Raw genomic sequence first — 71,038 nt, 5'->3', positions numbered from 1 at the left:
GGTGCTTTATGCTAAACAGATGGACTATATAGTATCTTCAACATTGTTTCCTTTTTACTTAAGTCAATAATTAACACTGTGGTTTGCACACCCATGGTTATTCATCACAGCAATGTTTGGAATTATAAAATATTTCAAAAAACTTTAATGCCCCACATAAGAGAGTGGTTGGATAAAGTAGGATGCATTTACACAGTACAGTAATATGCAGCTACAAAAATGACTAAGATCTCTATGAACTAGTATCAATTCCAGGATATACATTTAAGTGATAAGGCAAAGTCCAAAAGAATATACTTAATATAATGACATTTGCTGAGAAAGAAGGGAGTATAAGAAAACAGACAATTTTCTATTCATTTGTGCAAAAGAAATATAGAAAACTAAACCAAAAACTAAAAATCATTGACTACCTATGGGAGGTGGATGAGAAAGAAACAGGTGGAAAGAAGGGGGAATGGGAAAAAACAGTAAGGATAAGAAGGGAATGACACTTTTTTGACTATACCTTTTCATATAAGTGACCCTTACAACTATAGTAATGTTTCATATACCAGCAAAATAAACTGTTAAACAAACGATTAAAACTGATAGAAATGGGGGATACAAAATGGAATACAAGGAATGAAACAAATAAACCAAGCTGTATTAACTTAATAACATAGTAACACTTAAGGGAGGGAAGAAGATAAAAGTTAACCTAAGTAACATTGGAATACAATACTAATTGCATACTCCCTGGGCAGGCACGGTGGCTTACACCTGTAATCCCAACACTTTGGAAGGCCGAGGCAGGCAGATCACCTGAGGTCAGGAGTTCAAGACCAGCCTGGCCAACATGGTGAAACTCAGTCTCTACTAAAAATAAAAAAATCAGCCAGCTGTTTTGGCACACACCTGTAATCCCAGCTACTTGGGAGGCTGAGGCAAGAGAATCACTTGAACCCGTGAGGCAGAGGTTGCAGTGAGCCGAGATCACGTCACTGCACTCCAGCCTGAGTGATAGAGCAAGACTCCATCTCAAAAAAAAAAAAAAAAAAAAAAAAAAAAATTTACTTGGATACTTTAAGGCTAAAGACAAAAAAATCAATCATATATACATATACATACACACTGTAATCTAATATATATGGATTAGTATAGTATATACTATAATTTAGCAAAAGTGTTATTAATATGGGTTATCAATTCTGAAACTACTTTATGTGCACATTACTATTAAGCAAATAAGTAAAATTATCTATTTGTATATAATGACAGTCAGTGTTCTCACTGGTGGAAAAAGAATATTTAGCTAAAATGAACCTTGCAAAAAAAAAAAAAAAAAAAATTAGCCAGATGTGGTAGTTTGCACTTGTAGTACTAGCTACGTGGAAGGCTGAGGTAGAGGGATCCCTTGAACCCAGGATTTCGAGGCTTCAGTAAGCTGTGATTGCACCGCTCACTCCAGCCTGGGCAACAGAGCAAGACCTTGTCTTAAAAAAAAAAAAAATTAAAGTATTGGATTTTAACTTATGTTTATAAATAAAAAGAAGGGATAATTCTTCCTTACAATATAATTCCAATTAGTAAATGTAGTAGGAAGGAGGGAAACAGAAAATGATCATTAAGCAAACAATATTTGTTTCTTTGTTTTTTGAGACGCAGTCTGGTTCTGTCGCCCAGGCTGGAGTGCAGTGATGTGATCTTGGCTCACTACAAGCTCCGCCTCCCGGTTTCACGCCATTGTCCTGCCTCAGCCTCCCGAGTAGCTGGGACTACAGGCGCCCACCACCATGCCCGGCTAATTTTTTGGATTTTTAGTAGAGACGGGGTTTCACCGTGTTAGCCAGGATGGTCTCGATATCCTGACCTCGTGATCCGCCCGCCTCGGCCTCCCAAAGTGCTGGGATTACAGGCTTGAGCCACCGCACCCGGCCGGCAAAGAATATAGTGATCTTGTTTCACATAAAATCCATCAATGGATGCTAAAATTAGTGGGCAAATTTTAAGAGGCATGATTTGCTTCTCCAAGTTACCTTATCAACTACAAAGGAAAAGATAGTAAGTTTACATTGAAGAATCCTAGCAATCACCACCTTAACTAAGTAAAGTAAACATCACAAAGCAACAAGGCATATGTGTTTCATAAACTCATTGCATTGAGAAGGACATTTTATCATTTTGGTAGTATTTCCTGTCAAAAACCCAGAAACTCACTCCAGTGGAAAAAAAAAGGACAATCATCACGGGATATTCTTCAAAATAACTCATCAGCACTCTTCAAAAGTGTGAACATCATAAATATAAGAACAGACAGCAGAACTAATACAGACTTAAAGAGTCTAAGAAACAAGTAGTGACTAAATTCAGTGGGGGATCCAGAATAGGATTCTGACACAGAAAAAGAACATTAGGGGGAAGATGTGTGATATTTGAATGGGTCAGAAGTTTAGTTAATATTTTACCAATGTCTACTTCCTATTTCTGATCATTGTATATGGTTATGTAAAACATTAACATTACAGGAAAACAGTTGCTGAAAATAAGAAACATTGTATACTCTATTTGCAATTTTTTTTCACAATTTTTTGGAAAAATAATTCTCTTAGGATTTTGCCATGTTAGAATACTTTCCGACGGGCGTGGTGGCTCACGCCTGTAATCCCAGCACTTTGGGAGGCCGAGGCGGGCGGATCACGAGGACAGGAGATCAAGACCATCCTGGCTAACAAAGTGAAACCCCATCTCTACTAAAAATACAAAAAATTAGCCAGGCGTGGTGGCGGGCACCTGTAGTCCCAGCTACTAGGGAGGCTGAGGCAGGAGAATGGCGTGAACCCAGGAGTCGGAGCTTGCAGTGAGCGGAGATCATGCCACTGCACTGCAGCCTGGGTGACAGAGCAAGACTCCGTCTCAAAAAAAAAAAAAAAAAAAAAAAAAAGAATACTTTTCATAGGTGGTAAAAAGAAACAATGCAAAACACCAAACTGTGATATAGAGAGTCTCCATAGTGGTGGAAATACAAATTATTTTTATTATTGTATCTAAACCTTTATGTGTTTTCAAAATTTCTACTGTCAGCATGGATTTCTGTTTTAACAAACAACATCTTTCTAGAGCTGCGCACGGTGGCTCACGCCTGTAATCCCAGCACTTTGGGAGGCTGAGGTGGGCGGATCACTTGAGGTCAGGAGTTCAAGATCAGCCTGGCCAACATGGTGAAACTCTGTCTCTACTAATAATACAAAAAAATTAGCTGGGCATGGTGGTTGGGATTACAGCTACTCAGGAGACTGAGGTGGGAGAATCTCTTGAACCTGGGAGGTGGAGGCTGCAGTGAGCCAAGATCCTGCCACTGCACTCCAGCCTAGGTGACAATGTGAGACTCTGTCTCAAAGAAAGAAACAAAAAACAAAAACAAACAATGTGTTTTTCTTAAAAATATGATAAAGTTTATTTTTTTTAAAATGTCTGCTTAGTGTCCTGGACATCCAGATACTATTCCCTTTGTACTCTCCTTCTCTCCATTATCTGAACTTTTATTAAAATCATTTTCTAGTTTTTTTTCTTTATAGGTATATGTACATATGTATCCATGAACAGTATGATTCAGTTTGCCCTGTTTCTGAAATTCATATATGTGAAATCATAGTGTATTATTGTGTGCCTTGCTCTTTTTTTCCTTCACTAGGATCCATTCCTCTTTATTATATTGATGCAGGAAGCTCAATTTTGTTGATTTGCATTGCTGTTCTATATTATAAATTTGGCCCCATGTATTTACTTATCTAGTCTACTCCTCATGGACATTCTCATGGTTGTATAACCTGGCCTATTTAATTTTGTTGACTCTTCAGGCTTGTGTCTCTAAACTATCTCATAAGAAATTTGATGATTCTGAGGCCACTGTGGTCTGTGAAAGCCAAGATGCACGTGGAGACCATGTTTGGGCATTCCTCTCCTCCCTTCCTCACCTTTCCCCTCTTCTCCCTTCCCCTCTCTAATTTCAGTAAAGCTGATCACAACCAACTAAATTGTCTTCATGAATAGCAATCAGAATACTGAAGAAATACTATGTTATAGGCAGCAGGGTGAAAAACATTGGTTTTGGAGATATTGGCAACCTTTCCATTCACTTTAACATTGAACCTATAATCATTTTTTCAAAGAATCTCTTCAGCATCTATTTATTCAAAGTTCTGGCCTCTGTCTTTGGAAGAGGTGGTTTAATGAACACATTGCATTTGGCCTTCTTGTGTATCTTCAGTTTTTCAGTTTCTCTCTTTATCTATGATACTTCCTGTTATTGTTTCCTCAATATCTCTTTACTTTTTCCTTTCCATCCCCCTTATATTAAATGAATTTGCTGGTTTGTAAATGTAAGGATTATCTGTTTACACATGATCACTAATTTATATGGAGTGGCAGCTTGGCATAGTGTTTAAACAGATTGACTCTGGTATAGACTCTATTGCTACATAACAAATTGTCCCAAAATTTAGTGGCTTAAAATAATAGGAAAAATTCATTATGTCACATGGTTTCCATGATTCAGGAATTTGAGGGTGAGTGAACTGTAGTTTCAACACGGGATCTGGCATGAGATTGGAGGCAAGCTATTTGCTGGGACTTTAGTCATCTGCAGACTTAAGCTGAAGAATGGGACTGGAAAATTCCCAGATGGCTTACCTGGCTAGAAAGCTGATGTTGGGTATTAGCAGAAGACTTCCGTTCCTTGGCACATGACATCTTTTGTAGGGCTACACAAGGGTTCAATATATGGCAGCTGGCTTCCTCCAGAGTGATTCAAGAGACAGCAAAACAGAAGTCATGATATCATTTATGACTTAACCTCTTGGGAGTCACAATATTTATTAGTTTCATAGGTCAGAGCTATCCAATTTGGGAGTGAGATACACAAGATATACAAGTCTGTGAATACTAGAAGGTGAGAATTTACTGAGCCATCTTGGAGTCTGGGTATCAGAGTTATGGAGACAGACCACTCCATTTCAATCTCAATCCTGTATTGTTTACTAGGTGACTTTAAGAAACTTCCTAAACTCTATTTCTCAATTTTCTCATGCCTAAATTTTAGATAAGAATATGTAGTAAATTGTACTATTGCTCCCATGATTTTACTGCCCTTTTTGGGAGTATTATATATCCTTGCCCATTGATATGGGTTTACTATATTCCTCTCCATGTAAGGAGCACTCTTTCCTACTACCTACACGTAAGTCTTTGTAAGTGAGTTGCTTTGGTCAATAAAATATGAGTAGAAGTACCATGTGTCTACTTTCCTGCAGAATCTTTAAGAGCATTGAGATCCCTTTATGTCAGTTTCTCTCAGCCTGGGTCTGTCTATGAAGAAAATATGGAGCAGAGCCATTGCTGATCCATACAGAAATAGAATTTGGGCCTGAAATAACCCTTCTTGTTATTATCCACCAAGATGTGGGGAGTTTTTATATAGCTTGGCAAAAACTTAACGGTTACAACTATTACCTACTTTAGTAGGATTGTTGGTAGGAGTAGACAATATTTTTGAAGTGCTTATAACAATGTCTTGCACATAGTAAGAATATCTATTACTATGATTATTCAAACCTAAATTCACATGAGATAGGTTTATAAGCCATACCATTACTTTATCAATTTATAATGAAAGATACACTTCATATTAAAAATTTGTATCAGAAGGCCGGGCGCGGTGGCTCACGCCTGTAATCCCAGCACTTTGGGAGGCCGAGGCGGGCGGATCACGAGCTCAGGAGATCGAGACCATCCTGGCTAACACGGTGAAACCCCGTCTCTACTAAAAATACAAAAAATTAGCTGGGCGCGGTGGTGGGCGCCTGTAGTCCCAGCTACTCAGGAGGCTGAGGCAAGAGAATGGCGTGAACCTGGGAGGCGGAGCTTGCAGTGAGCCGAGATCGCGCCACTGCACTGCAGCCCGGGCGACAGAGCGAGACTCCGTCGCAAAAATAAAAAAAAAAATAAAAATAAAAAAAAATAAAATTTTTAAAAAATTTGTATCAGAGCCGGGCGCGGTGGCTGACGCCTATAATCCTAGCACTTTGGGAGGCTGAGGCGGGCGGATCACGAGGTCAGGAGATCGAGACCATCCTGGCTAACCAGGTGAAACACCGTCTCTACGAAAAATACAAAAAATTAGCCGGGCGTGGTGGCGGGCGCCTGTAGTCCCAGCTACTCAGGAGGCTGAGGCAGGAGAATGGCGTGAACCCAGGAGGCAGAGCTTCCGGTGAGCTGAGATCGCACCACTGCACTCCAGCCTGGGCGACAGAGCAAGACTCCGTCTCAAAAAAAAAAATATGTATTAGAGATGTGTTTATTGCATTACATTCTGGTCTGGAGGCAAAGATACAAATTAGAAGATAATTTCTGTGCATAGAGTTGTAATAAAAGTCATTTTCATCAAGCAGTGGTCTCCTGACCAATCGGCTCCTCTATCCCAGGGACACTTGTGTACTGCGTTCTGCTCTGTGGAAAAGATACAGTGAACAATTCACCATTCTATTTTCTAGGTGATCACCAGCCTTTTTCTTTTTCTTCTTTTTTTTTTTTTTTAATCATAGTTGCTGTTACATGAAGTCTCTGAATTTCTAGTGTGGAGACTAAAGTAACTCAATCTTAGATGCTAATCTGCTGTATTGACTTCTAAATAATCCCAGTTCTGGGAATGCCTTTAAGATTTCTACTTCCCTGTACTTACCATAAATCCTGCCCTTAAGTTAAAACAATCTTGATATTATTGTAAACACATACTTACTATAAATCCTGCCCTTAGGCAAATTCCCTATGATCTATAAGCCCTGGGGTTTGGGGTGGGGTAATGGCAGGTAGGCAAATTCACCAAGTTGTCTACATGCCATGGAAGACATGGCTTCTGTTTATAAGTCCCTATTAAAATTCTCTTTCTTGATTTGTCATCATCCTTCTTATGCCTCTCAGTTTCCTTGGCCTTTGGAGGCACGTTTGCTTAGAACTACTAATGGAGGAACATGTTTTCAGTATAATATACCTGTTTAATTTTTGTCAGTTATGGCCAGGCACGGTGGCTCATGCCTGTAATCCCAGAACTTTGGGAGACCGAGGTGGGTAGATCATCTAAGGTAAGGAGTTTGAGACCAGCCTGGCCAACATGATGAAACCCCGTCTCTACTAAAAATACAGAAACAATTAGCTGGGTGTGGTGGTGCACGCCTATAATTCCAGCTACTAGGGAGGCTGAGGCAGAAGAATTGCTTGAACCTAGGAGGAAGAGGTTACAGTGAGCAAAGATTGTGCCACTGTACTCCAGCCTGCGTGACAGACCAAGACTCCATGTTAAAAAAAAAAAAAAATTATGTCAGTTACAATATAAGTGTAGTGGATGACAATTTAGACTATTGCAATATATTCATGAAATTTACTATAGAGTAGATACTATGTGCTAGATACTGTTCTAAGCACTTGACAAATACTCAGTCCTATAATAACCCTTATACTCTTAAAACCATTTTTCAGAAAACAAAATCATGCCCAAAGATGTCAATTGCCCATGGTCTTACAGCTAAGATAGCTGCCTCTCTTCATGAGACTTTTCTAGTAACGAATTCTACCATTCTTTGTAAATTATTGTTATCCCAAGTCCAACAAGATGTTATTTTCCTGTTTGTTAACTTTATTCTATTTTTCCCCCCGAGACAGAGTCTCACTCCCATTGCCCAGGCTGGATCGTAGTGGCATGATCTCGGCTCATTTCAGCCTCCGCCCCTCGGGCTCAAGTAATCCTCTCACTTTAGCCTCCAGAGAAACTGGGATCACAAGTGAACGCCACCATGCCCTGTTAAGTTTTGTATTTTTTGTAGAGGCAGAGTTTTGCCATGTTGCCCAGGCTAGAACTTTATTCCTAAGCACCCTTCCTTGATTTGGGGGTGAGGTAGAAAGCAGGGAGTGGAATATAAAACAGGAAGCGATTTGTGAGATAATGTACTTATTTTATGAAGTCATGGCATGATTCATGTTAGCTTTCCTCATAGTGTCCACCAGTGGCACTCACCTTCTGGAATATGGACAATTTAGGGTTTTGGGTTTTCTGTTCCTTTCCTTCTTATTTTTTACTATTCTCCTCACCGTCCCATGCTAGTCTCATATAAAATGCTTCCACCACTTCTCAATCAGCATGCAGTTCCTAAACCTTCCTTATGGAAAAATTCTAGAGTCCCTAATATTCAGAGATTTAAGGGACCACAGATATCACAAATCCTCCCACTTTACAAAACAAGAAACTTAAGCCCAGAGTGGTGAAGGTACATCCTGAAGAAGTGACCATCTTCTAAATTTCCAGCAGCATGAGGACCAAGTCTGACATTTAGGACTAGCAAACACTCCAAACTGTGCTCTCTGTACATGAGTTGCTCAGGAAAGGCCAATGTTCATTCAATCCTACTGTTTGTCAGTGTACAAGTACAGTCCACTCTAGGGATTTCATATAGAAGGAATTAAATAGAGGTAATTAGATAAACAGGTGATGAAAGAGTTGAGAAACCCAAGAGAGGGGGTGAGGGCAACCCACAGATAAGCTGCAGCAGAAAGTTGCCACCTCTGTCCTCTAGGAACAAAGGGAAGAGGTGATGCTGGAGTCAAACAGGGAGAGCGCAGGCTGGTAAGGCAAGAATTGAGACCACCAGGAGAAAGGCTCTGTGGTAGGACTAAAGTCAAAGTACCAAGGAGGCTGGAGAAGCCCCAGGAAACAAAATAGAAGAGAAATACTCTGGCCCCATCATGATCGTCCATCAGTGACACCCATTGGACAAATCTACTGGAAACTAGAGAACAAGGAAACCTGGGAGATGTAGTTTCCAGTGAGATACAGCAGCATCAGAGAGTTAATGGGCAAGTGATAGAAACAAACAGAAACTCAAACACCACAAATATTTCTGCAGTTTTAGATTGTGACCCTGTACCTGCATGTGACCCTGTACTTGCACTTAGCAAAGTGCCCTAGAAAACACAGAGGTGCATTTCCATTTATAAGGATGTCAGATCAAGAAGACAGTTTTGCCTTGTTTTACACAGGTTGCAATTTACCCAGTGTGGCAGGTATTCTCCAGGATGATCCCTGCCTCTGAGGATTCACCCTCTGGTATTATCTCCTTTCCTGTGGGCTGCACCTAGGGACTTGCTTCTCACAAATAGAATATGTCAAAAATGATGCTGTGTCACTTTTGACATTAGGTTACACATGGTTATGGCTTCTTTCTTGGGCCCTCTCACTTGCTCATTGTTTTGGAAGAAAGTCAGCTGCCATGTGGTACACTCTCCTGTGGAGAGGCCCACATAGGGATTTGAGGCCTTTGGCCTAACAGCCCTGGAAAGAATTGTATTCACTGAATCATGTGAATGAGCTTAGAAATGGATCAATTACATGTAGTTTGGATAGCATAGCAAACTACAGTACATTTGGGCAACAAGGAATATCGATCTCAACCTGAGGCTCAGCTTCTGAGCTAAAGGTTAGATCCAAGCTAAAAGTTAGATTCCTGATCACAGAGCCAGACGACCAGTCCACATATGCTGCACCATGACACAAATGTGGGCCCACCAGAAACCAGGAGCTCAACTCTCAGGTCCTACATGACTGACTGCCACTGGGGCATCTGTGGCATGTGGCAGTAGGGCCTCCACATATTTCAACACTACCCAGTGCAAAACAGAAAAGAAACTTTTCTGAAGTGCTGCTTTAAAAATAGCTAATGTTAAATGGAGAGGAAAGAGAGATAGTGGACAAATAATGGACAACAGAAAGGGGGGCATAAATGGAAAATTACAGAGAGAGCTATTGGTTTGTGACTTTCATTAAGAGCATTTGAGAAGATGAGATACAAGGTGACTGGAATAATGATTAAGAAGTTAAATCCTAGCCCTTTAATGAAAGCCTATATCCACTCATTTCCACTGTCTACCACCTTCGGAGGTAATTTAATTCCTCTCGTGGCTTCTGCCTGTCTTGTCAGCAGGCACAGTGTTGCTTGTGCCAGCTGGAACTAGTGGGCAGAGGGTTGCAGATACACAGTGCCTGTTCTCCTGCAGCCTACAGAGCCCTGAGCCCAGGAAGAGGGTAGCCTGATGCACAGAGAGGCTGTGCTCCAGAAAGGGACCCACACACAGCCCGGGCTGTTCCTTTTCATAGAGAAAGCATGAGAGCAGACTTGATAAAGAGAATAAACATTTTCTGTGTGGGTGTCAGCTGAGAAAGCCAGCCTTCCAGCACCTGGGAACATTGGCTGATCCTCCCACAGGGAAAGAAGCAGCCATTGTTCCCAGTTCATTGCCAGGCAACCCAGAGAAAGTCCCTGGGGTCATTGGTTGAAGAGCTCTGCTTGTGTCTTCACAGTGCCTTTGCTCACTGCATTCCTAGCTATGCTGTTGCTGACAGTTCACATTCCCAGCATCACTATCCACCAGACCATGTTCACTTTCTCAGAAGGCCTCCCTGCCCCTCTGGGAGTGGGAAAATGGTCAATGGAGGGCCTCACTGAAGTGATATTTAAGCGAATGAGTATCTCCAAAAAGTGTTCTAGGCTTCCTCATAAAATTTGGAGAGCAGACATGAAAACAGGGAAGGTGAGAAACAACATAGAAATGTATGCAGTGGGTACACCTCATAGGAAAGAGTATGGAACTTAAATCAGACCAGAAGCGTAGGGGTCGTTTGAGACAGGGCCCTTCTGGGTAGGAAAACAGCACAATAGAGTGACCCAATGTGCACGTGCTGGATGGAGTTTGGGAGTGGGGAGAGAGAGATGAGGCTATCTTTACCAGGAAGGAGCAGAGAATATTTAAGCAGAGAATATTTAAGTGGTGTGATGATGTATGTTTACTGGCTCTCCAGAAACAAAACAAAAAAACCCTGATGTAACATATGCTAGTTCCCATGATGTAAATGCTGCTATTATGGCCGGTTTCAAACCACCAATGTTACGCTGACCAGAGTAGAAAGGAAGGAAGGCTTTAAAATGACGAATAGATCTTTAATTGGAGATCAGAGAAAATGAATACCAAGGGCAGAAATATATCTCAATGTGTGGATGTGGAAAAGCCATTGACTTGTTTTTGTGACCATTACCTAAGGCCAACCAATTCAGAACCCCAGCCTCTTCATCCTTAATCTGAAGAGACTGTGCTAAAGAAAATGGGAGTTTCTTTCTGTCCTCTTTCATTCTTTCCTTCCACAGGGCCTGTCTACCTAGGGCCTTCCTCATTTCTCTTTGCTCTGCCAAGTTTGCTCAGGTACCCAGTCTAGATGAATTCTCCATGTCCTCACTGAAGGTAGGAAGTCAAGTTGAACCAAAAGCAAAATAGGCAGAGTTGGGGGGCATCCCTGTTTGGAAAGCCTCTGCTTCTTGAAAGGTGGCTCAGCTGAGTTACAAACACGCATGCACTCCACTGGGGCTGCTGCTTCTGAACCTGGAGCTGACTTGGTGGGAGGTGTGTGGGTACACTCCACCACCATTCAACATTCCATGTCTACCAGGCTGACTCTTCTAAAAGCTTCATGTAGCCATGGGGGCAAACTGCAACCAGACTCAGTTAGTACTTAGGTGTAAGAACCCCAATTACTTCAATTTCTGCAGGTGGAAGCCAGCAAATCTCTGACAGAAATCCCAACATCCTGTCCTGCTTTCACTTTTCCACATTTGAAAATGGACAGAAGACAGTCTTTATATAATCTTGCACATATTTGTCAGGTTTTACAAGGAATATAGTGTTTTCTCATCTGCCATCTCATTTGATAGTTTTTCATAACTCTGGGAGGTACTATTACCTTATTTTACAGAAGAGAAATTCTGAGATGGCAGGTAACTAATCCCATCAGACATTTGGTGAGTGGCAGAGCTGAAAAAAAATCACAAGTATTTTGGCTTCAGATTCCTGTGTCTTTCCAGAACACCTGAGTGTCTATGCAGGTGTGTGTGTGTGTGTGTGTGTATAGACACACAAAACCCACTTTTTATAGATTTATTGTATAGGCATTTTTGTTTTTTTTGAGACAGGGTCTCGCTCTGTTGCCCAGAGCTTGAGCGCATTGCTGCGATCATGGCTCACTGCAGCCTTGACCTCCAGGAATCAAACAATCCTCCCACCCTAGCCCTGGAGTAGCTGGGACCGGAAGTGCAGGCCCACCAAGCAGTTAAATTTTACATATTTTGTAGAGATGGGGTTTCTCCATGTTGTCCAGGCTGATCTCGAAATCCTGGGTTCAAGCCATCTGCCCAGCTTGGCTTCCCCAAATGCTAGGATTACTGGCCTAAGCCACAGTACCTGGGCAAGGTACTTCTTAAGAATAAATTGGGTGTTCCCTTCTTCCAACTCAGCCTATGATATTAAGGTGGCTCTCTTGCCAGCTCCTGAAAATTCGGGGCCAGAATTGAAATTTCCATACAGAGTAGGCCTCATGAATTCATCAGCCATTTCTCGGGTGACTACTATTTGCCAGGCAGCTTCAGGCACCATGCTGGGACCTGGGAATACAGCAGTGGACCATACAGGCCCTTAGCCACCAATACACACAGATTTGTAAAAGTAACAGTCAGTCTTAAAACCAGACCTTGACTGCAGATGAAAAAGGAGGCAAAAGAGGGCAGGCAGGTCAGGAGGATGTGTTTCCTAATCATTATGCAAGGAAGAAAGGAAATGGCAATTTAACCAGGGAGGTGTCCTAGGCAGAAAATTAATGACACATGCTTTCCTCTCCCTTTGCATTACCTTTTATTACCTCATGCCAGGCTGGAATTTGGGAAATCTGTTTCTATTACAATGTATACATTATACATTAAATAAGATTATGCACATTACAAATAAAATTATTTCAAAATTAAGAAATTACACATAGTTCAATTAAAATTAAATTTGAAAATAATTTTATTTGTGCTGTTCTTTAGAGCACCAAACAATTCATACACATGATCTTCATTCTCATAGCCACTTAAGGTAAGTATTACCTCCATTTTAGAGGTGAAGAAATTAAGGTTCAAAATAACTAATTTGGTGATGGCCACATAGTTTTTAAGAACCTTGAGTCTAGCCCAAGAGTGACTGGAGTTTTCAGTTCACTTACCACCATTCCAGCAGAATAGCAGAGCAATTTCAATTTTGCAGTAAATCAGGGTTAATCATCCCAGAACTGTTTGATAGCAAAAGACTAAAACAACTCAAGTGCCTACCAACAGTGGACAGGTTACATAAAATATAATGCATTTGCATAATGCAGTACATGCAACTGTGTATAGGAAGCTCTGTATGTTCTCATAGGGAAAGTTCTCCAAGATAGATTGTTATGAAAAGGGCAAGTGCAGAAAAGTCTACACAGTCTGCTACCTGACAAGAATGAAAAAAGTGAAGAAAACACGTATCATTCATTATTGACTGATATCAGCAGGAATGAATACTGGGCAGATACACAAGAAAAAGAAAAGTGACCACCTGGGTAAGTTGAGGGATGGATTCTTTATATATATCTCTTTACTTCAAATAGTTTGAACCCTGTGAATGTAATACTTATTTAAAAAATTAAACACATTTTGTATTCAGAAGAACTTCCCCTCAATAATATTCTTTCTCTTCATTTTATCCTCCTTATCTCCCCACACATGATGTAGAATGTTTTTAATAAAACAATTTGCGGATGCAGAATCAATCAGTAATGTAGGAATCAGTAATGCCATCCATCCACTTATTCCTTAGAATTGGTAAGTTTGGCAGGCACTTAGGATCCTGGCATCTCTCTGAAATGAGAAGCTTTTGCAACCTAAGAGAGAGAGAAGAAAAAGTAAATATATCTGGAAACCACCTTCTTGGCCTTCCTTACACATACAGAAAAACTTACAGATTCTTTTCTTCATGATGAGTTAGTTCTTTACAGGTACCACAGCTCTTCTCAATTCCTCAAATAACTCCCTGTGGTGTAAAAGGACCTATCCAGACTAGACACTCCAGTTTTGCTCTTCAGATAGGGTTGCTAGATTTGGCACATTAAAAATACCAAATGTCCAGTTAAATCTGAATTTCAAATATATATATATAAATGTATAGAATGTCTCATGTAATATTTGGGTGTGCAGTGAGGGGCATACTTAAGCAATTATTTGTTGCCTGTTTGAAATTCAAATATAATTGGGTGTCCTGTATTTTGTATGGTAAATTTATCCTCTGATTCCACTTGGAGGAAGCTAGTTAAGTGCACTTGAACTTATCAGCCCAAGGGCACAAAAAGTACCTATCCCAGTGCAATGCAATAGAATTTTCTGTGATGATAGACATGTTCTATGTCTGTGTATCCAATACAGTAGACACCAGCAACCTGAAATGTGGTGAGACTGAGGAAACTGAATTTTTGACTTAATTATTTAAATTTAAAATATCACATGTGGCTAATGGCTACTGTATCGGAGAGCAAAGCCCTAAAAAGAGTCATGTATCTCCCTTCAATTTAGCAACTGGGATTTAAGATCCAGTGATGGCTAAAATGATACATAACTCAGGAATACACTCCTAAGTCTCTGTGGCTTAGATAGTGACTACTCCGTTTCTGCACAAACATGTTTTGCTGTCAACATAATCATTCTGGGTTTTTTTCCCTGTATTTACTGAAGATATATTATATGGAAAGGATGTGAAGGGTCAGGGTACAGGTAGATGTGAAGGTAAAGGGTACAAGGTAAGGTAAAATTCTCCAACAAACTTATCCTAGCAGGTAAGAGTGTTAACTGAATAATCTCAGCATTAGAATATTAAAGCTGGGGTCGGGCACAGTGGCTGAGGCCTGTTAATCCCAGCAATTTGGGAGGCCAAGGCAGGTGGATCACTTGAGGCCTGGTGTTGGAGACCAGCCTGGCCAACATCTGAAACTCCATCTTTACTAAAAATACAAAAACTAGCCAGGTGTGGCAGCATGCACCTGTAATCCTAGATACTTGGGAGGCTGAGGCAGGAGAATCGCTTGAACCCAGGAGGCAGAGGTTGCAGTGAGCTGAGATCGCACCACTGCATTCCAGCCTGGGCAACAGAGCTAGACTCTGTGAAGAAAGAAAGGAAGGGAGGGAGGGAGGGAGGAAGGAAGGAAGGAAAGAAGGAAGGAAAGAAGGAAGGAAGGAAAGAAGGAAGGAAAATAAAAGCTGGGAGGTTCCATTACCCCAAAGTAAACATTAAGTGGATGAAACAGCACAAATTTGATCACACACACCAGCTGTGTGACCATTTTCTTTCCATGATTTTAAGCAAACATCTATTAACCCTAGACCCAGAGCATATTAAAGAGAATTATTTTATGCATGATGCCAGCTAGCAGAGAACAGGCCCTTAAAAGAATTAACAATCTAGACAACTTAGAATTATCAGTACACATGATGTCTGGAGAGGTCAGTGCAGAAACTGGGAAAACGGTAAGAGTGTGGAAAACAAATGGGGTGTAATTCAAAACTTCATAGTGTTCCTGGTAGCTGGGTAAGGTGAGTAGGTAATGTATTGACAATGATTTATAGATAGACATTTTTATAGAAATTCAGATAATTAAACTCTGTGCAGTGAAACAGCTTTCTGGGCTAAAAAAATATCTATTCTCTGGTTTATTTACCAGATACTTGCGTTCCCACTAAGTGTCAGGCCCTCTGCTAGATGCTGGGATATAACAGTGAATGAATACATCAGGTCCCTACTTGGTGGAGCTAGGTTTAATGGAAAGAGGCAAACAACAAGGAATCTCATAAATAAAACTTCAAACTGCATTTGAAAGAATCTAAACAGGATGAGTGACAGAACATAATTTGAGGTGGGAAATGGAGAAAGCTTACTTTTTTCTCTCTTTATACTTTAAAAAAAATATACTTGCTCATTTTAACAGTTCACACAGAGATGTTTATAAAGGTTTACCTCTCCTCACCCCATTCTATTAGGTTGGTACAAAAGTAATTGCAGCTTTTGCCAGTGAAAGTAATGGTAAGAACCACAATTACTTTTGCACCAACTTAGTTTCAGCTCTCTGAGATAATTACTGTGGTATGTTTTCTTCCATATGGTTCTCTATTTACTCTCATCAGTTGTGTGTGTGATTTTGTTTCACCGGATTATTGTTTCAGGTAGCTGCATAACATTCCATAGTATAAATGGATGTCTCACTATGTCAACAGTATTATTATTTTAGTTATTTAAATGTTTTACATGTATAATTAGGTTTTTTTCTTATTACAGTTTTGAGTAGTTTTTTTGTTTTGTTTTGAGATGGAGTCTCACTCTGTTGCCCAGGCTGGAGTGGTGCGATCTCGGCTCACTGTAACCTCTGCCTCTTGGGTTCAAGCTATTCTCCTGCCTCAGGCTACCGAGTAGCTGGGATTACAGGCATGTGCCACCATGCATGGCTAATCGTTGTATTTTTAGTAGAGATAGGTTTTAACCATGTTGGCCAGGCGGGTCTCAAACCCCTGACCTCAAGTGATCCACCCGCCTCAGCCTCCCAAAATGCTAGGATTACAGGCATGAGCCACCGTACCTGACCTCTTGTGACAGTTTTGAAAGAGTCCTTACATATGTAACCTTACCTAGTGGGGCCTTTATTCTAGATTGTTGACACTCTCCCTTTCCAAATGTCTATTAATACAATTTAATAGACATTGTCAGGAAAAGTTATGAAAAACTATATGACAATGGCAATTCTTCCTCATCCTTTGCAGTCCTGAGTATACTGGCTTTAGCGGTTGTCTATTCATAGGTAAGAAATGGTATCCCAGGCTGGGCACAGTGGCTCATGCCTGTAATCCCAGCACTTTGGGAGCCAGAAGTGGGTGGATCATCTGAGGTCAGGAGTTCGACACCAGCCTGGCCAATATGGTGAAACCCCATCTCTACTAATAATACAAAAATTAGGCCAGGTGCAGTGGTTCACGCCTGTAATCACAGCACTTTGGGAGGCTGAGGCCGGCAGATCACGAGGTCAAGAGACCGAGACCATCCTGGCCAACCAACGTGGTAAAACCCCATCTCTAATAAAAATACAAAAGTTAGCTGAGCGTGGTAGCAGGCGCCTGTAGTCCCAGCTACTCGGGAGGCTGAGGCAGGAGAATCGCTTGAACCCAGTGGGTGGAAGTTGCAGTGAGTTGAGATCATGCCACTATACTCCAGCCTGGGTACCTGAGCAAGACTCTGTCTCAAAAAAAAAAAAAAAAAAAAAAAGAAATGGTATGCCTTTGTTGTATTAATATGCATAATTTTGAATTACTAGGAAGGTTTGTTTCTTGTTTTTCATATGTATTGGCCATATGAATTTAATACATGATATAAAATACCGTTTAATCATCTTTTATATTATGTTGTTTGCCTTTTTACTAACGTTTTGCAGTTTGTCCCTGTAAATTGAGGTTACTAACCCCGTATATGTTTTGGAAATCCTTTATCCCAACTTATTGCTCTTTCTACAACTCTCTTTACATATATTGTCTTAAACCACTTTTGGACCTATCTAGTCTGTGTCCTTTCCTAGATGGCTTTTGTGTTTCCTCCTCACTTAGCAATGACACCCTCCCATCACCATTTCCAAACACACACACACACACACACACACACAAATGAGGTATATAAAGCGTCTCCTAAAATGTCATCTGATATTTGTTATTTCATATTCTCAGATTTTTAATCCATTTAGGTAGGTCTATTTTAGATAGCCTTGTCTGAAACAGAGCTGGGACCTGATGAGTGAAAATGAGCTCACCAGAAGAAAAATCAAACAGGCATTTCAGAGATTGAGGCCAAGAAGTTAAATGTCTTAAATGGGCAGAGCTTAGCTGCTTGATGTGAAAAGAGACCAGCGTGGCTGGAACAGCAAAGGAGAACAGCAGAAGAGGTGAACAGAGGCCAGAGATGGTCACTGAGTGGGCCCTTAAGTCATGGTAAGGAGTATGGAGAATGAATTATTGCATGTATTGAATATGTAGGTGACGTGACTCACAGATACTTTAGATTTGTAGAGATGAAGGAAATGTAGCAAGTGACACTCTTAGAATGTTGCTTTGACTAAATGGTAGTCAGTTATTGAACTGGGGAGAACTGGAAGGGATAACAGGCTTAAGGAGCACGTTTATTCCTGTGTCTTGGAAGTGTTTAGGGTGAAAGACCTATTAGAGTTCTAAATGGAGATGTCAAGTGAAAATGTGGCTACACACATTTGCATTTCAGAAAAAAGGTCAGGCTGGAGATGTAAAATTGGAAGTTTACCGCATATAGATAGTCTTTGGAACCGTAGTATTGATGAAGCCATTAATGAGACAGAACAAAGACTAGGGACCAGAGCCAAGCTCCAAGTTTCTAAAATTTAGAGGATAGTACAGTCTGGTCATTTTGAGGTGAATACTTAATAACAGAACAATTTGCTGAAGTGTAAATTTAGAGCCCTACACTTTTAGCTCTGACTATTAACGAATACAAGAAAGAATGGATGTGGTTATCTGCCTGGCGTCTGTGAAATAATTTAAGCCAGGAAGAGATCCTCACCAGAAACTGACTATGCTGGCAACTTGGATCTTAGACTTCCAGCCTGCAGAATTGTTAGAAAATAAATGTCTATCGTTTAAGCCACCAGTCTGTAGTATTTTGTTATGGCAGTCCAAGCTGACTAAGTTTTGGTACCCAGGCGTGGGATGCTGCAAGAAATACCTAAACATGGGGAAGTGGCTTTGGAAATTGGTGATGGGTAAAGGCTGGAAGAGTTTGAGGTTCATACTAGAAAAAGCCAATTGTGAAGGGACTATTGAAAGAAATATGGACATTAAAGGCAATTCTGGCAAAGGCTCAGAAAGGAAGAGAGCTGGACAGAAAGCTTCCATTTTCATAGAAACTTAGATTTATAACGATCATGGATAGAATATTAAATATGCTGGTTAAAATATGGACTTTAGGCCAGGCGTGGTGGCTCACGCCTGTAATCTCAGCACTTTGGGAGGCCGAGGGCACAGATCACGAGGTCGGGAGTTTGAGACCAGCCTGGCCAATATGGCGAAACCCCGTCTCTACTAAAAATACAAAAATTAGCTGGGCATGGTGATGTGCTCCTGTGGTCCCAGCTACTCGGGAGGCTGAGGCTGAAGAATCGCTTAAACCCGGGGGGTGGAGGTTGCAGTGACCCAAGATCACACCACTGCACTCCAGCCTGGGATACAGAGCAGGACTCCACTCCCCCCGCCACACACACACACACAAAATATATATATATGGACATTAAAGTCAACTCTCGTGAGGTCTCAGATGAAAATGAGGGACAGGTTATTGGAAACTGTAGAAATCACCGTTCTTGTTACAATGTGTCAAGAACTTGGCTGAATTACGCTGTAGTGTTTACTGGAAAGAACTTATAAGCAGTAAAACTGGATATTTACCAGAAGAGATGTCTAAGCAAAGTATTGAAGGTGTGATTTAGGTCCTCCTTACTGCTTATAGTAAACTGTGAGAGGAAAGAGCCGAAATAAAGAAGGAATTTTTAAGCAAAACACAATCAGAACTTGGAGATTTGGGATAGATTTCTCAATCTATATTGTAAAAATTGAGAAAGCTTTTCTTGAAGAGGTATGGTTGAACAATGTTTTTTCTTTTTTTTCTTGGTTTTATTTTTATGTTTTTTGAGACAGGGTCTGGCTGTCATCCAGGCTGGAGTGCAGTGGCACAATCTCAGTTCAGTGCAACCTTTGCCTTCAGGCTCAAGCAATCCTCCCACCTCAGCCTCCTAAGTAGCTGGGACTACATGTATGCACCACCACACCCTGGCTAATTTTTTGTTGTTGTTTATAGAGATGGGGTTTTGACATGTTGCCTAGGCTGGTCTCTAACTCCTGAGCTCAAGTGATCTGCCCTCCTCAGTCTCCCAAAGTGTTGGGACTACAGGCGTGAAACACTGAGCCTAGCCTGAACAACCATTTGATAAAGAGATAATGGGTGTGACCCAAGGATTTAATCAGCCATCTCAGCAGAAGCCAGGAAGAGAGATGGGATTATTCCAGCAGAGACACTGCCAATTTAAACTAACGTAGGCAGAGAAAACAGAAAGGAACAAAGGAAGGTTGTCGACTTTTTGAATTCTATAGAACAGGATCATAGAGCTACCTGGCTGTCAATGTGTACTATTCTTTAAGAAAAGGAAAGACTGACCCACCAAAGGCAACTTACAAAATCACTAGGGCTGACTCTTTTTTGTTTTTTCTTGAGGCAGTCTCACTGTCACCCAGGCTGTAGGGCAATGGTGTGATCTCAGCTCACTGCAATCTCCACCTCCCAGGTTCAAGGGATTCTCTTGCCTTAGACTCCCGAGTAGCTGGGATTACAGGCTCTAAATCTGTACCCTCCCGAGTAGCGCTCCTGCCACCAAGCCCAGCTAATTTTTGTATTTTTAGTAGAGATGGGGTTTCACTATGTTGGCCAGGCTAGTCTGGAACTCCTGACCTCCAGTGATCCATTCTCATTGGCCTCCCAAAGTGCTGGGATTACAGGCAGGAGCGGCCAGAGCTGCCACTTTGATCTCAGACTCAGAGAGTACAGATGGGATAGGGTGGGGGTGGGAACATGTAGTCAAGGCTGACTCTACCTGTTTCAAAGATGCCCTGCAGAACTGTGTGGGAGTCTCTCACAGATGGCTGCCTGGGTGGGACCCCACCAAACTGAAAGACCGAGACTTCAGGCAGGGCAGATGGAGTAGGCCAACTACAGAGCCAGAGGTGACACTGAGACACCACTGGGCCTGGAAGTCAGGGCATCAAGCCAAAGAGGGTTTTTCTTAAGACCTAACAGAATTTGCCTTGCCAGGTTTTGGACTTGATTAGGACACATTACACCTTCCTTCTTTCCTATTTCTCCATTTTCTAATGGGAATGTCTATTATGCCTGTTTCACCATTGTACCTTAGAAGCATGTAACATTTCTGGTTTCACACGTTCAAAGCTGGAAAGGAATTTTGTCTCTGGATGAATCACACATTGAGCCTCACCCGTAACCTGATTTAGATGATTTTTTAGATGACACTTTGAACTTCAGAATTGATGCTAGAATGAGTTAAGACTTTCAGGAGGCTGTTGGGATGGAATAATTTTTTTTTTTTTTTTGAGACGGAGTCTAGCTCTGTCGCCCAGACTGGAGTGCGGTGGCGCCATCTTGGCTCACTGCAAGCTCTGCCTCCCGGGTTTATGCCATTCTCATGTCTCAGCCTCCAGAGTAGCTGGGACTACAGGCGCCCGCCACCACGCCTGGCTAATTTTTTTTTTATTTTAGTAGAGATGGGGTTTCACCATGTTAGCCAGAATGGTCTCGATCTCTTGACCTTCTGATCCGCCTGCCTTGGCTTCCCAAAGTGCTGGGATTACAGGTGTGAGCCACCATGCCCGGCTGGGATGGAATAAATTTATCTTGTATGGGAGAAGGACATACATTTTGGCAGGTCAAGGACAGAATGTTATGGACTAAACTGTGTCCCCCAAAATTCATTTATTAAAACCCTAAACCCCAGTGTGACTGCATTTGGACATAGGGCCTTTAGGGGGTACATAAAACTAAAGATCACAGGATAGGGCCCTAATCCCATTGGGGCTGGTGTCCTTACAGAAGATGAGACACTTAGAGCTCTCTCTCCACGCAGGCACCAAGGAAACACCATACAAACACACAGTGAGATGGCAGCCATCTGTTAGCCAGGAACAGATTCTCACCATAAACTATGTTGGCACCTTGATCTTAAACTTCCAGGCTCCAAAACTGTGAGAAAATGAATTTCTGTTCCAAGCCTCTTAGATATGGAAAAAAAGATTCTGTTGTTTAAGCCATCCAGTCTCTGGTATTTTGTTATGGCAGCCTGAGTAGGCTAACACAATGAAGGATGTGGTAAAACTTTACGTCCCAACCACATACCAAAGAGGCTGGAATTTAGCACGCTTTCTTCTTTCAACTGTAGGCAATGTGCACAAGTTCTAAATCCTAAGACATGTTGGCTCCTTTACTCTGCCCAAAGTACAACTCAAACAAACAACTGTAATATAATAACATCCAATGAAGTTCTGACATTTCTTCAACATGAGTACAGTAATTCAATGCCAGAGAATTCATTTTATTTTGAAATCTACATGCCATATTCCAATTTCTGTTGAAGATGCAATGGTTATATTTATTCTTTTTAATATAGATTTATCAGACTGGGCGCGGTGGCTCATACCTGTAATCTTAGCATTTGAGAGGCTGAGGTGGGCATATCACCTGAGGTCAGGAGTTTGAGACCAGGCTGGCCAACATGGTGAAACCCTGTCTCTACTATAAATATAAAAATTAGCTGGGTGTGGTGGTGCATGCCTGTAGTCCCAGTTACTAGGGAGGCTGAGGTAGGAGAATTGCTTGAACCTGGGAGCAGGAGGTTGCAATGAGTGGAAATCGCACCAGTACACTCCAGCCTGGATGACAGAGCAAAATAATAAATAAATACATAAAATAGATTTATCAGTTTATCAATAATATAGTTTTCTTTTCTAGGTGTAAATATAGGTAATGACTGTCCTTTAGTACATTTTCTCATGATGCTCCTCTTACTTGGTTTGGTACAATATTAAGTATTGAAATAAAATAGAGAATCCTGTCGCTACACATGAACACTTATTCCATTTGCTCATCTCCAATATGCACGGGAAATTCTCAAATTGCTAATAATCTTGTAACACACATGCATTATATTCAACAGGAATATATAAATTTATAATTATAATTTAGGATCAACAGATGACAAACCTTTAGACGGTTTGTATTTAACCTTAAAATATAATTTTTTAAAAACTGGTTATAAAATTTCTAATACTTTCTTTTTTGTGACCTCAAGGGGAAAATATAATTCTTATAAAAGTTCAAATGATTTACAGAATACAAAAAGTGAATAGAGATGATGAATGAATTAAAGGAAAGGATATTGCTACATAGATTTGGAAATTTAAAAAGGGAAATTACGATTGTTGATTTTGTGTTAAACTGATCTGCTTTGTTCAGGATACCTTATGTACCAAAAAATGATTTTATCTCAGCCTCATATCTCAGTAAATTCCTGAGACAAACTTTTGTCCCTGGTGCCCAGGTGCCTTTGGTAATTGGGAGACCTCTAGGTTTAGCATCCTCATCCACTCGCCCCAATTTAAATATTCCTCCCCAGGGCCATTCAGGCAAGGGAGATGAAAACTTCCTCAAGAGTTGGAATCCAATTGAAGCTACCGAAATTCATTGCTCAATAGATAATTTTCCCCAGAAGTAACTAGGGCTTTTGAATATAATAGTGGGCATTTCAAAGTAGAAGGTAAAGTATTTTGGAGATGAGGAGACAGGACAGAGCTACGAGGAATGTCCTTTGCTTAGGGACTAGGCTTTTAGCAGTACCTCTTAGGTAAGAACTGGTTAACTGGCACCTTCTGTGTTTCTCTGAAGCTCCCTTTGCTTAGGGACTAGGCTCTTAGCAGTACCTCTTAGGTAAGAACTGGTTAACTGACACTTCTATGTGTCTGAAGCTCCCAGAACAAACTGCCAATGAAATTTGGATTTTTGGAATATAGTTTCTTTTTTGTTGTTACTTTTTGTTTTGTTGTTTTTTTTTGAGAGTCTCACTCTGTCACCCAGGCTGGAGTGCAGTGGTGTCATCTCCACTCACCGCAACCTCCCCCTCCTATATTCAAGTGATTTTCTCTTGCCTCAGCCTCCCGAGTAGCTGGGACTACAGGCGTGCACTAGCATGCCCAGCTAATTTTTGTATTTTTTAGTAGAGATGGGGTTGGTTTTTTTTTGAGACGGAGTTTCACTTTGTCGCCCAGGCTGGAGTGCAGTGGCACGATCTTGGCTCACTACAACCTCCACCTCCTGGGGTTCAAGTGATTCTTCTGCCTCAGTCTCCTGAGTAGCTGGGACTACAGGCGCTGCTGGGACTACAGGCGCCTACAGGTGAACACCGCCACGCCTGACTAATTTGTGTAGTTTTATTAGAGACGGGGTTTCGCCATGTTGGCCAGGCTGGTCTCAAACTCCTGACCTCAGGTGATCTACCCACCTCAGCCTCCCCAAGTGCTGGGATTACAGATGTGAGACACCAGATCAGCCTCAGAAGACATTTTCTATTGGAAAGAGAAAACACTATTAGCAACCTATTAGTCTAATATTTAATACTTAATGTCTTCCTTAGTAATAAACCAACTCTCTACAACAAAGTGCTTCCTGGCTGCCTAGTCATTGATTCATTCAGTTCAACATTTTCTCAATGCCCAACAGCCAAGTGTCTCTTGTATGCCAAGTTCTATGCTATTATCAGTATTTGAATAAGAGGGGGGTCTACATCTTAAGTACTGCTTAAGATGAAAGCCTCTAGGTTAACAAACTTAACACAATGTATCATTCACTACTAAATAGACGGAATACAAAATCTTGTTATTGGAGCCCAGAGAGAAGAATTGAAATTCAAGTTTTCTCTCTCTCCTTTTCTCACTCACCACAATAAGTCAGTTGCACCAAGTCTTGTAGCTCTTTACTGAGCCATGTTTTCACGTGTCTCTTTGTTTTATTTGCCACACCCTAAATAAAAATTGTACTGGCTTTTTTTCCCTGGGTTTACAGTATTAATACATTGTCAAGATTTACCTCTTCGTGTAGATTCCCTGGGGAAAATTACCTTTCCTCCTTCCCTTAAATTCTTCAGGTTAGAAAGCCATTAGTAACATTCTGGAATGTGGACAAAGTTTACCCATTATGTATGGATGTTTTACTCTTTCTATTTTTCTGACAATAATCTCTTAAGGAGGTGTGGTTATAGAATAGTCAGCTGTTATAAGTACTGTTTTCCTGGCCTTAGAACTTAAGTTCTTTAAGCTGTTTCTTAGTTTGCTCATCTCAAAATTCGGAATAAGGATAAAACCTATCTCTTAGATTGTTGGATTAAATGAATTAACATACTGGAAGCTCATGAAATGTGCCTGGCACACAGTAGTGCCTAATAAACCATCTCTCTTATTCAGCCTGTTTTCTGATTTCAGAATCTACACTTGCTGAGCCAGGTTCTTTTCATTTCAAGGTGAGCAAAAGCATACAAGGAAGAGATGGAGGTAGGAAGAGATTAAGCCCTAGGCCAAGGTCACACACCGATTGGGAGCTGGAATCAAAGGCAATTTGGCCTGTGAATAAAAAGGATTCCAAGGCCCATAAGGCAATTCTAACCTTAGGATCGAAATTCTCGGACATACAGGAAATGCTGGGGGGGAAAATCCGGTCTTCTCAGCCCAAGAGCCATGTGAAACCAGACCTTCAGATCTGATGATTCTCAGCCCAGCTGCCCATTAGAATCGTTGTAATTTAAAAATACCCTCGGAAAATTCTAATATGTGGCTATCAAAGGTGACCATTTGCTTTTATGCCACTTTGTTTTCACCCAAATGGGACATCCAACTCTTTTCCTTTGAGGGTAGTTGTAGGGAAAGGAGGGGGTGGAGGGAGGGAAGAGCGGAAAAGGCTGGATCCGCCCCGAGCCGGTGTCAGTATCTGGGAAGTGGGAGGCGCGTCAGCAGTAAACAGCTTCTGCTAGGATTATTATCTCCTGCCACACACTCGGATTTGAAGGCTCCAAACGAAACAATGCAAAACGCTTCAGTGGAGTTCCAGAAGCGTTAGACTAAACGACTGGGTCTGTTTGGCCAGTCTGAGCAGCTGGGCGCAGATGCGTAGGCAAGACTTAGCCCGCCTAGACTTTTCTGCCCACTTAATTCCGATCAAAGCAGAAACCGGCCGGGCGCGGTGGCTCATGCCTGTAATCCCAGCACTTTGGTAGGCAGAGGCTGGCGGATCACCTGAGGTCAGGAGTTCGAGACCAGCCCGGCTAACCTGGTGAAACTCCGTTTCTACTGGTGGCGGGCGCTTGTAATCCCATCTACTAGGGAGGCTGAGGCCGGAGAGTCGTCTGAACCCGGGAGGCGGAGTTTGTATGCAGTGAGCCGAGATCGCGCCACTGCATTCCAGCTTGGGCAACAGGAGCAAAACTCCGTTTCAAAAAAGCAAGCAAACAAACAAAAAAATGCAGAAACCGAGATCCGGAAGAAAACCTCGGCGAGATTCACAGAATCCAGGAAAATAGGTCTCTAGAAATTTGTCCATGGTCCCAGATCTCCATTTCTTGTGGGTGGGGCAGCTGTTACCAGATCCCTAGAAGCAAAGGTTTTTTTGGGGGACCGTGTCTCACTGTTGCCCAGGCTGGAGGGCAGTGGCACGATCTCGGCTTACTACAACCTCCGCCTCCCAGGCTCAAGCGACTCTCCTGCGTCAGCTTCAAGAGTAGCTGGGATTACAAGGTATGTGCCACCACGCCCGACTTATTTTTTTATTTATTATTTTTATTTAGTAGAGAGGTGTTTCACTATGTTGGCCAGGTTAGTGTCGAAGTCGTGACCTCAGGTGATCAGCCCCCTCGGCCTCCCAAAGTGGTACGATTAGAGGGGTGAGCAGAAAGCAAAGGTTTTTGAGTGGCCACAGGCCCCACTCTATTTCCTTTTCTGCCTGTAATGGCAACCTAGACGCTTGAGCTTCTTAAAATACAAGAGTAAGTTGCATGTCAGGCACCGTTCTACATTAGGGACATTAGTCTGTTTTTTACACACCTTTCAACTCCTTGGTTAACTTTTAGGTAATATACTCTGCACTTTAGCAGGAATGGAACCTGTAACTCTCACAGAATTAGGAAAGTGAGGCTGCCTACAGCCTAAATTGAGAAAAAAATAGACGGGGGACTAGTCGGAGGACCAAACAAGGTTACCAACACGTTAGAGTTTTGCCTTCAATTTACATTTTTAAAGTAATCACAAGGAAGTTTTTAGATCACGAGGCATCCCTGCATGTAAACTGTTAGGCACTAACTATGGTCGATCTTACAAAGCATTAACTAGAATATTTCCTTAGAGTATGATAGTACGTAACTGACCTACTATTACATACAAACAGACCAACCTTTAGTAACAGAGCTCCCCAAAAACCGAAAAGCAGTAATACGCTTTACTCAAGGTTGGCATAAAATTAACTTACCTTAGTACCTTTTTTCCTTCTACCTACAAGCAGTGAGGTTAGCTCTTCCTTTGAAACGGTAGGGGGGCTCTGAAAAGAGCCTTTGGGTTTGATAGCGTTTCCGGGAGCTCAGATGCCTGTCAAATCACTTGCCCTTGGCCTTGTGGTGACTCTCGGTCTTCTTAGGCAGAAGCACGGCCTGGATGTTAGGAAGGACGCCGCCCTGAGCAATGGTCACCCGGCCTAGCAGTTTGTTGAGCTCCTCGTCGTTGCGGATGGCCAGCTGCAAGTGGCGCGGGATGATGCGAGTCTTCTTGTTGTCGCGAGCCGCGTTGCCGGCCAGCTCCAGGATCTCGGCGGTCAGGTACTCTAACACCGCCGCCAGGTACACCGGCGCGCCTGCCCCAACCCGCTCTGCGTAGTTGCCTTTGCGGAGCAGGCGGTGCACTCGGCCCACCGGGAACTGGAGACCAGCGCGAGAAGAGCGGGATTTCGCTTTGGCGCGAGCTTTGCCTCCCTGCTTACCACGTCCAGACATTGCAATCAGACAAAATTACCAAAACCAGCGGCCTAAGCTCACGAGAAAACAAACAAAATCAAGAAATATGTAAAACATGGCTGCTTTTATAGGTAGTTCCTGGGGAGTAAATCCGACTTTTTGATTGGTCGGTAGCAAATGCTAGTCAGATAGCCAATAGAAAAGCTGTACTTTCATACCTCATTTGCATAGCTCTGCCCACGGATGACAACTCTGCAGTTTGTCTTCCAATTAACTAAGAGGTACTCTCCATCCCTCATTAGCATAAAAGCCCTATAAGTAGCAGAAATCCGCTCTTTACTTTCGACACATTTCTGGTGTTTTAAGATGCCTGAGCCAGCCAAGTCTGCTCCCGCCCCGAAGAAGGGCTCCAAGAAGGCGGTGACCAAAGCGCAGAAGAAAGATGGCAAGAAGCGCAAGCGCAGCCGCAAGGAGAGTTACTCTGTGTACGTGTACAAGGTGCTGAAGCAGGTCCATCCCGACACTGGCATCTCTTCCAAGGCCATGGGTATCATGAATTCTTTCGTTAACGACATATTTGAGCGCATCGCGGGCGAGGCTTCCCGCCTGGCGCATTACAACAAGCGCTCGACCATCACCTCCAGGGAGATCCAGACGGCCGTGCGCCTGCTGCTTCCCGGAGAGCTGGCCAAGCACGCCGTGTCGGAGGGCACCAAGGCCGTCACCAAGTACACCAGCTCCAAGTAAACATTCCAAGTAAGCGTCTTAACACCTAACCCCAAAGGCTCTTTTAAGAGCCACCCACATACCCACTAAACGAGCTGTGGCCAGACGCCAAATTTTATTTGGCGGCGGAGGGGTATTAGAATGTAGGGACTGGAGAGGGGTGGGGACAAATGTTGCAGCTTAGAGAGGGACAAAGGGTCCTGAACCCGAAAGAAGCCAGCCATTAAAAATGGGTTTGGGGTCAATTCGTTGTGCTTAAATTTAAAATGGAGACAAGCGGCCATTTTGCTAACTCGGCGTTCCCGGAAATAACCTCAAGCTCGCTTAGGTTTCAGACCCAGCTGTCTCTCCCTGTCTACGTCGCCAGGATCAACGGTTGCCGTAAAGTCATAATTTCGCCACCAGCTTCTAGCCAATAGGCTGTCCTGTCATTTTAAATATTAACCAATCGTGGGAAAGCTGTTTTGAGACTCTGATTTACATAGCGGACCGGAGTGGGAACCTGGGCAGTAACTGCCTAAGGAAGGACACCCCCTCTGTTTTAGTGGCGCACACCTTCGTAGTATACTGAAGGGTGTGTCTCCTGGGTTTCCAACTGCCCCGGTAATAGTCTTTTAACCTAATATGCGTCAGTTTTGATAACAACACTAAGGCAGTACAGAACTAAAGATGTAAGCACTGCGCCAGATGTTGCTTCATACATCTTATTCTATTCAACTGGTTTATTCAAGATTCAAATCAAATCAAATTTTGCTTGAATCCCAGTGCTCAGTCAGCCATAAATGGTGTGTTGCCTGATTGAAACTTAAAATCTCCGTAGGGGGCTTGTAACATGCAGAAAAGTTTGAAAGTTGCTTTAGGAGAAGCCAACTCTTAACTGCTGGGTAAATTGACAAGCCTTCGAACACTGAACTGAAGGCCAGTAAGGACTAGGCGCTGGGTGGGAGAATGAAGAGGAGACGCCATTAAACTTAGCACATACACTGTGTCTCCTAGAGGACCCTCCCTTCCTAGACAACTGCAGGCCGCTTTGTGGCCTGGGAAATTCCACATTCCCTTAAGTATTTTACTCATGGTCTTTTCCACGTAAAGATTTTAAGATGAAGGGTTAGACGTAGTCTACCTATCTTTTTATTCAAGTCTTGAACACGTTTTTAGCACCTAGAAGTTTGCTTTCTCCATTAAAAACCGGGAATATACAATAAATTTAGTGTTAAAGCAGATTTTTACAAACTTAAATACCATGTAATTTAGGTTACAGTTATTTAACGTAAGGACTGTGTGATTTTAAATCTGCAATTTCTTTCACACCTGGGAAATAAACTAAGGCCCGTCTTTGGTGCCAGACAAGGCCTTATACTTGAACACTGCTGTGCAATCACAGGCTGCCTTGCCTAGATAACTTATCTGAGAAATTCTGATGAGAAATGAAATTTCCAGAGTCCCTCACAAGTAAATTTATTTTTTCTTTTCTTTTTTTTTTTGAGACGAAGTTTCTCTCTTGTTTCCCAGGCTGGAGTGCAATGGCGCGATCTTGGCTCACAGCAACCTCCGCCTCCCGGGTTCAAGCCATTCTCCTGCCTCAGCCTCCGGAGTAGCTGGGATTACAGGCATGCGCCACGACACCCTGGCTAATTTTGTATTTTTAGTAGAGACGAGGTTTCTCCATGTCGGTCAGGCTGGTCTCGAACTCCGGACATCAGGTGATCTGCCCGCCTTGGCCTCCCAAAGTCCTGGGATTACAGGCTTGAGCCACCGCGCCGGGCCTAAATGGTTTTTTTTTTTCTATGCCTCTAATGGACCTGGTCACTTATTCCCATTCAGACTGACCACTCTCCTACCTGCCAACTAACTAATCAGTGTAACCAAAATCTGCAAACAAAATTCAGTATTCTTTCCCCGCCTTTTCCCCTTTCTCTTACATAAATTATGTTTTTGCCTGTGTTAGTTGAAATAATTCTATTGCTTGTTCTCTGTTCTGTACAAGTACCCAGTAAGCAAATTATTAACTTCTTGGTCATTTATTTCTGATTTTTCCACCAAGACAGTGTTTATGTGAGTCATACAATAAGAACCAACAGAAATGTGTGTCTTGGAAACAGCTTGTCTATCCCTGGACGCTTTGAGTTTTCTGTTCACTTTCCTTTGGCTTTTGCATGCTAAAAGTTTATCGTCCGCGTTTGTTTCTTGTTTTGGTTATTCTAATTGGACTTGGCTGATTAGTTGCATATTGGTGGCAGTAGTAGAATTTGATTTCTGGTTTTCTGGTCACATCATTAAGTGATTAGTCAGTGGAGAGGACAGGAAATCTGGTTTATTTATTAACCTTTTTTGGGGGTGTTTTTGTTTGAAGATGTTGATATTCTCTGTGAGGACACAGGGTTAGAGTTGGTGTTTTTCTTTCTGACTTTACATGGGATTTGATGTTTTGTGCTTGTATGCCTCTTTCCACCTTCCAAAACTTGTCTTTTTTGAGTCCAAATAGTTGTCGATATCTGCAAAACCAGTATTCCTGTGTTAAGATGATATGAATATAAAATGGCTGCCCTGTTATAACTTTTGACTTTAAGAAAGTGTTAGGACTAACAGGAGACAAAAAGGAAATCAAGGAAACCGAATGTCTGGTCTCAATAACTGCTATGCCAGAGGCTCTACAGCTTATTATTAATTTTAGTAATTTCACATTATTGCCCCTTCACGTTCTTTAAGTAAGGTTAGAGGACAGAAGAAACATAATGTTGTTACAAATTGGACTATTGAGTCAGGAAAAAAAAAGAGTGCTTTCAATATCTGAATAAAACAAAGATTTAATATTTTCTAAACCTTAACGAGTTTATTGTAAGGAATGTGATGCTGGAAACTAGGAAACTAGAATTTTCTTCTAAACTGAGAATCAGAATTATTCATATTCTCATCAGTGGTGCCACCTGAGGGACTTCTGATCTTAATTACATACTTTTATTTCTTTAACTGATCAACATGCTAAATAGATAACCTATGGCTCTGTTTTTACCCACTTTAAATTCTGTTCTATTAGCACGGTTAGCTTTCCTAATTGGCAATAAGATTGAGACTATCTTTTTTTTTTTTTTGAGACAGAATTTTGCTCTGTGGCCCAGGCTGGGGTGCAGTGGCACAATCTCGGCTCACTGCAACCTCTGCCTCCAGGGTTCTAGCAATTCTCCTGCCTCAGCCTCCCCAGTAGCTGGGATTACAGGTGCACCACCACGCCTGGCTAATTTGTGCATTTTTAGTAGAGATGGGGTTTCGCCATGTTGGCCAAACTGGTCTCGAACTCAGGTGATCCACCTCGGCCTCCCAAAGTGATGAGATTACAGGCGTGAGCCACCGTGCCCAGAAAAGACTATCTTATTTTATGAATTTAAATAATTGTGAAATTATCCACTTAAGGGAATTAATAAATTATAATGTAATCTTAAATTTCAGTTGGCTTACATAAAGACTTAAAATACATCAATTTAAATAAAAACTCATTTGTCTAAAAAAAAATCAAAAATTTTCCTTGTGCTTTAAATGTGCTACCTCTTTAAGTTCTAATTAAGAGAAAAAAAGTTTAACTGTGAGTTTCATTAGTGGTCTTAGTTAACAGCTTAAAGTATTTTGTAAAAAAAATACTTCACAATTTTTAAATAACTTAAAAATATTAATACCTCTTTTATTAGGTTTTTTTAATAGGGAAAATATATAATACATCTAATCAAGATTATTTTTTGGACAAATTGGCTTAATAATTTCATTTTAAAAATGGCTTCTTTATTCTTATACTGTAAAAATAATGTTAGCAGAATATTATAGTATACACAAGTTTAGGGTTCATATTCTAAAAAACAAAAACAAAAGCTAATTTAACTTGCATTTACTAAATTTCTTCCACTAGTTGTACTGGTTACATGAGTTAACATCACTTTATTTATTATTCTAAAATTGTAAATTATTCATTGAACCAAATTAAATGATAATAGATAATGTCATTTTTAAAAATGGAATTAAATTTTATGTTACTAATTATAAGGATTCTATGTGTGAGCTTAAGTACTGAGTTCACAGTGTATGATAACTTTAAGAATTTAGGTGAATATTATTAAATTGAGTAAATTAATGCTCAATCTTTGGATACCTGGACAATTTCTAAATTGGAGGGTACAAAATACAAATCACAAGAAACAGTGTAGTTTTATGCAAATAACATTTTTACACAGTTTAGAATAACCATTGATAAACAGATAAGAGAACATATGATTGCCTTAGAATAGATACTGTTGCTTTCGCCACTTTAGATTTGTAAATCACGTACTGTATACGTGTGGGCGTAGAGGACCATGCAGGTTTTGGATGACTGCCTCTGTTTTTGTCATGCCTATGCGGGAACACAATTGCCTGCTTTGTTTAAGGGCTATGGTTAATCCAAACAGCTCTGACTCTATCAAGTACTATAGCTACAGAGAAACACAAGTAAGCATTCAAGATAATGACTACCTTGAGCCTTTACTTATTTAAAAAGTTGTTACTGTTTGTTAATGTGGTACATTCAATTTACTATGGATTGTCACTCTAAGACTTCAATCTTTTTCTTATTTTTATATAGCCATGATTTATATTCATATCTTAATGTAATAACCAGTCTTCTCTGACAACATTATAACAATGCTGGAACCTCCATTTTCAGTACTTCAAACAACAAATACTGCTTTTATACTTCCGAGCAGATGGATATGTGCTTCCCAGTGTAAACACATTTGGAATCTCACTGAGAAATACACTATCACTAAAAATACAGTTCTGAGATTCATTAAAAGACCTCCAGAATTCTGGAAGTAGGAAGTTTCCTCTTCAAAGTCTACAGAGGAAGATGAGGTCTGAAATAGACAGCTTCTTCCTTCTTTTACCTGTGGTATTATTCTGTTTTGTCCTTTTCTCCATTATCTGTCTCCAGTGATGAAATTTTGATCTGGCCCTCCCAAGTATTAAAAAACAAGCAAATAAACAAATCTCAGTTATATTTTACTAAGATATTGGCATGCTAACTTTTTGCAGGTTTGTAACAAGGACCTTTATAACTTGACTAAAAGTTCCTAAATAAGAATATTTACTAGAAAATTTATTTCTGCCTGTGGCCCACATTTGAGTCAAAATAATCAATTAGGAAAAATGAACTTGTTTAACTAAAGTTGACCAAACTGATCTTTGAGACCTATTCATCTAAGACAAGCCAATTAAATTCTTGGAGACAATTTGTACTTTAAGGAATTCTTATAATATTTGTAATTACCCTCATAACTTTTTTTTTGCCCTACTTCTGTGCTTCTCTAATATGCAGATTATTAAATGTTGTTACAAAGCCATTGTCAAAAAAACAAAAAACTAAACAAACTCACATGGTTAGACTTGTTCCTTTATGAGATATTTTTACCAAAAATGGAGGAGTTGAAAAACTCTGGTGCCAGAGATCGTGAAGACATGGCCTACCTAACATGGAAATGTTGGTTGTCAGTGGAAAATACTACACAGAGATAGCCATAGTGCTGCACAGCCAATCTTAAGTGTTTCTAGAGAATCACTAATTGTTTTCTTTTAACATTCTTGGTTTATACAAGAAGAGAGTATCCATACTAAACTCTTTTCTACTGAAAATAATGTGCAAACATAACATCCTATTCCTAGACAGTTTGTAGTTTTTTCTCCCATTTCTATTTTATAAATCATCTTTTTAAAATACTTTGTTGAGTGAGATCAGTCCATTGCTTGATATACCTTGAGCACAAGTAAATAGTATGCCAAAAATTAAATGTCTTTCAGTCACAGTTTGACAAACTCAACTACCCTGAGCCTATAGAGTGGTAATAATTGCCCTACTCATAAAGATGGGGTGAAGATTAAATGAAATAGCACCTATAGAACACTAGTTCCAGACGTGGTATCATGCTAGTAAAATGGCTGCACAGCACTGCTCAGTGATGACAAAAAGTGAAGCCTCTGGAGACAGACTCCAAGTTTGACTCCCAGATCACCACATATAAGATGTGGGAGTCTGAGGCAGGTCATTTAATCTCTCTGTGCATTAGTATCCTTCTCTATACCTTTGCGGTGATGGTAATAGCACCTACCTTCTAGAAGTATGTGAAGATTAAAGATCCTTAATGCATATAAACCACTGTGTTTACTGCTGTTTGACAAATTTTATTTATAACCATCTTTACGCTCCTAAAAGGACTTGAAGCAGCTTATGACTGAAGACTTTGGTAGGAGTTGGCCTTCTATAAATTATAAGAATTTCATAAATTATTTGATATGAAAATGCCAGTTGATCATAATATGTTTACCGGGGTCCAACAGGTTGAGAAAAAATACACTTTTTTTCCCTGAATATATGAAATTAGCTCTCTAGGCATATTCCTAAGGACTTAAAGAATGATAACTATCATTTCTCTTAAATCTTCCAGATTTGGAAGGATATATATATTCAGCACATTGACAGACAATCCCAGTAGTCCTAAATTAAAAGACATTAAAAATTAGTGAAACTTTTCCTACCTTTAGCCTGTGTAATCCTGGATGACCAAGCATAAAATTAAATTGAGTAGAGTATACCACTGTAACATTTCCTGAAAGGTATTCTAGGCTCTGAGTAATTTCTTTGGGGTCTGAAGATCAGTTTGACATATCCTCAAGTATCATGAGTTCATTATAATTAAGAAAAAGGGAGTAAATCTGGAGAATGAGCCACTTTCTTACTACTCCTTGACCTCAGTTCTTTTTTTCAGAGACAGGGTCTCACTTTGTTGCCCAGGCTGCCAGGCTGGAGTGTAGTGGTGCAATCGCATCTCATTGTAACCTCCACCTTCTGGGCTGAAGCCATCCTCCTGCCTCAGCATCCTGAGTATCTGGAACCACAGCAGGTGCACACCACCATGCCAAGCTAATTTTTTAAAAAGTTTTTTGTAGAGATGGGGTCTTACTATGTTGCCCAGGCTGGTCTCAAACTCCTGGGCTTAAGTGATCCTCCTGCCTCAGCCTCCCAAATTGTTGGGATTACTAGCATGAGTCACTGTACCCCGCCCCACTTCAGTTCTGAGGAGGAAAAAATATGTAATAATAATGGGACTTTGGTTTGCTGATTTAAAGATTCATGTAACCTTATCATCCAATGTGCAATTTGTAGAATAATTAATAGAGACATCTGGTCTCATGTTTCTACAGTTGCTCATGCCTTGATAGTAGATCTCCTTGCTGCTGGCTCAGAAGGGTAAAAGAGCAGAAATGATGGGGCTTCTCTCATTCTATGAGGAAATAGACCTATGTAGAGGAGGCTACCTGTGTTAAAACCTTATCCTCATCACTTAAAATTCTAGGCTTATTCTCTGACCATATCAAGTTTTCAAATGGTAAAAGAATTGGATTCAAGAGAAATATGAATAAACTTTTGTTTTCACTTTTCTCCCTCCTCTCCCCCAATTCTCCCTTCCTTTATTTTCTTGTCCTTAGTTTTCTTTTCACTTTTTTGTCTACTATTATTGGCCCAAACTCAGCTGTAGGCTAGAACAAAAAAAAAATTGAAAATTAAAATGTGCCCCTTTTGTTGTTAGACTTGCTTAAACAATTGGGGTAATGAACCTTGGACACTAGATTTTAAAACACACACATTTGAGCTTCAGTGCACTGAAATAAATATATTTTTAACAATTAAAAAATAAAATTGCATGTTTAAAAAATCTGCAGAGAACAATACACGTTCTGAGATCTTGAATGGAAGGAAAACTGCTAGCCTCAAGAGTGGATCAAAGATGCTCAGCAGGCAACAGAGTAAGAGCATGTTGGAGGGTTTAGAGAGAGTGCTCAGGGTTCTAGGCTCTAAAAATCAGACAGTCCCCACGGCCTGGCCTTCATCGCTGTATCTTCTTTATGAAAAACACTAAGTCTTTTTCCTCGCTGGATAAATTTTTATCCTTCAAGTTTAGATCAAATGGAACTTTAGGACACTGACTAGGTTACATTCATCTTTTAAGAGCGTACAGACATTCAAGGGCTAGAGGATGTGGGTTTACTGCACAGGCTCATTATCCAACAGCTGTGCTACCTGGGAAACTTAACCTCTCTGTGCCTTAATTTCCTCATCTATAACGCAGGGAGAATGACAGTAGGTATCTCATAAGGTTGTTGGAACAACTAAATGCATTGGTATCTATTGTGTAAAGTGCTTAAAACACTGCCTGGCACAGAGCAAACATCCAGTGAACTTTAGCCATCATCATTATCATTGTTCTCAGAGTCAAATACAATATCTCATATCTGATAAATTACAGAAGTGAATCAATCACTCTCTCTCTTTTCTCCAGGGGGAGACAACAGCTTTAGACATATCTTTTCCAACAGTCGTCACTGCTGGACACTGTTTCATCTTGCAAATAAACCAATGAAAATGAGTGATCCTAGAAGAAGATAAATGGAGGTATTTTGAACAATCAAAGAAGGACAAATGAACACCTGGCTGAGAAAAATTAGCTCTTTTTTTCTATGCATAAAACTATTAAAATATTCTTCATAGAAATTTATGACACGGGAAACAAAGACAAAATTAAAATAACTCCTAGTATCTCCTATTCTTTTTATATGTATATCATATATACTCATTCATATATACATATATCTCACATCATGTATCATATATAAAATAAATTTAGGTGTCATGATATATATTTAGATAAATATACTTAGAAACTTTTTTATGGATGTATAATTTATGGATGTATTGATAATTATGTATTTGTTATTGACTACTTCAATTGATTCCCATTTTTATGCATTATATTATAGATTATATAGCTCACACATCTTTGTACATAAATCTTTGTTCAAATATTATTTCCTAAGGATAGACTTCATGAAGTGGAAATACTAAATCAAAAGTGAAAAACATTTTCTAAGGTTCTTAACATATACATTGCCAAATTGCTATTCAGGATCATACCAATTTATAATCCCAACATAATATGGAAATTCCTGTTTTATAGCACTCATATTTACAATAAATTTTAAAAATCATTGTTAACCTAATAGTCCCTCAAAAGAAAAAAAAATTGAAATTACATTATTTTAATGACTCTATTAGTGAGGGTCATTCTTCCCATGTTTCTTGTTAGCCATGACCCTATAAGAAATAAACTGCACTGCAAAATGATAAACATGATATCAATCATTACATGGGAAGGCACTATATAAAGAATAATACCTTAGGTTAAGGCCACATAAATATTTATCAGGTGCCTTTTCTGCGGAGGACTCTGAAGGGATACTAAACTGCATTTAGCTGCATGCAACTGAAACTACTTTTACCTACATTGTCTCTTATAAACATTATAACCACTCTTTGAGAAAGTGTTTACTATGGACTGAATTGTCTCCCCATCCCCCCAAATTCATATATTGAAGCCATAAACCCCAATATGACTCTATTCCTAGACAGGACTTACAAGAGGTAATTAAGGTTAAATGAGGTCATTAGGATGGGTTCCTAACTGGATAGGATTGGTGGCCTTATAAGAAGAGGAAGATTCTGCACTTGGTCTTCCAAATTAAATAATTTATTTAAAAGAAAAAAAAAAGAGGAAGAGAGGGAGCTCTGCACATATACTGAGGAAAGGCTATGTGAGCTCTCACAGTGAGAAGGTAGCACTCTACAAGCCAGCAAGAGAGCCCTCACCAGAATCCAGCCATGCTATACCCTGCTCTGAGACTTCCAGCCTCCAGAACTGTGATAAAATTTTGTTGTTTAAACCACACAATCTATGGTATTTTGTTATGGCAGCCCAAGCCAACAAAGACAGCATCATTGCTGTCACTTACAGACAAGAAAACTAAGACTAGGAGAGAGAAAAGTTAAACTTGTCCAAGGTCACAAAAGCCAGAAACAAGTGAGGTGAGAAGTTGACCTTGTTCTCCTCAATCCAAGGCCAGGACTCCTCCACTCCACATGTAGATAGCCACCTCACAGTCAACAGCCAAATGTCCACACCCCAGAGTCAGCATTAGACCAAGATGTCTTACCAGGAGACAAATGCCTCATCTTGAATAAATATGTTCTAACAACTTACCCATGTAAAACATTGAATCTCATGAAAAACAAAAATGCAAAGTATGTAGAAAACTATGTTTACCACTTAACTGACAGTGATACAAAGCTTAATGATATCCTTATAGTCTTGGAGGGGTTTGTATATGTGGTGAAACAGGTGCTCACGCACTGCTGATAGACTGTAAATTGGTCCTAGAGAGAAAAATAAATAAACTGGAAGGAGATATGCTGTATGTTTACTTTTTTCATGGAAACATATGATATATCTGGAAATTCGATTGACCATGCATCTGTTTCTTCAATGGGTATGCACAGTTGAGCTGTTCCCATGCACCAGGCACTGTAATGGGACAACTGCACATGACAGTCAAAAATCTCAGTCTCATGAAGTCGACATGCTCATGGAGAGGTGCCACCCACTAAACTAATATTTGTATATCAATTATGGATACATTGGGCCACATTTTACAGAAATTCACTTACAGTGGGTTACCAGAAGGGATTTTTTTTCTTGATTGGCAAGAAGGCTAGGCTGTTTTGTTGGGGGCTGGCAGGAGCTGTCTAGGCTGCCCAAGTATGCAGGTCTCCTCTATCATCCTGTGTTAACCATCTTCCATGTATCTTTCAACCTCATGGTCATCTGCAGCATGTCTAGGGGTCATATCTATGTTCCATGCAGGAAAAAAGGGTAAAGGCAAAGGGAAGTAGGCATGTACCATCTTAATGCACACCTTGGGTTTCAGAAAATTTAAGAAGAAAGACTTTCTGCTTTTCTCTGACTATTCTGTATTCTGGATTACAACGCAACAGAAACGTCACCTTAAATTCTAATGTTTTTCTCTCCTTGCTTTCAAAAACTGACTCATTAACCTCCACGTGGCTTGGAAAAATTATTTCAGTCATCCAGTAATGAGCTGTTCATAGAAATGTTTTGGACATCAAGTCTGTGTTGTTAGCATTATACATGTTAAGCATAGAATAAAAAACAACATGATGTGGGTACATTTCTTTACTTACATATAAGTACTTATATACTTATAGCTGAAAAGAGAGGTTGAAATGTCAGGTGGAACAGAAATAAGATTACCTAGATGTTTCTCCTATGGGTGATTTTCAGCTATGCTAATCTTTCTTCCAGGTCAGGTACTTCCAGAACTTCCTAATTAAATGGTGGCCCTGATCTTAGTTCCTGTCTCCTCTTAGACATTTTCCAGGACTACAGAAGATGTGCAGTTTATAAATGAGTAGCAGAAACCTACTGAACAAATTATTCAGGCTCATCTGAACAGAGAGGACACCCTCTCTGCTATACTCTCTCAGTGATTTCCCTGCCTTGGGGTCAATTATTGTCTTGGACATTGATTTAAGCACATAATAATTGTTGTCATTGCTTATGTTTGGATTTCATCTCCCAAAATAGATGGTAAGTTCTTTAGTTTAGAGACCAAGTAATACTTAAAAAAAAATTTTGTGTGTGTGTGTGTTTTTTCTGTGTCTCTCAGCCCTGTAATAGCATCGTACTTACACTTGTTAGATTTTTAGAGACAACTTTTACAAAACATGGAATTATCTACATACCCTTTCTACAAAACAGACAAATTAAATACTCAGTAGTTGAACCAAAAAAAGCAGTTCAAATAAAATACTTGAAAATGAAGAAATCATTTGAACAGAGTTAAAGTTAATCGTAAAATAATGTCTGTAAAAATTATTGCCAGTCAAATATAAAGTTCAAAAATAGTGCTTGAAAAAGGAAGAATCATATGAAAAGGGAGTACTCATTTTAAAAATGTTAGATATCAGGAAAAGCCAAGAAGTGAGTATGGTAAGAGTGCTGTCAAGTGAAACCCTGCTAATCTCACTGAACATGTAAAAATCTGTAGATGCCTTTATTTTATTCACTCACACACATATGTAGAAAGAGAAATATATGGTAAACATTAAAAAAACCAAATTAGAATGTAAAATTAATACTTTAAAAAATGGGCTGTATACTTTTCTTATCACCGGAGATAAGAATTTATTATTTTTTAAAAAAAGTTATTTTCTCTGTGACTGTTTCCATGACTTTGCTACTTAGAAGTTAGAGATGCCAAAGTTTATCTAAGAAAATGTTTATGGAAATATTATTTCAATAATGAATGTTTAGAAGACTGAATTTCCTGACTGGGCACAGTGGCTCATGCCTGTAATCCCAGCACTTTGAGAGGCTGAAGAAGGAGGATTGCTTGAGTCCGGGAGTTCAAGACCATCCTGGGCAACACAGCGAGACCCTGCAGCAAAGTAAAAAGAAAAAAGAATTGAAAAAGGAAGACTGAATTTCCTTTGGGCAAGTCATGTGACATTCCTGTGCCTCAGTTTCTTCATCTATAAAGTTAATTCCTACATTTTTGGGGAAGGGGGAGAAAAAGGATAGTGACTGGCACAGAAGAAGCACTATATACTATATATATGTGGATATCATTTGTTTTTATGGTACCATTTTAGCTATCTAATGCAAAATATGAATCTTTTTTTTCTGGGTCTTAAATTATGGAATGTAAGAATTTTCTAAATTCTCTAATTTTGTGTTAGTTTTAAAGCAATGGAGTAACATATCTGTCAACTTGTAAATATAAGGATCAACCTGATCCACAATTTGACCCCTAGCCACTAATATTTAATAGTACAACACTCAGAAATTATCAAAGGTCAGAGAAGCCAAACAAATGTAAAAACATACAGGTGCTCAGAAAGATGCACCTGTAATCTCTCTAAGGAGAAATATTTTCCAAACTGAGTGACACGGTGCTTTAGTGAGTTGTGAAATCAATCTCATGATTTCCAACCTAGTGTTCTTTTAAAAATGAACTAGTCCACAGTAGAATATACTAAAGTGCTGGTGCTTAAGATAGTATTGTTTTCTGGAAAAAAAAAAAATTTTTTTTTTTTTTTTTGAGACAGGGTCTCGCTCTTGCCCAGGCTGAAGTGCAGTGGCACAATCATGCTCACTGCAGCCTTGACATCCTGGGCCCAAGTGATTCTCCCACCTCAGCCTTTTGAGTAACTGGGACCACAGGTACGTGCCACCACACCCAGGTAATTTTTTAATTGTAGAGACAGGGTCTTGCTATGTGCTTAGGCTGGCCTTGAACTCCTGGGCTCTAGTGATCCACTAGCCTCAGCCTCCCAAATTTATGGGATTATAGGCATGAGCCACCTTACCTGGCCTGTTCCCTGAATTTTTTTTTCTTTCAGGTGTTTGTGCATATGTGTGTGTGTATGGGTATAACAGAGAGACAGAGAGAAAGAAGCTTTTCTATCTCACTTTGCAATCAGAAGTTTGAAGTCTTATCTTTTGGCTTTTGTTTCAGAAATATTTCAAATGTAGACTCTCTCCTTTACCACACTGTCCCCTTAGGCAAGGTCTTTGCCATTTTTCTGAGACTATTGCAACAGACTCCCAACTTCTGACTGTGGGCCCTTCTCAAAAATGATTGTTTATGCAATAAATCTAAACCCAAGACAACTACAACAATACAACAAATTCTCTGCTTAAAAACTTCCAATGTCTGCCGGGCGCGGCGGCTCACGCATGTATTCCCAGCACTTTGGAGGCAGAGGCGGGCAGATCACTTGAGGTGGGGAGTTCGAGACTAGCCTGGCCAACATGATGAGACCCCATCTCTACTAAAAATACAAAAAATTAGCCAGGCATGGTGGTGGGCGCCTATAATCCCAGCTAATTGGGAGGCTGAGGCAGGAGAATTGCCTGAACCTGGGAGGTGGAGGTTGCACTGAGCCAAGATCACACCATTGCACTCCAGCCTGGGCAACAAGAGCAAAACTCTGTCTCAAACCAAACCAAAACAAAACTTCTAATATCTACCAAATGTTTCACACAAGTATTTGGGGATCTTCACAAATGGCCCTTATGGAGTTTTCCTTTGCTGAGACCCTATGCTCTGGCCACACTAAACTCATTCAGCATCCCAGAAAGGCCTCAGCCTTTGTGAGCAAGCTCTTATCTCCAGGCCTCTCACAAAGACCTGTTCCAGTAGAAGCTCAGGGGAGCACACTGGACATTATTCCAACAACCCTTTCCCCACAGCTATGCAGCCAAATCTTCCAGCTCAGTTAATTAATTAAGCAATTCAGAGATGAGGGTCTGCCCAGGCTGGAGTGCAGTAGCTGCGACCTCAAGCTCCTGGGCTCTAAGTGATCCTCTTCAGTCTACCCAGAAGCTGGGACTGCAGGCATGTGCCACCACACCCAGCTAATTTTTTTTTTTTTCAGTAGGGACCAGGCCAACCTAGTCTTGAACTCCTGGCCTCCAGCCTTCCGAAGTGCTGGGATTACAGGCATGAACCACTGCGCCCAGCCAACCCGCCCAGTCTTGTTAGACATGGGGTCTGTAGTTTCTAGTAGGTTCTTGAGTCTAGGGTTCCTACTTCATGTTTTATAGTTAATTTAGGGGAGGGACTGTGTCTGTTTATCTGGGGATGTAGGGGCGGGCAGGGGGATAGAGGGGACTTCAATTAATGAAACCAGAAGCAAAACTCAGTTGAGGACACCGGTCATGAGAGTGGCCTGATTATGGCCAATCTTACATAATGTGTGAGATCTTGATATTACCCCATCCTTGAGAGTCCTCTATAAAGCTACAGGGACTTGGGAGCACCTTTAATTACAGACAACCCATGTTCCTGTGGATTATGGTTTATTAGATTGCACATGCCTAAATAAAGACATCCTCTGCAGTCTTTTGACAATTCTATAAGCATCTTCTGACTCCGCAATTAGACAGCTAAGAGATCTGTGTTACTTCCCTCACATATATAAATAATTTTAAATAAAAATCATGGCGTGAATAATTTCTTTCCTCTACCGATTTGAAGCTATCCATTTGGAAGACCACTCTGAAGAGATGAAATAAGTCTTCTGCCAAAGATTACTTATTAATTTACAAGGAAAAGGGGAAGTTTTGTTCCTCTCCGTGAATTTGATTGAAAATCGAGGGCTTTCTCGAATAGTTTTGGCATCCAGGGTCATTTTTCATTAAAAAGAGAAAAGTCATGTCAAATATGAATTTCCGCAGATTATTCAGCACTAGACTCTGGGAGATTCTGTAAAGAGGGGTTTTGTTATAGTCAACTTTTCCGGGTAAAACAAACACAAATACTCCTCCTCCAAGGGGCGGGGGCGGTGCCTAGGTGATGCACCAATCACAGCGCGCCCTACCCTATATAAGGCCCCGAGGCCGCCGGGGTGTTTTATGCTTTTCGCTGGTTATTACATCTTGCGTTTCTCTGTTGTTATGTCTGAAACCGTGCCTGCGGCTTCTGCCAGTGCTGTTCCAGCCGCTATGGAGAAACTTCCAACCAAGAAGCGAGGGAGGAAGCCGGCTGGCTTGACAAGTGCAAGTCGCAAAGCGCCGAACCTCTCTGTGTCCAAGTTGATCACCGAGGCCCTTTCAGTGTCACAGGAACGAGTAGGTATGTCTTTGGTTGCGCTCAAGAAGGCATTGGCCGCTGCTGGCTACGACGTAGAGAAGAATAACAGCCGCATCAAACTGTCCCTCAAGAGCTTAGTGAACAAGGGAATTCTGGTGCAAACCAGGGGTACTGGTGCTTCCGGTTCCTTTAAGCTTAGTAAGAAGGTGATTCCTAAATCTACCAGAAGCAAGGCTAAAAAGTCAGTTTCTGCCAAGACCAAGAAGCTGGTTTTATCCAGGGACTCCAAGTCACCAAAGACTGCTAAAACCAATAAGAGAGCCAAGAAGCCGAGAGCGACAGCTCCTAAAAAAGCTGTTAGGAGCGGGAGAAAGGCTAAAGGAGCCAAGGGTAGTAAGCAACAGCAGAAGAGCCCAGTGAAGGCAAGGGCTTCGAAGTCAAAATTGACCCAACATCATGAAGTTAATGTTAGAAAGGCCACATCTAAGAAGTAAAGAGCTTTCCGGGAGGCCAATTTGGAAAGAACCCAAAGGCTCTTTTAAGAGCCACCCACATTATTTTAAGATGGCGTAACACTGGAAACAAGTTTCTGTGACAGTTATCTATAGGTTTAAGTTGTGATGCAGCTAAGTTGAAAAGTCTTGAGATTGGAGGATTAATTCAGGCCAGGCTTCAAGACCATCCTGGGCAACATAGCCAGACTACCATCTATACCAGGGGTCCTCATTCCCCCGGCCACCGACCGGTAACCGGTCCCTGTCCATGGCACGTTACGAATTGAGCCGCACAGCTGAGGGGTGAGCGAACATTAACCAACTGAGCTCCACCGCCCGTCAGGTTAGCTGCAGCATTAGATTCTCATAAGCTCAAACTGTATTGTGAACGGCACATGCAAGGGATCTAGGTTTCAGGCTCCTTGTGACAATCTAATGCCTGATGATCTGAGGTTGGAGCAGTTTTAGTCCGGAAATCATTGCTCCCAGCCCCTGCACCCCCTGGTCCGTGGTATAATTGTCTTACACAAAACCGGTCTCTGGTGTCAAAAAGGTTGGAGACTACTGGTTTTACAAAAAAGTAAATTAGTCAAGCATGGTTGGCATGCTCCCTTAGTCCCTGCACCCAGGCGTTTAAGGATACAGTGAGCTATGATGGTGCTACCTCACTCCAGCCTGGGTGACAGCGAGTCAGACGTTGTCTCAAAACTTTAAAAAAAAAAAAAAGTTAAAACAGAAAAAGGGCTTCTTGTCAGAGACTGCCGTATATCTAGAGGTCCAGGAACTAAAAAGTCTGATGTCCAATCCTGAAAAGCTCGATGGTGCACTAGAGGAGGCTTTTACATGTAAGAGCATCTAAGTTCTGGAAATGCCAGTGTCAGGGAAGGGAAGTGGAGAGCAATTTGGCATCCAAACATAACTTGCTGATACTTTTTTTTTTTTTTTAACACAAGTACTACATTCTAGTCTTTCTGTGGTGTCATTGTAACTATTGTTTCTTAATATGCTATCCACTGACTTCAAGGGATCAATAAATAGGAATCAAGATGTCCCAGAATATGGATTAGGGGAGTTTTTTTGTTTGTTTTTTTTTTTTTTCATCTATTCATTATCCTGTAGCTGAAATTTAGAATTTTCTTCCATTGTGTGTGACTGATAGAAATAACAAATTTGTAGGTTATAGTTGTTGCAAGAATCTGGAAATCGTGCTTGCTTATTTCCGAAGTACTATTAGGTATATCAACAAAAACACACATATTACGGTCAAGTGGTTTGATAATTATTTTAATATTATTCGTCTAATACAATTGTAACCCTATGAATTACTTTAAGTATCTTATTTATGAAAAGAATCTGTAAGTTTCATCAGACTACCAGAGCATTCCGAAGACTGAAAAATTTTAAGAATCCAAACCTTAATGGAAATGTTGGAGGCTGCCCAATTAGGTTCTGAATTCAACCTTCCTGAATCCACAAACTTGTTTTAACTCTCGGTCTGAGGTAAACTACGTTTCTCTTTAAACAAACATAGTTTAATTTTCCTTTGATTTTTGATTTAGTATTCTTACCGATCATCATAAATAACCAATGCTAATGTTAGTCTACTTTGGACCATGGTATTTCGAGAAACTTTGAACAAAGTCCCCTGCAAAACTATGCATTGCATTATTTCACATACATTTATGTTTTCCAGACGGTTCAATAGTACCTCACTTTTCTGAACTTATTTGTATAGTTTGGCATCTTTTTAAAAATTGTGTCTTATAATGAAAGGTTGTAAACATTATGTTTTAAATTTGTATAGATAAAATCAACCACAGACCTTTCCTTGCTTGGATGTAATTGCCATTGTTTCCCAATGAGTTCGGAATTACTAGGATTGTGCAAAAATATGCCTCACTTGCCTGACATAGCAGAGAGCCATTTTGTCTAAATGCTGTGCCCAGCAATGGACTGTCGCCAGATTCTCATCACATACAGTGAGGATGAACAACTGGCCTCTCCCAGCAGCTGGCCGGTCTCTCAATAATATGGGACTCCCTCAAGATGGCTTCCTGCACCTTTGCTCCTCTAGCCTTGTATGTATACAAGGCTAGCATGCCTGGCATACATAAGGTTAAAAACAAAATCAACAAGTTATGGTTCTTCCTCCAGTTCTGGGGATTATTAGACCACTTTTTTTGTTTGTTTGTTTTGGATGGAGCCTCGCTCTGTCACCCAGGCTAGAGTGCAGTGGCACAATCTCGGCTCACTGCAACCTCCGCCTCCTGGGTTCAAGCAGTTCTCTGGCTCAGCCTCCTACGTAGCTGGGATTACAGGTGCCCGCCACCACGCCCGGCTAATTTTTGTATTTTTAGTAGACGGGGTTTCACCATCTTGGCCAGGCTGGTCTTGAACGCCTGACCTCGTGATCCACCCACCTTGGCCTACCAAACTGCTGGGAATACAGGCGTGAGCCACCGCGCCCGGGCTTAGATTTGTTTTGGCCAATAGGACAACAGCCACAGAACCCTCCGCAAATGAGAGCTTGTCCCTAAAGATGCTTTATTTACATAGCTGTGTGCCACATGAGCCAAAAGGTGATAACCTTTGTTCAACACGCGCCTCCAGCCCTTCGGTTAAGTCCAAAGTACCATTCTTAGAATGCTCTAAAATACATAATTTTTTTTTTTTTTTTTTTTTTTTTTTTGAGGAGTCTCGCTCTGTCGCCCAGGCTGGAGGGGAGTGGCGCGATCTCGGCTCACTGCAATCTCTGCTTCCGGGCTAGCTGGGCCTACAGATGCAGACCACCACGCCCGGCTAAGTTTTGTATTTTTTTTGGTAGAGAGAGGGTTTCACCATTTTGGCCAGGCTGGTCTCGGATTCTTGATCTCAAGTGATACACTCGCTTTGGCCTCCCAAAGTGCTGGGATTACAGTCGTGAGCCACTGCGGCCAGCAAAATGCTTTTTGTGGAGCCAATCACTTTATTAGCGCTTACCTCTCTATGCCTACTTTATGCTTTGAAATTTTGTTACAGTGTGGTCGGTCATGGCAAACACAATTCATTCTTATGCAGGCTATCACGGTTATTTCTGTCATCCAAACTCATTCTCGCAACGCATTTCAGCTCTTTAAACGACTTTGTGAGCGGCCCTGAAAAGGGCCTTTGGGTTTTTGTTTTTTGAAGTTCTCAGGAGACCGCGTATTCTTAGATTCAGCCGCCGAAGCCATACAGAGTGCGCCCCTGACGTTTTAGGGCATATACTACATCCATGGCTGTGACAGTTTTGCGCTTGGCGTGCTCCGTATAGGTGACGGCGTCTCGAATAACGTTCTCTAAGAAAACCTTAAGCACACCTCGAGTCTCCTCATAGATAAGACCGGAAATGCGCTTGACGCCACCGCGCCGAGCCAAACGGCGAATAGCCGGTTTTGTAATGCCCTGGATGTTATCCCGGAGCACCTTACGATGGCGCTTAGCACCACCCTTCCCCAAACCTTTTCCGCCTTTGCCGCGACCAGACATGATTCCTATCGCAGTGGAAGCTATGAACTGAAACAGTTCCTTAAATACAAACTTGGCGGACCTGACTGAAAACAACATGAGTTGGCGCGGAATTTTTTTTTTTTTTCAAATTTGGTCACCAAGTGGGTGGAGCAAGAAAAACTGTTTCATGATGGTTCATTGTTTTGATTGGCCAGTGACAGCTTGCTCTTCGTGGGAGTGGAAGGGTGTTTGCAAGTTGAATGCGCTGTATTCCTGTCAGCTTAATGACGCTAAGCACAGCCCCATTCCACATTTCTTTTTATTTCCACTTGCTAACTAATACATTACGGAATAGTTTATTGGGGAACATACAAATAATGTTTAAAGGAGGTCAGATTTATAGGTCAAGGGATTTACCCTCCCAATCATTTAATATTTTTATTTAAACCAGGCATTTTGATGGCCTTCTCTGTGCTGGACAAGGTATAAGTTTGGCTATGAAGTTTCACTCCTAAAGACCCTATGTTTTGGGAAGGCAAAAAGGTAGCCAAATAATTGCAAATTAAAACCTCATAAGTGCAAACTTCTTCCTCGTCACCTTCCCTATCTCGATTCAAATATTTGTTGAATGACTCATTTTTCTGCAAAAGTCTGAGAGAGACAGGGAATATAAACTTAAGTCTGGATAATATGTTTTCTCGGGACGCTCTTCCTGGTCTGCTGTGCCTGTTTGCTGTGCCTGAAATTCCAAACACTCTTCTCTTCCCTCCGTTTTTAATCCCCTTTCAACTTGCTCCAGCTTTAGAGAAAAGAACATACGTTTTGTACAGTTGGGGATTAATTGAAGTGTAGGGCTAATACTTGATTAAGGTCATTACAAAATCTACAGGGTCTTCCTCTGGGAGGTTTTTGTGATAAGATTATTGGTGTTAAAATAAGGCTAATCCCCTTGAAAAATAAATAGAATGGCAGAATTGGGTCTGAATATGGTTTGAAGAAAGGGACTTCTCAATTCAAAATTTTATTCTTAGCTTCCTGCGGGAGCTTTCCAGAATGCCCATAAGATCCACTTTTGTTTAAAAAACAAAAACAACCCCACCCACCACTCTCTGGTTAATAAATGAATTTCTATTGGGAATATTTAGAATGGGGCTGTGGCCTGTGAGAGACATTATACAGTAACCTCAGACTTACTCACATGAAGAGAAGAAATCCAGGAATGGAGAAAAAAGACCCAGGAAAGGCCAGAATGCTCTACATGTCATATTGTTTGTATCACTTCTGAAATAATTGATTACATTCTTCTGCCCCACATTGAGTTCTTAGGTTCTTCCACTCACTGTCCACATGCCACAACACAGACCTTATAACTAGAGACTTAGTTAGGAAGAAATGTCAAACATTACAGAGAAAAAATGCAGAGTCTGAGATCATAAGTAAAACTCTGAAATCTCAACATGCCTTTTAATTCATGAAAATAAAAAATATAGCAGCATATGCAATATGATAATTCTCTGAAAACATACATCATGTGAACTACCCTGGAACACATCTCGCCAAGTGCCATCTTCATTTAAACCAGAGGTCTAGGATGCCTTTCCTTTATTTTGCCTATTATATCATTTATAAAACCCCATTTTTATTTTGATATTTTATTTACTTTCTATTTCCTGCTCCTAATATCTCCTTTCTAAACTTTTCTCAATGACAGTGACTCAAAAACAATGAATGTCAGAACAAATATTTAAAGGATCTATACATGTAGATATATATATTTAAAATGGATTCTTCCACTCTGGGAAGAATTCAGGCCTGCTCAATCTTATGGTTAGGGAGAGATTAGGCTCACTCGCCTAATCTGTATGGCTTCTCATTCGCTTTCCATTTCACCTTCCTCTCACCCATCAGATCAAACTCATTCATTGAACAAGAGACCTAAGCCCTTCAGATTAAAACTCTGCAAACAAGTTGTGGTTGAGAGGATACATGAAGCATTCGAACAAATAAATCTATGATATTAATCAGAGGTCTTGCCCTGATGCAGTGGCTCACGGCTGTAATCCCAGCACTTCAGGAGGCTGAGTTGGGAGAATCGCTTGAGCTCAGGAGTTCAAGACCATTTTGGGCAACATAGCAAGTCTTCATCTCTACTTAAAAAAAAATAACCAGAGGTCTTATGAAAATATAAATTGTCCAGAACTACCCTCCACAAACTAACTCTCTCAGAATATTCGATATGAGGAATGAAATATGGCGTGTGTGTGTGTGTGTATGTGTGTGTGTGTGTGTATGCACCTATATATGGCACCTGTATATTCAACAAACAATTCTGATAATTGGCCAGGGTTGAGAATGACTAGCAGCCCAGCATACACTATCAGTTTTAAGTATATAATTGCGCTTTAGTAAAATGTAAAGAAATCCCAGAGTAGAAATACTTTTGAGCTATATTACAGGTGAGAAAATGCATAAGTATAGTCTCACCCAACTTAGACTATGGGGGCTTTATAATGTCACAACAGTTGTTTCCAGGCATTTGGGGACATCACCACTGGTCTTGGGCAAGAAACTTCTCTAGCCAATGGCTGATTTATCTCACTCCCATCTAAGGCTTCACTGCATTTCTCTTTTTCAGCAACCTAACTTATTTAAAAATATCCATTTTCTGATTCATTTTTTTCTGAATTAAACTGTCAGTACCATTGGCACACCTTTGGTTCCGTAGCATACCTGTGTCTCTGCTGTGGTTTTTTTTTACCTCCACTCCTTACTTTTCTAGAAAAAAATCTCTGCTTTTTCTTTTCAGTTTAAATTATTTCACAAAAAGTTTTCTTGACTTGCACTTCCTAGGCTTGCTGTCCTTGTGTGGGCACTCTCCCATAAACACTATTAATACACTTCGATTTGTTAAAAATAAAGATATCTGGACAGAAAATTTCTTTTCTTTTTTTAAGTTTTTAAAATTTTTAATGTTTATTTTTTTCCTAGACTGGAGTACAGTGGCACCATGATGGCTCATGGTAGCCTACACTTCCCCGGGCTCAAGTGATCCTCCCACCTCAGCCTCCCAAGTAGCTGGGACTACAGGTGTGCACGACCACACCTGACTAATTTTGTTTGTTTGTTTGTTTTGTTTTTTGAGATGGAATTTCGCTCTTGTTGCCCAGGCTGGAGTGCAATGGTGGGATCTCGGCTCACCGCAACCTCTACCTCCCAGGTTCAAGCAATTCTCCTGCCTCAGCCTCCCGAGTAGCTGGGATTACAGGCATGCATCACCACGCCCGGCTAATTTTGTATTTTTAGTAGAGACGGGGTTTCTCCATGTTGAGGCTGGTCTCGAACTCCTGACCTCAGGTGATCTGCCCGCCTCAGCCTCCCAAAGTGCTGGGATTACAGGCGTGAGCCACCACGCTCGGCCACTAATTTTGTATATTTTGTAGAGATGGGCTTTCCCTGTGTTGTCCAGGCTGGTCTTGAATTCCTGGGCTTAAGTGATCTGCCCACCTTGTCCTCCCAAAATGCTAGGATTACTGGCGTGAGCCACCAGGTCTGGCTGGAAAGATAATTTCTAACATTATCCTCTCTTAAACATTTGTTTCAAAAATTTTACAAACATGAGAGTAATTAAATTTGATTTTCAAAATTCCCTTGAATACTTTCTTAATAGCACACAAAAAGCACAAAGTATTTTACATTTGTTTTAATGATGAAATTGTGAACCCAAACTTACACAAAGAAAAACCCGTAACATTATACCCATACTTAAAACAGATGCCCTCATATACATAGTAAAACTCTTGGGGGCAGTAGTGAAGTTGGTTATTTACTGTTTTATGAAAGTGCCATTCAGCCAGGTGCAGTGGCTCATGACTGTAATCCCAGCACTTTGGGAGGTCGAGGCAGGCCGATCACGAGGTCAGGAGTTCGAGACTAGCCTGACCAAAATGATGAAACCCTGTCTCTACTAAAAATACAAACATTAGCTGGGCGTGGTGGTGTGTGCCTGTAGTCTCAGCTACTCAGGAGGCTGGGGCAGGAGAATCGCTTGAACCTGGGAGGCGGAGATTGCAGTGAGCCGAGATCGCACCACTGCCCTCCAGCCTGGGAGACAGGGCGAGCTCCGTCTCGAAAAAAAAAAAAACAAAAAAGTGCCGTCATGGTGACTCAGTTTTAAGGAATAAATCAAGGATATTTAACTCAATAGACTACAGTTAGCTAACGTGACTTGCACTGAAAGTTATACGAATATTGGTACTTATTCCCCTGCCCCCAAAGTATGAATTAAAGACTCCAAAATTCTTTTTAGAATCTTCAGAGTAAAAGCTAGAATTTGATTTTTTTAAATAATAAAAAAATACTTTGTATCTAAATCTGGTGTATAAAATAACTTGGTGGATGATGCTTCAAGGCTATCCATCCCCAAATTTCTCCCTGAATGATAAAGAGAATAAATGAATATGTCAATTCAAAAGTTAGAAATTTGGCCGGGCACGGTGGCTCACTCCTGATAATCCTTTCGGACGCTGAGGTGGGTGGATCGCATGAGCTCCGGAGTTCAAGACCAACCTGGGCAACATAGCCAGAACCCGTTTCAATAAATAATAGAAAAAAATGAGCCAGGCGTTGTGGTCCCAGCTACTCAGTAGGCTGAGGTGGGAGGATCACTTGAGCTCAGGAGGTCGAGACTGCAGTGAGCCGTGATCGCAGTACTGCACACCAGCCTTGGTGTCAGACTGAGACCCTGTCTCAACAACAACAAAACAAGTTAGAAATTTGGCTGGGCGCAGTAGCTCACGCCTGTAATCCCAGCACTTTGGGAGGCCAAAGAGGGCGGATCATTTGAGGTCAGGAGTTCGAGACCAGCCTGGCCAACATGGTGAAACTCCATCTCTACTAAAAATACAAAAAAAATTAGCCGTGCATGGTGGCATGCGCCTGTAGTCTCAGCCACTTGGGAGGCTGAGGCAGGAAAATCACTTGAACCCAGGAGGCAGAGGTTGCAGTGAGCCGAGATCATGCCACTGCATTCCAGCCTGGGTGATAGAGTGAGACTCCATCTCGAGAAAAAAAAAAAAAATTCTGTATGAACGGAACAAAATATCCTTAAATTTTAAAATACATCTGAAAGATATTTCAAAATATTTAGGAAAAAAATTATAGGGATCAGGCAAATTCTGAGATTCCTTTTTCCCTGCAGCAAACATTAGGATTGCTGCTGTTCCTAAAAACATGGTAACTGTTGCCACACCGTATGTTTCCTTGGCTCAGACATAAGGTTGTGTAGTTGTTATTCCAGAATGGCTAGAATAAAAATCCAGCACAATCATTTCCTTCAGCAAGTTAACTAACCTCTCTGTGCCTTGGTTTCATAACAGCAACATAAGCATAACAGAATAGCAGCAATAGCTCCTACCTACCTCATAAGATTCTTTGAAGGAATTAAATTAAGATTCAGAACACAGCCTAATATCTAGTAAGTAATAATAATTGGCTAAAAAAATTTTCTTAAGATTATATATATTCATGGGGTACAAGTACAATTTTGCTACATTAATATATTGCATTGTGGTGAAATCAGGGCCTTCAATCCATCCCGGAAAAAAAAAGTTTTTGAAAAGATTTCTGCCATGGAAAACTTTTAATGTACAAATTCATCCATCCAAGAAATAGAAAATATGTAAGTATCAACTCCAAATCCACCATATCTATCTCTTCTACACCTTAAACAATTACTCAGAAATAGAATGCTTGAGATACCAGAATGCATGCATATCAAGTAATAAATGTATGCAGGATGTCAAGGCATCCTAGGCTTTCAAATAAAATTGTCATACAAAATACTTTAATATTGTAGTAACATTCTACATGTTAGAGTGTAGAAGTTAATCGCTGATGCAAAAAACGAAAAGAACACATTATACCCAAAGCCTACAGAGAGAATCACAATTACAAATATCAGCCTGCATGTGAAAATCTTTAATTTGAAAGTCAGAAATATTTAAATGATAGTCATTGTTAAATCAGATTGTGGTTTGAAAAGAAGTTAGTTTAAAACTGAGTTTATGAAAAATTTGGGGATTTTAGAGACAGTGTTTTGTTTTTAAATGTGTGTGAGTTTGTGAAGAATGTTTTATAAAATACTGACAGTATTATAAGATGACATTATTATAATACAACATAAGAATTTTGGCCTGTACCTCTCAGCAGTCCTCAATCACCTGCTGTACTTGACTCAATGATTATCAGAGTGGTTTGTTTTCCTTCTGTTGTGTTCCCAGTTCAGGCAGCTCAGCAATGGCCTGTGATTCCAGCAATTCAAATAGCTGGTAAGTAGTTTCTTGTTTGTTTTCTCAAATTTTCAGGGGCTTTTCTCTACAAGTGATTTCCAGTGCACGCCCCTCCACCCATTCTTTATTCCTTTACCTTCAGGAAAACCCTCAGCGCTGCATCTCTGGTCACCGGACCACCGTGGTACGTTTACCTATGGCCACCAGGTGTCACCCTTCTCTTTACTACCATGGTTTGTGAATGGTTTTGCCAGAGGTGAATAAGAATTTAAAATGCAGGTCTTTGATTTTTCAAATGTAGTTGACCTTAAGAATTTATGAATAAAGCCAGAAAAATTAAGCTTAAAAAACACCGAAAGAAAATGAGGACTTAAAATTTCTATTAAAAAAAATTAACAGGCCACAGTTGCTGATGTTTAGTAAATGTGTTAGCGAAATGTGTTACTGTGAAGACTGGGGTGTTTCTTGAAATCTCAGCCCAGGTGAAATAAAACCAATATAAAACAAATGCTTACCTAATGAATTAATTGTAACATATTCCTTATGAGGTAGAAGAGTAAGTGAAGCCTTATAGCAGTCTGCTTTCAGTATAGTACGATATTAAGAGAGAAAGAATTTGTCATATGCTTTCAGAATGGTTTGCTGGTAAAATAACCAATGTCTTACAACTTAGATGACAATGTCCCTAGAGTGAAGAAACACGATTAATTCGGCTACCACAGTTGAATGAAAATATTCCGTAAGACAAAATGTAAAGAAATTAGAAGCAAAATAAATGTCTCCAAAATGACAAAGCGATTAAGTATATACACAAGATGAACAAGAACATCAATAAAATCATGCAGTATACAATACAATGTACATTTATTAAAGTATATGCATTTTTAATGCAACAATAATACTAACAGGTAATAGACAAGTTGTTAATAGTTTTTCACTGGCTAATTAAATAACAGCTTTAATTGTATTCATTTTATAGCTTTTCTACAATGAGCGTAAATCACATTTACTTTTTTCTACATAACTTTTCTAACCAGAAAAAAAGAAAATGGTTTAAAAGAAGAGATGAGATATCTTTGCTAAAATTTAATGCCTAAAGAAGAAACTTCTGAGCTGTATATGGTATCCTGAAGCACCTGCCCTTCAAGACAGAATGCTTGTACCACATTTATGCAGCCAAATGCATGTAGTAACATAAAGTAAACACATGCCATCTGGATATATATATTAAGACTCTTTTGACGGCTGGGCAGGGTGGCTCACACCTGTAATCTCAGCACTTTGGGAGGCCGAGGCAGGCGGATCACAAGGTCAGGAGAGTTCGAGACCAGCCTGGCCAACATGGTGAAACCCCGTCTCTACTAAAAATACAAAAATTAGCCGGGCATGGTGGTGCACGCCTGTAATCCCAGCTACTTGGGAGGCTGAGGCAGGAGAATCGCTTGAACCTGGGAGGCAGAGGTTACAGTGAGCCGAGATCATGCCATTGCACTCCAGCCTGGGCAATAGAGTCTCAAAAAAAAAAAAAAAAAGACTCTTTTGAACATGGTGAACTGATTTCCCAGAATCTAGCAATTCCTGAATGTCCTGGTTAGATTTTTTTTTTTAATGTGCACCGGAACCCCAGTGGCCCCATGGAAGGACCTGGGCATCCTCTAAGCCACTTGGTGGCTTCCATTATACCATCTCAAAATGAGAGAGCTTACTCCACTTCATTGAGGGAAATACCACCAGAGTTCTGACTCCAGAGGCACTGGCCTAGGGAGGACACTGTGTGTGAAGCCCAGCAGGGCCACTAGCTGTCCCCACCAATTACAGTCCTTGCGTAGGGTCCAAAGAAATGAATGCCAAAGAGAGCAACAGAGGAGCAAGGGAGTCACATTCCAGGACCTTCCTTCAGGGACTTTTAAAGGAAACATGACAGCTGAGGATCAGTTGGTTATTTTCTGCTGTTCCCCTTCATGTGATTCAAGCTCACTCAGAAGAAACACAATGAGACAAGAGAAGAGCCATCTCCTTCCTTCTCTATTTACTCTAGGCATCTAAACTACTGAATGTAGTGGTGTCTGAGATGTATCAAACGGTCAGATTGACTGAGTTTGAAACCTGTTTCTATCACTGACAAGCTATGAGATACTCTATACTTCACTTTCTTTTTTTTTTCATTTTTTAATTTTAATTTTTATTTTTTTGAGATGGAGTCTCACTCTGTCACCTAGGCTGGAGTGCAGTGGCGCAAACTCGGCTCACTGCAAGCTCTGCCTCCTGGGTTCATGCCATTCTCCTGCCTCAGCCTTCCGAGTAGCTGGGACTACAGACGTCTGCCACCACGCCCAGCTAATTTTTTGTATTTTTATTAGAGATGGGGTTTCACCATGTTAGCCAGGATGGTCTCGATCTCCTGACCTCGTGATCCACCCACTTTGGCCTCCCAAAGTGCTGGGATTACAGGCGTGAGCCACCGTGCCCGGCCTACTTCACTTTCTTCATTTAAAAAAGAAATGGGGATAATAGTACCTATCTCATAGAATTATTGTAAGAATTGCATGCAGTAATGCATGTAAGTAGGTGCTCAGAAGAGTCGGACACGAAGTAAGTGCTTTTATCATCCTTATCATAATTTTCATTATCAGAACAAGGAGAGACCAGGTAGAAAATTATTGTGATTCTTCAGGTCTGGAATACTAGAGTAGCATCCCAAATGAAGGCACCATTAAACTTTGCAAATCTGTATGACACCTTCATGCCAATTAGAAAAAACACCTCTTCACAACCCCTTTCAAGATATTTGCCTCCTACCTGCTAAAAACACCCATCATACTACCCACAGATAGCCATGATGCTTTTTCTGGGACAGGTGCCTCTTCCATTCGTGCAGTGTACAGCCTTCATAGCTGTGCAACTCACATCACAATCAGATGGAAGAATCCCCAGGGCTTGGTGACAGATGAGTTACTGGGTAACACAGAGAGAGGATTCAAAGGAAAAGTTGAACGGGTCCAGAAAATGCATAGATACATGTGTAAAAATCTGGTAAGGTTATGACTAGCCATGTCCCAGGGTTCAAAGCTTTTCTCAGTTGTTAAAATGAATCATGTAAGTCCCCCAAATTTAAGGAGTCCTCTTCCAAAAATAGGAAATGAAATGACATACGTGTATGTCTCTGAGGTGACGGAGGAAATGAAGGAAGCCTCTAGATGCAGCTTGAGGTTCATGAGAGACAGTTCCAGGGGAGAGGTCACAGCTAGGGATCACTGGCATGCAGGAACTCAGAAACCTAAATGGGGAAATCTTTTTGAGGAAATGAACAGAGAAGGCTAAAATCAAGGAGTTCTTCAGGCAATTTCTATGTTTAGGTTCAACTCTGTCCTGAAACATGAAGAGCTCATAAATGCACTCCCTTTTTGAGTCTCTAGTTTTGTCTCCTTCCCACAGTGAGTCTGCAGGCTGCGTGTCACTCACGTTCAGCTAAGACGTAGTGCCCCATGGCTCCTCCTGTGGAGACAAGAGACCCAGGAAAGAGGCATCACAAACCTAGGCATCATCTTGCCTCTTCTCTCTTCCTTATTTTCCTCATTCACCCATCTCAATTTAGACCTGGGCACTATTGGATTTCAAGAACCATTATCTCTCATCTGGAAATGCTTATTGGCTTTCTAACTGGTCTCCTCACCTCTCATCTAACTTCTTAACAACACATTCACCATATAAGGGAGATCGTGGTCCTCCTTTCTTAGGATCCTTCAATGACACCCCAGTGATCATAACCCAATATCCCAAAAGACCCTTGGACTCTGTATGAGCTGGCTTCTTTCTGATTCTCTTTTCCCTACACCACAGATGTTCAGGGGGTAGAAATGCATAATTGGTGAGTGATAGCTACGCAAACTCAGGGTTAAGGTACAGTAATTATTTCTAATCTCCCAGTATGCCTTATACTCTCCTACTTGGCATGGTTGCTCCGTCTGTGTAGACCTCCCATCATCTTCAACCTCACCTAATGGAATCCAGCTTCTCCTTCAAGATCCAGAAGGCTTTCTTGATCCCCAGCTGAATGTGATCATTCTTTCCTTTGACACCCTAAGCATTTGCTTCCTGCCTACTTTAGGACCTCATGGGGTCTTCTTTAACTACATTTACTTGCTATCAATTTCATTCCCTACCAGATTTGGGTTCTGAGAATAGCCACAGTGACTTCTCAACCTCAAAGCCCCTGTACTACCTTAAACAGCTCTTGCAAAATAGTAGGTGCTCTGAAGATGTTTGTTGAATTAGAGACTTTCATTCTGGGGAGAACCATTATTTTCTGTCTCCCAGGGAGCTGCTGGTGTCCCCAAAGAATATAAATGAGAAAAATGCTTCCCATGGATGCCAGATCCCCTCTGCCCCTCTTCCCACTGTGCCCTGGGGCAGAGGTACTAAGAGACTTCCCCCTTGTTCCTACTCACTTGAACCCTGCCTCTTCCTTAATATTATGAACAAAATTCCAGTGAACAAGATGACGACAAAAACAGCAATTCCACTGATGACTCCAATGACTAGGGTGCCAGACGGTGAGGGCTCTAAAACAGAAAAAGCAAGTTAAAGCCTTTGATTGCCACCCTCAGCCCACCCCCTAACAAAGAGCAGATCCTCATCTCACTGCCATAATTACCTCCTCAGGCACTCCTCTCAACCCCCAACAGATTTTCTCAGCTCCTGGCTCTCATCAGTCACATACCCCAGATCACAATGAGGGGCTGATCCAGGCCTGGGTGCTCCACCTGGCACGTATATCTCTGCTCTTCCCCACGGGGTACAGCCAAGGTTATCCAGCCCTGGTAGGTCCCATCCCCATTGGGCAATACGTCTTTAGGTTCGAACTCCTTGGCATCCATTGGCTGCTTATCCTTCAGCCACTTCATGGTGATGTTCTGGGGGTAGTAGTTCAGGGCCCGACACCGTAGAGTGGTCACTGAAGAGGTCACATGATGTGTCACCTTCACCAAAGGAGGCACTTGACAGGAAAGAGGAAGGATGAGGAGAGGGGATCTGTTTACCCTTGCCAGGAAGACTGGAACTTTCACTTCCTTCTATAGGTTGGAGGAAGGAAATACCCTTTTCAGAAAAAAACAAGCTACAGGAGAGACACCATTTTGTGTCCTAAGATTGGACTCTAACACAGTGTCACTTGGAGAGCAGTCAGATCAGCTTGTTCTCCTCACATGTAAATATACATATCTGTTACCCATGTTCTTTGTTCTGATAGATAAAATTGCCCTTTATGTGCATTGAAAATGATTGAATACAGATGGTCAGTTTCACCTGGGTCAACCTAGGAGGCATTGTTATAAGAAGCGGCCTTGTAAGATAGGTAGCTTCAGTGATTATTGCTATGTTCTATGAAAGAAACTTTTAACCTAAAGGATTCTTCTACTCTGATAAGTGGCCTCACTTGATATTTTGTCCTGGTATTCATATGATAGCTGAGATCTCTGAATTCTCTTTTTTTTTTTTTTTTTTTTTTAAGATGGAGTCTCACTCTGCTGCCTAGGCTGGAGTGCAGTGGCGCGATCTCGGCTCAGTGCAACTTCCGCTTCCCAGGTTCAAGCGATGCTCCTGCCTCAGCCTTCCAATTAGCTGGGACTACAGGTGCGCATGACTGTGCCCAGCTAATTTTTGTATTTTTTTAGAGACGGGTTTCACCATGTTGGTCAGGCTGGTCTCGAACTCCTGACCTTGTGACCACCCGCCTCGGCCTCCCAAAGTGCTGGGATTACAGGGGTGAGCCACCGTGCCTGGCCTTGACATTTCTGAATTTTTAACAGGTATAAATATACAAAAGATTATTGGTTAAATAAAAAGCAAGGGCCACAGACACTTCCCTTTGAGCCATATGCATGGAGAAAAGAAATTAAACCCATGACTTGTGGCTGTCTCATACATCTCAATTATAAGGTAGAGACTCTAGGATTGAGAAAGTCCCTTCCCAGAATTTGGAGAGGCACACAGCCTCAGCCACCTCTGAAACTCCAACCAGGGATTCCGTGCCCTGCATCCTCCTCCACTCTGCCACTAGAGTATAGGGGCAGAAGTGTGTTTCCACCATACCTTGTTGGTCCAAAACACCTCTCCCCAGCTCCAGCAACTGCTGCAGCTGTGCAGGGCAGTCCCTCTCCAGGTAGGCCCTGTTCTGCCTGGCCCGAATCTTGTGCCTTTCCCACTCCAGCTTGGTGGGCCAGGCCCTGGGTTCTGCTGCTCTCCAATCCAGTGTGTCAGGGCAGAATTCAAGGTGGTCCTGCCCATCATACCCGTACTTCCAGTAGCCCTCGGTACTGTTGTCTTCTTGCATTTCACAGCCCAGGATGACCTGCAGGGTGTGGGACTCTGGAAAAATCCCCAGCCTTGTTAACTGCAACTAAAGGAATAGGTCCCTATTTCCACCATCCCCAAGGACCAAATGATCTCAGCAAGCAAATTCCTTCCCTCTTCCCTGCTCCCACAAGACCTCAGACTTCCAGCTGTTTCCTTCAAGATGCATGAAAAGATGAAAAGCTCTGACAACCTCAGGAAGGTGAGGCCCCCTCTCCACATACCCTTGCTGTGGTTGTGATTTTCCATAATAGTCCAGAAGTCAACAGTGAACATGTGATCCCACCCTTTCAGACTCTGACTCAGCTGCAGCCACATCTGGCTTGAAATTCTACTGGAAACCCATGGAGTTCGGGGCTCCACACGGCGACTCTCATGATCATAGAACACGAACAGCTGGTCATCCACGTAGCCCAAAGCTTCAAACAAGGAAAGACCAAGGTCCTGCTCTGAGGCACCCATGAAGAGGTAGTGCAGAGAGTGTGAACCTGGAGACAGAGCAACAGGCCTTAACCATGTGTAGTAGGAGGGGAGCAGGATGTTGAGGCTCCACACACCTGCATCAACTCATACCATCAGCTGTGTCTGGTCCTCATTTTGTGAAGGGTGAGTTGCAGTCCTGTCTTTCTTCCATATGACAGTCCTGGGTGCTCTTTCCTTGTGTGCTTTTCTCTGCCACACGTGGCTGCCACCCCCTCACTGCCCCCAGATCCTATTCCAATACTCATGATTAGACAGACTCCACTAAAGCTGGTGGATTCTAGAAAATGTTAAGGTGTGTCTAGCCATGGTAGTTGAACTCAGGAGTTGGTGCTCAGGGCAAATTAGACCCAAATCCTGAGGAATAATTCCTTCAGTTTTTTGTTTGTTTGTTTGTTTGTTTGTTTTTAGAGACAGAGTCTCACTCTATCACCCAGGCTGGAGTGCAGTGGCACAATCTCAGCTCACTGCAACCTGCACCTCCTGGGTTCAAGGGATTCTCCTACCTAAGCCTCCTGAAAACTTGGGACTATAGGCGTGCGCCACCACACCAGGCTAATTTTTGTATTTTTAGTAGACATGGGGTTTCACCATGTTGGCCAAGCTTGTCTCAAACTCCTGACCTCAAGTGATCTACCTGCCTCAGCCACCAAAGTGCTGGGATTACAGAAGTGAGCCACCGTGCGCAGCCTTGGTCCTGAATTCTTACACTGAACTGCCTATGTGGCCTCACCACTTGGAAGCCTGACTGGAATCTCAAACTTAACATGTCCAAATGCAGATCCTTGATTTACCCCAAACTGCTCTTTCCTCTGCCTTCACCATCTCAGAAATGGCATTGCCAATTACCCCACTGCTCAGGCCAATAAAATTAAAATAAAGAACAAAGTCAACTTTAACTCTTCTCTTTTTCAGGGGGTCGGGGGAGACAGGGTCTTGCTCTGTCACCTAGGCTGAAGTACAGTGGCACAGTCATGGCTCACTGCAGCCTCAACTTCCTGGGCTCAAGCAATACCCTCCACCTCAGCCTCCCGAGTAGCTAGGATCACAGGTGCATGCCACCACACCCAGCTAATTTTTGTATTTTTTGTAGAGAAGGGGTTTTGCTGTGTTGCCCAGGCTGGTCTTGAACTCCTGAGCTCAGGAATCTGCTCTCCTTGGCCTCCTCCTTGGCATGAGCTACCACACCCAGCCAATTCTTCTCTTTCTCTCACACAACATGGAATCCTTCAGCAACTTCCTTCAGAATATATTCAGGAGACAATGGTTTGTCACTCTCTTTTCTGTTCCTACCCAGCCCACTCCACTATCTCTTGCCTGGACTGTGTAACAGCTTCCTGGCTGGGCTCCCTGCTTTTACTGTTGCTCCCTTCATTCTGCTTTCCACATAGCAGCCAGAGCAATCTTTTAAAAGCCTGTGACAGATCACTGTTACTCCTTGGCTAGAATTCACACCACAGCCTACAGGCCCCTGCACAACCTTGTTTGTGGCTCCTCTTCTGAGCCCATTACCTACTTCTTGGCCTCTACTCCCCAGCACTACTTGTTTATTTTTTTCAACCCGAGCTTCTTAACCAGGAGTTTGTCTCCTAGGTGACATGTGGCAAAGTTTAGAGACATTTTTGGTTGTCAAGACTGGGGGAGTGCTCCTAGCACCTAGTGAGTAGGGAGGACAGGATACTGCTAGACATCCTACATGCAGATGGTAGTCCCCCTTCCCACCCCCACGCCGCCCCCACCCCCCCCCCTCCACACACACACATGAGTAGTGCTGAGAAAACCTGCTTTTTAATCCAACTTGCCAGGCCCACTCAGTTTGCCTGGGAAATACTGCTCCCAGTCAATATCATTCTTATTTCCTTCATGTCTCTGCTCAAGTGTCAGCCCCAGAGTGACTTGCCCTGACTTCTCTGCTTCTCACAACACCCATGGTTTCCTGATGTTGTATATCTTTCTGCTCATTTGCTTATTGTCATCTCTCCCACTAGAATGCAAAATATCAAAGGGTAAAGACTTGTTTCCCTGCTCTCTCCCTTGGGGCTTGAACAGTGCAACACATGGCTGGGACTCATTTACACTTGTAAACAATGAATATTTCTGCTCAACATGAAATTTTATTATTCAACCTCTAATGCAGTGTGATGTTTAAGAATCATAGCTATGAAGTGGAGACATGAGCTCTGCTACCAAAGCCCAGTGTACCATTGAATAAATTTGCCAGGAAGCAGGCCGTGCCATGCCTCATTCTTGTCATGTGTAAAATGTGGATACACGTAGTACCAAAACTCAAAGTGCTGTGCTGAGGCCGGCGTGTGACCCACAGAACACTGTGCTACACTACAGGGCAAAATCACTGTCAACTAAGATTAGAAGCAGCTGTAGTACTTGAAATAACATCAAAAAACCAGATTATTTATGTTCTTTGTAACCTGAAAAGAGTTACATAATCTGAATTCCAGTTAACTTCTAGTAAAATAAACGTATTATTAGCTCCTACCTCCCTATGCCTAGTGAAAATCAAATAAGATCAGATATGAATGTAACTTAGAACTGAGTGCATTGCTTACATGTTCATTATCAGTACTTTGTAGAGAGGCCTCTTAATTACACAGCACATTGCAAATCAATAAAGCCTGGCCGAAAAGAGAATTGTTCAGTTCAAACGTTCAAAACTAACATATACTTAATTTTCCAGGCAAAAGAACAATTGCCAAGAGTGGGGAAAGGCCCGAGGTAGGCCTCTCTCAGGAGCCTCCCACCCTAGAGACCTCCACCCCAGGTCTCACCAAAAGTGGGTGGAATGGTGAAGAATTCAGATCCCCAACGCCACTCTTTCGCGCCCCCACCGCCCAACGCATTCGTTCTGAGGTGGAAACCCCGTGCGGATCCTGCTGTGGGTTTGCTCAGCCTTCTCGGCAAGCACTCAGGGAAGAACTTCCTGTTTGGAGATGACTGGGGAAAAAACTGCACAGCTGACATTGGAAATAAACCCGAGTTCCAGGTCCAAGGAGCCCCAGGCTTAGCTCAGCTCAAGTGAGGAACTACGAGATTTATTTAAAAGCATTCTGGTTGGGGGAAGGGAGTGGGCGGTTCCAAAAGTCACTCCGCAGAGCCGGGACAGCCGGGGGAGGGGGCAGGTCCTGGGGCGAGGGACCCCTATCTGCAGTTCAGTGGTAGGCACTCCCTCACGGGGTCTGGACGCAGAAAGTAGGGAGAGGGGCTTGCGGATAGGGTTGAGCAGGTCCTCCAAAGTTAGCAAACTCCCAAGCGCAAAGAAAAAGCTAGTTTCGATTTTTCCACCCCCGCCGCGCCCCTAGTTCGCCCGCAACCCTCGGACTCACGCAGCAAGCGCCCCTGCAGGACCGCGGTCTGCAAAAGCATCAGGAGGAGAAGCGCCGGCCTGGCTCGCGGGCCCATTTCCCCAGCTCTGGCCGCACGTCCCCGTTAAATCTCCACTTCTTTTGGGGGGCGGGGAAACGGGGATGGCTCCAGAAGTCACCCTACAGCTATTGCCTAGGCTCAGGAGATGCCCAGTAAAACTTCCTGGTGAAAAGCAACAGGTCTTTCAGAACTTTAGTTCTCTCTCTCCTACAGCAGAAGGTACCTGCTTGTGAAACACTAGGTGATCCAGTGTCCCCCTTGGTTTTTAAATCCTGAAGGGGTGTTGTTGATTGGGGAAAGTAGCTTCGCAATGTTCTGATCTGAACTTTAGATATTTAAATATTTATGATTTTCAAAATTCAATCATACATTTAAAAATTTTATCTCAACCTTAGACCAACTTATGTCTTATTTGACTTAGAAATATAAAGCTTTTTCATTTTGTCTTTTGATTCAAATTAATTAAGTCATAACATTAACCAATTAGATCCTACTGAAACACCTTCCACAGCCTTCATAATTGAATTATCTGACAAGTGTTTCACAAACTTTACAGTATTGGGACTATCTGGAGAATGATTAAACATATTGAGGCCTGCTCCTAACCCCAGACACACTGATTTAATGGGTAATTGTTAGGTAGTTAGACATTAGCAGTTGGGAGGGGATGACAGAAGAGAGCGGAAAGGCTGTCACTAAGACAGCCACTGGCCCACCTAAGTTCAGGCCCAAGACTACCCTAATGCCACCCTGAGGGATGTAGTTTATGATAAAGTCTGTGGCCAAAATATCCTGGAGAAAGAGAAAGGAGGGTACAGGTGGAAATTCCCTAAGGTGGCACATGCCCAACAACACAAAAGCCTGTCTTCAAATTCACCCCAAGTTCATCATACCATCATTATAATAGAATTTACATACAGTTTTGCCCCCCATCCCTGGGAGGCTTTTCTTAACGAATTATAGGTAAGACCATGCACAGTTTAATTTTAGATTGTATAGCTATAAACTTCAATCAAATAACATCATCCTGTCACTCAGATACAGCCCAAACCTCAACTCCTCCCCACAAACCCCATAAAAGCACCTTGAGCTCTGTAAAGAAGTGCTGAGTTCACTTCGCAGAAATAAGCCCGCTGTCCCTCAGAGTGTATTATTGTGCTTCAATAAACTTTGCTTTAAGCTTGCATTTTGGTGTTAGTTTGTAGTTCTTTGCTCACTATCACAAGAACTGAGATTGCTGGTTCAGAGCTCCAGCTATAATAATCTCCTCGGTTAAAGGATCCATCCCAATGCATAATTCCCAGTAACAGTATGGGATGCCACCTGGGCAATGGGATTTTAAAAGCTTTCCTCCTCCCTCAACGAAGTTTGGGAATTATTGCCTTAGACATTTCAAACCATATTAATAAATTTAATACACCTGATTTGCTCCAAACCTTTACATATCTAGCAAATTCAACAGGCATTATTTTTGTAAGCATGTATGCAAATTTTGGCAATTCAAGAAAATCAAACAGGATATCAGGGCCTCGACTGTAGGCGAACAGATACAATAACATTGGAAACATGTAGAATATTGATGATGGGCACATTGGGGCTGATAGTACTATTCCTTTTTTTCAATTTTTGGTAAGATATAATTAGCATACCATATAATTCATCTATGTAAAATGCAAAAATTGGCCCAGCTCAGTGGCTCACGCTTGTAATCCCAGCACTTTGGGCGGCCGAGGAAGGCAGATCACCTGAGATCAGGGGTTCGAGACCAGCCTGGCCAACATGGTGAAACCCCGTCTTTACTAAAAATACAAAAATTAGCCGGGCGTGATAGCAGGCAACTGTAATCCCAGCTACATTAGAGAGAGATTAGGAGAATCGCTTGAACCCAGGAGGCGGAGGTTGCAGTGAGCTAAGATCGTGCCATCGAACTCCAGCATGGGAGACAAGAGCAAGACTTCATCTCAAAAAAAAAAATTAGCTGGGTGTGGTGGCATGCACCTGTAATTCCAGCTACTCGGGAGGCTGAGACAGGAGAATCGCTTGAACCTGGGAGGCGGAGGTTGCGGTGAGCCGAGATCATGCCATTGCACTCCAGCCTGGGCAACAAGAGCGAAACTCCGTCTCAAAAATAAAATAAATAAAATAAAATGCAAAAATTAATGGATTTTAGTATATTTACAGAGATGTGCAACCTTTACCAAAATTTTACATTTCTATCTCCCCAAAGAGAAACCATGTTCCCCTAATTCAGTACCCTTAATTCATCGCCTCCCAGATTCCTCCATTCTCCTCCTCCTCCCCTCCCAGCCCTAGACAATCTTTAATCTACTTTCTTTCTATTTGGAACATTTAGTATACATAGAGGCATATAATATATTGCTTTGCCGTGACTGGCTTCTTTCATTTAGCATAATGTTTTTATGTATGTTTTTCATGGACCAATAATACCTATTATAAGGACATACCACAACATATTTTATTTATTCATTCATCAGCTGATGGACATTGGTTTGTTTCTACTTTATGGCTATTGGGAATAGTGCTGTTATAAACATTTATGTACAAGTTTTTTTGTGGACTTATGTTTTGATTTCTTTTGGTTATATATCTAGAAGTGGGTTTGCTGGGTCATATGGTAACACTGTTTAACATTTTGAGGAATTGCCACATTCTTTTCCAAAGTAAGCATTTTATCCTCCTATCAGCAGTGTATGAGAGTTCTGATTTCTCTCCATCTTTGCCTGGGTTTTTGAATCAGGGCCCCAGATAGGACAAAAATGTGGTTATTCAGTTGTTCCACCATCACTTGTTGAGAAGACTCTTTTTTCATTGAAGTGTTTCGGCACCCTTATCAAAAATCAATCTACCATAAATGTGAGAGTTTATTTCTGGAGTCTCAATTTTATCCCATTATGCTATAATCTATAATCCTATCTTTTTTTTTTTTTTTTGACAGAGTCTCACTCTATTGCCCAGGTTGGAGTGCAGTGGCCCAATCCCGGCCACTGGCTCCTCCTCCCAGGTTCAAGCAATTCTCCTGCCTCAGCCTCCCAAGCAGCTGGGATTACAGGTACCTGCCACCATGCCTGGTTAATTTTTGTATTTTTAGTAGAGACGGGGTTTCACCATGTTGGTCAGGCTGGTCTGGAACTCCTGACCTCAGGTGATCTGCCCACCTCAGCCTCCCAAAGTGCTGGGATTACAGGCATGAGCCACCACACCCAGACTATAATCCTATCTTTATGTCAGGACTACACTGTCTTGATTACTATAGCTTTGTAGTAAGTTGAATTCAAGAAGTTTCTCAACTTCAAATTTGATCTTTTTTTGGAAGACTATATTAGCTATTCTCAGTCTGCTGAATTTCCCTAGGAATTTTAGGATCTATTATCAATGTCTATTGTATTTTTGTATATGTTTTAATATTTTCATAAGAAACTTTTTTCATTTAAACTTTTTTTTTTAAGAAAAATAGTGAAAATCAGAACACTGGGGGTCAGGCGCATTTAACAGGCAGAAGAAGAATAAAAACTTGTCATATAAACAAAAAAGAAATGACCAATCACATTCTGGAAGCCATGGAGTGGTTATAGGTGCCAAAGGCTGCAGAGAAATGGTGTCAGATATACCTGAAAATTGTCCATTGTATTTGGCCATTAAGAGACTTAGAAGACTTAAGCCATAGATTGCTCAGTGAGACCCCGAGGGCAAATGGTCTGAAGGTGAATAGATCATTTCACCTTTAAGAGAGCAGGTAGGAAGCTATAAATCCAGGATTAAAAAGTTGACTGAACTGTTAAGGAAGAAACTCTAATCTTGAGCCACCCTATCCTGGCTCCACCTTCTGCTGCAAGCAAACAGAAATGCTGAAATTCAACACTCACAAAGGCTGGTAAGCTGGAAATGACATAAATTACTCCTGGGAAAGTCAGATTTAGAATTGGGCCATATTTGTTGGGGTTCAGATTTTCATGTACACTTGGGAAAGGGTTTAGCTTATAGGCACATGCATGAAGGGAACTGGTATAGGGCTGTGTTCATAAGGTCAAGAGTTGAAGGCCAGGCATGGAGGCTCTTGCCTGTAATCCCAGCACTTTGGGAGGCCGAGGCAGGAGGATGGCTTGAGCCCAGGAATTCAAGACCAGCTTGGGAAACATAGGGAGATGCTGTCTTCACAAAACAATTAAAAAATAAAATTAGTCAGGTGTGGTGGCACACACTTGTGGTCCCAGCCACTCAGGAGGTTGGGAAGATCACTTAAGCCTGGGACATTGAGGCTATAGTGAGCCATGATAGTGCTACTGCACACCAGTCTAGGTGACAGAATGAGACCCTGTCTCAAAAAAAAGAGCTGTATCCACATCCCAGGAAAGTGGTTGAAGATCTACTTTTCTCTGTAAACCTAATAAAGAATAGAGTGACAAATGTGTGTTGTGGAAAGAAATGGGGTGAGAGCTACGTAGATGCAAAACAATACATCCTCACATACCACTTGTTAATCATCCTTTTCCACCCACTTATGGGATGAATTGCATCTCCCCAAAAGATACTCTGTCCTAACCCTCAGTACCTGTGAACCTGACCTTATCTGGAATACGGTGAGTTCACTGGTTAAGAAGAGATTATAGTGGAATAGGGTGAGTCCTCCAACCAATGACTGGGGTCCTCACAGACACAGAGGGATGATGGCCAGGTAGAGATGGAGGCAGAGATTGGAGTTATGCTGCCACAAACGGAACACAGGAAGCTGCTAGAAGTGGAAACAGGCAAGAAAGAATCCTTCCCCAGAGGCTACAGAGGGATCTTGGCCCTGATAATACCTTGATCTCAACTGCCCTACGTAACTGTGAGAGAATAAATTTCTTTTGTTCTAAGCCACCCAGTTGATGGTACTTTGTTATGGCAGCCCTAAGGAACTTGATATACATTTCTTTTACTGTCATAGAAGTTTTGAATCTTTTAAGTAGGTCTGTACCCTTCCTCCCAGTGTCAACGCATGGAATTCCTCTCCTTGTGCCTTGAAAAGTGAAAGGTGTTTGAACTGGTAATGAAAGAAATCTCAGCATGAGGCCAGATGCTATACCTCACACCTGTAATCTCAGCACTTCGGGAGGATGAGGTGGGCAGATCACTTGAGGTCAGGAGTTCTAGACTACTCTGGCCAACATGGTGAAACCCCATCTCTACTAAAAACAAAAAAAGTTATCCTAGCCGGGCATGGTGCCTGTAGTCCCAGCTACTCAGGAGGCTGAGGCCGGAGAATTGCTTGAACCCGGGAGGTGGAGGTTGCAGTGAACTGAGATCACGCCACTGCACTCTAGCCTTGGTGAGAGAGCAAGTCTTGGTCTCAAAAAAGAGAAAAGAAAAATGAAATTTCAGCATTATAGAATAAAAATGTTTCCCCTTCCCCCCAAACTTTAAAAAAGCAGAAGTCTGCATCATAAAATGGTCTTTGCCAATGTTATTTTTATTATAACAAAGGAATCTTGCAAGGCTACCAGATCTCAGCAATTGTCACTATGTTCTGTAAAAATCACTTCCTAAAATGTCTGAATTGACTGCTTGTCTCATTTATTTGTTTCTCATGTCATACTGCAATGGATATCTGTCTTGTTAGTATAAATATTTGTGCATTTTGTTGTTGTTAAAACAGCTTTTTTGGCCTGTCTTCTTCCACCTATGAGGTAATATAAAACTCATGTTTAACACTTATTTTTGTAGCAGGACAAGCCACAGACAAAACCCCTCAGACACTGAGTTAAAGAAGGAAGGGCTTTATTCAGCTGGGAGCTTTGGCAAGACTCACATCTCCAAAAACCGAGCTCCCTGAGTGAGCAATTCCTGTCCCTTTTAAGGGCTTGCAACTCTAAGGGGGTCTGTGTGAGAGGGTCATGATCGACTGAGCAAGTGGGGGTATGTGACTGGGAGCTGCATGCACCAGTAATCAGAACAGAACAGGGATTTTCACAGTGTTTTTCCATACAATGTCTGGAATCTATAGATAACATAACCGGTTAGGTCGGGGGTCAATCTTTAACCAGACCCAGAGTGCAACACCAGGCTGTCTGCCTGTGGATTTCATTTCTGCCTTTTAGCTTTTACTTTTTCTTTCTTTGGAGGCAGAAATTGGGCATAAGACAATATGAGGGGTGGTCGCCTCACTTATTCACCCCCTTTGAGAATCTCACTCATTAGTGGGAGTTCTCACTTTTATTCTCACTACCTATGTCTTCTTGAAAGACAGATTGATAATGATTCATATAGTACACTTGTGCTGAAGCATTTTGGTGAGCTAAGGTAGTGATGAAGCTTTTTATCATTTGGAGAAGTACAGGTAGCAAACAAGGAAGCAGTAAGCAGGTTTCTATTAATATTATAACTCCTATTATAAGAGTTTTAAATCTTCTTAGCACTGGCAACCATTTTTCAAACACGGCCCCAGAATCAAATCCATACCACACCTACATGGGCACATGTGCCACTTTTGTCATATTTCTAACTATGTCTTCAACTACTTGCCCTTAATCATCTATGTGTAGACAGCAATTACTAAGGTTAAATTTCCTACAGACCCCTCCTTCAGTTGCTAGCAAGTAGTCGAGAGCCAATCCATTTTGATAGATAGCATTTTGCATCTGAGTTTCTTGCCAGGCCAGAGTAGTCAGGGCTCTGCTGGTCTTATTAGTAATTATTTCTAAGACAGCTTGTAACCGTATGATTTGGTTGAGCATGTAAATGGGGGTCCCGTATCCCCACAAGCCGTC

The 71,038-nt window shown here is 41.5% G+C and overlaps 4 protein-coding genes and 1 long non-coding RNA gene across 10 annotated transcripts; 3 read left to right on the top strand and 2 right to left on the bottom strand.

Moving 5' to 3' along the window:
• Window positions 1–12,894: 12,894 nt before the first annotated feature.
• Window positions 12,895–27,718, bottom strand: LOC100990167 (histone H2A type 1-C). Of its 2 annotated transcripts, XM_003804544.6 has the most exons (3): window positions 27,088–27,666; window positions 24,080–24,143; window positions 12,895–13,798 (listed from the first exon to the last, which is right to left on the bottom strand). In XM_003804544.6, exon 1 carries the CDS (start codon window positions 27,602–27,604, stop codon window positions 27,212–27,214), a length of 393 nt encoding a protein of 130 aa, XP_003804592.1. In that variant the 5' UTR covers window positions 27,605–27,666; the 3' UTR covers window positions 12,895–13,798; window positions 24,080–24,143; window positions 27,088–27,211. The 2 variants fall into 2 exon arrangements, with proteins under 2 accessions (XP_003804592.1, XP_024785133.1); XM_024929365.4 differs by lacking the exon at window positions 24,080–24,143 and having other exon boundaries at window positions 27,088–27,718.
• A 197-nt stretch (window positions 27,719–27,915) lies between these two features.
• On the top strand, window positions 27,916–38,605 carry LOC100989841 (histone H2B type 1-C/E/F/G/I). The gene is made up of 2 exons (XM_003804543.7): window positions 27,916–28,321; window positions 36,646–38,605. The coding sequence occupies exon 1, from the start codon at window positions 27,932–27,934 to the stop codon at window positions 28,310–28,312; it is 381 nt and encodes a 126-aa protein (XP_003804591.1). The 5' UTR covers window positions 27,916–27,931; the 3' UTR covers window positions 28,313–28,321; window positions 36,646–38,605.
• Window positions 38,606–40,677: 2,072 nt separating this feature from the next.
• Window positions 40,678–47,142, top strand: H1-6 (H1.6 linker histone, cluster member). Of its 2 annotated transcripts, XM_063605183.1 has the most exons (2): window positions 40,678–41,439; window positions 43,710–45,942. In XM_063605183.1, exon 2 carries the CDS (start codon window positions 43,726–43,728, stop codon window positions 44,305–44,307), a length of 582 nt encoding a protein of 193 aa, XP_063461253.1. In that variant the 5' UTR covers window positions 40,678–41,439; window positions 43,710–43,725; the 3' UTR covers window positions 44,308–45,942. The 2 variants fall into 2 exon arrangements, with proteins under 2 accessions (XP_063461253.1, XP_034817479.1); XM_034961588.3 differs by lacking the exon at window positions 40,678–41,439 and having other exon boundaries at window positions 42,279–47,142.
• A 4,414-nt stretch (window positions 47,143–51,556) lies between these two features.
• Window positions 51,557–56,068, top strand: LOC134730580 (uncharacterized). The gene is made up of 2 exons (XR_010112392.1): window positions 51,557–54,101; window positions 54,205–56,068. It is a non-coding gene; the product is annotated as an uncharacterized LOC134730580 (long non-coding RNA).
• Window positions 54,912–65,424, bottom strand: HFE (homeostatic iron regulator). 4 transcript variants are annotated; one of them, XR_010112390.1, is made up of 8 exons: window positions 64,235–65,424; window positions 60,638–60,901; window positions 60,153–60,428; window positions 58,783–59,058; window positions 58,511–58,624; window positions 57,525–57,557; window positions 57,216–57,339; window positions 54,912–57,017 (listed from the first exon to the last, which is right to left on the bottom strand). XR_010112390.1 is itself a non-coding variant. In XM_063605181.1 (7 exons), the coding sequence occupies exons 1-7, from the start codon at window positions 64,308–64,310 to the stop codon at window positions 57,332–57,334; spliced, it is 1,047 nt and encodes a 348-aa protein (XP_063461251.1). In that variant the 5' UTR covers window positions 64,311–65,424; the 3' UTR covers window positions 54,912–57,331. The 4 variants fall into 4 exon arrangements, 2 of the variants coding, with proteins under 2 accessions (XP_063461251.1, XP_008959320.1); XM_063605181.1 differs by having other exon boundaries at window positions 54,912–57,339; XM_008961072.5 differs by lacking the exon at window positions 60,153–60,428 and having other exon boundaries at window positions 54,912–57,557.
• Between the last annotated feature and the right edge of the window lie 5,614 nt (window positions 65,425–71,038).

This window comes from Pan paniscus, chromosome 5, assembly GCF_029289425.2.
Source record: "Pan paniscus chromosome 5, NHGRI_mPanPan1-v2.0_pri, whole genome shotgun sequence".
In the NCBI taxonomy this organism is placed as follows: Eukaryota; Metazoa; Chordata; class Mammalia; order Primates; family Hominidae; genus Pan; species Pan paniscus.
This window is presented reverse-complemented; position numbering and strand designations above follow the sequence as displayed.

Bases quoted from the DNA above. Each gene is read 5' to 3' on its own strand.
- H1-6 (XM_034961588.3), top strand. From the start codon at position 43,636: ATGCTTTTCGCTGGTTATTACATCTTGCGTTTCTCTGTTGTTATGTCT.
- HFE (XM_063605181.1), bottom strand. From the start codon at position 64,310: ATGGGCCCGCGAGCCAGGCCGGCGCTTCTCCTCCTGATGCTTTTGCAG. The intron at 58,625-58,782 runs GTATGTGACTGA...TTTCTGTTTTAG, and splicing joins GCCCCTCATTGTGATCTGGG to AGCCCTCACCGTCTGGCACC. The intron at 57,558-58,510 runs GTGAGTAGGAAC...TTGTCTCCACAG, and splicing joins AAGGAAGAGGCAGGGTTCAA to GAGGAGCCATGGGGCACTAC.
- LOC100989841 (XM_003804543.7), top strand. From the start codon at position 27,932: ATGCCTGAGCCAGCCAAGTCTGCTCCCGCCCCGAAGAAGGGCTCCAAG.
- LOC100990167 (XM_024929365.4), bottom strand. From the start codon at position 27,604: ATGTCTGGACGTGGTAAGCAGGGAGGCAAAGCTCGCGCCAAAGCGAAA.